Source organism: Ochotona princeps, chromosome 9 (genome assembly GCF_030435755.1).
Source record: "Ochotona princeps isolate mOchPri1 chromosome 9, mOchPri1.hap1, whole genome shotgun sequence".
Taxonomy (NCBI): Eukaryota; Metazoa; Chordata; class Mammalia; order Lagomorpha; family Ochotonidae; genus Ochotona; species Ochotona princeps.
The window spans coordinates 20184018-20256106 of record NC_080840.1 but is presented as its reverse complement, the minus strand read 5'-3'; the positions used below and the strand labels follow the sequence as shown (position 1 = coordinate 20256106).

The window sequence follows — 72089 nt, the reverse complement described above, 5'->3', positions numbered from 1 at the left end:
ACACATGAGGCAACAAAGAACAGGAGAACAAAAATTGCTATTATGTGCATCTATTCTTATGACAGTCATAATGAAAATGGAAAACAGTTTCAGCACAGTATTTCAGTTATAGTCCCTAGATGGTTGTGTTGTGGTTTTCCTTGGCTGATGTGCTCACAAACAATAGAAACCTGAAATTTGTTTAGAAAACAATTACAGAGATTTACAATTTGAATGTCCATGAAACATGCATCAGAATTTTAAAACAAGCTAAAGAGGCAGTTTTCATAATAAGGAAACAAAGACTACCAATTCCTGTATCTCTATGTGCAAACCAAAGCAGGGCATTTCCAGAAAGATAATTGACTAACTGCACTATTATTTGTTGTTTTAGAATAAGAGGATCTTATGGTACTTTTAAACATTTTTTATTAGAAAATCAGATATACAGAGAGGAGGAGGAGAGACAGAGAGGAAGATCTTCCGTCCGATGACTCACTCCCCAAGCGGCTGCAATGGCTGGAGTTGAGCCGATCCGAAGCCAGGAACCTGGAGCCTCTTCCAGGTCTCCTACAGATGCAGGGTCCCAAAACTTTGTGACATCTTCGACTGCTTTCCCAGGTCACAACCAGGGAACTGGATGGGAAGTGGGGTTGCTGGGATATGAACCGGCACCCATATGGGATCCTGGCACGTACAAGGTGTGGACTTTTAGCCGTTAGGCTACTGTGCCAGCCCCGATCTTGCGAATATTAAAAGCCACTCACTCAGGGCCGCAGTGTAGCGTTGTAGACTAAGCCCTCACCTTTGATGCTGGCATCTCATATGGGTGCCAGTTCTTGTCCCAGATGCTCCACTTCTGATCCAGCTAATGACTTGGGACAGCAGCAAACAATGAATGGCCTAAGTCCTTGGGCCCCTTTATTCACACAGGAGAAGCCCCTGGCTCCTAGCCTCTGAGCAGCTGATTTCAGGAGTAAACCAACGAATGGATGAGCTCTCTCTCCTCTCTGTAACTCTACCTTTCGAATAAAAATAAAATCTTTTTTTAAAAAGTCACCCAATAAAATAACTTGATAGCTTTGACAAACCGAGTTGCAGAGAGGTTAAAGATGGCTTTTAGAGCTTCTGTAATTTGGTCAGCAGCAACTACAGGCTACAACCCAGGTGTGCTAACCCTCAGAAGATGTTCTGTCTTCCCACTTAGAAGACCGTCCCAGTTCCAATCACATCTGTCACCACTGTAGCCTTGTTTTAGCATCTTTCGCTTGAATATTTCCCATGTCTTCACCGATGGCTGATCGGTAGGACAAAGGCCTGGTGGAAATTGTTCTACATTATTCTTGGAGTTCGTAGTAAGACAGAAAAGATGTTTTTCATTTCTTTGATTTTTTTTTGCTTTGTTTTTAATTTACTATTCAAAATAGGGCCAAGCAATCACCCTTTTTGAATGAAGTTATTCTGGTTTTCATAAATCTGTGTTTAGCACATAACTTTAAATAAAGGTAAATCATGAGGTGTTTTTTTTCTACTAGCCTTTCTAATCCTCCCCAGAAGATTGGCATTATCTCTGATAGATGAGGAGCTCCGCTGCTTTCAATACTCTCTTCATAGGAGGGCTTCTTGAAAATTCTGTTTCCCATGAAACCTAATTAGAAGTTTTTCATTATCACATTGCTACATTCTCTTTTTGCTGTTGTTTTTAGCAATATCTCTCTCTCTCCACACAGCCAGTGCTTCATCACTTCTCCTTGCCTACCTTTGTTTCACTGTACTTAGTGGACTTCAGGAAGAAAAATCTTACAGAAAACACTGAATGGTTCAATCAGTTAGAGGATTGGAAAGGTGGTTCTGGCAGAGGGGTGGTGTGTTGATACCATATTCTTCTTCTCCACCCCCTACCCTCCCTTTGCCACAGAACCTGTTTTGTTTCATTTCAGAGTTTTGCTTTTAATGAAGTATGAAACTCGCATGGCATCACCAGCTGCCAAAACCAATCGCTGTGAATATATGTGTAAAAAGATGCTCTGGCATCCAGAGAAGAATTGAGTAACATTGAGAAGTGAGTTAATTTGCAAGAAGGGTATTGAGAGACTGAGAAAGCAACAATAATGGAATGAATAGAAGCAAGTAGGCGCTCTAAGAACACTCCATGCTTGTGCAGTGACTGGTACCCTCTTCATGTCCAGTGCTGGCAAGAACGCAACTGAACTGAAGTCTCCTATCCTGTTGTGAAGGGAAAGTGGCGAAATCGCTCGGTGAAACAGTCCAGCACTTCCTGGTGGAGTTATACACACCACTTAGCAGCGAAACCAGAAATAGCATTTCTACTTAGGTGTGCAAGTAAAATGAAAGTTTGTGATCATGCACACACGTATAGATACTGATAACAGTTTTATTCCGTAACCAAAAACAGGAAACAAATCAAACGCCATGCAGCTGGTGGATGGATTCACAGACTGCTGTATCCATACAGTGGAATATCATGAAGAAGTTAAAAGGATCAAACCAGTGATTCATGCTATGACATGAATTAATCGCCAATAGATATTTCCAAAATGGAGAACGATTCAAAATAAGATCAACAGTATTACTCTGTTTTTGTAACATTCTGGAAAAGACAGAGAACAAAAGCTAATCAGTGATTCCCAGGAGTATGGGAGAAAGGTTGACTATGAAGGAATTTGGGAGAGATTGGAGATGTAGAAGTCTTTCTATTTCTTATGTGGTGATAGTTAAATAACATGCATTTTTCCAAATTCCTTAAAATGATGCTTAAAAGGACGAACTTCAGTATACTTGAATTGCTTAAATTGCACTATAAAAAGTCGAAAAGGGAGAGGGTGATGTTGTGGCAAATCAGGTAAACACTATTGCCTCAAGGCCAGCATGCCACACGGGCACCAGTTTGTGTTCCAGAAGCTCTACTTCCGATCCAGCTCCCCGCTAACGGCCAGGGAAAAGTAGTCAAGGATGGTCCAAGTTCTTAAGCTCTTGACATGCACCTGGGAGACCTGGCAGAAGCTCTTGGCTCCTTGCTTCAGTCCAGCCCAGTCCTAACTATCATGTCAATCTGGGAGTAAACAGCAGATGGAAAATCTTTCTGCTTCTTTCATTGTTTCTCCCTCTCTCTAGCACTGATTTTCAAATACATAAGTCAGCCTTTTAAAGAAATTGTCCCGGGTATTAATAAAAACACTGTCTCTGCCCTCAAACCTTGGAAAATTCATTTGCAACTGAAAATATTTCATAAAACTCTTTTAAAAACTAATAACGTAGGGTGAGAATGGAGGGGGGAGGGAAGAAGTAACACTGTGCTACTGAATATGTATTGTGAAATATATGAAATCTGTTCACCTCATATAAATAACAAAAAGTTTTGAAAACTTAATTTTTTAATAAAAGAAGAAAAATCCATTTGCATGAAAAAGTAGGCAAAGATGTGTGTGGGTGAGCTTTTCTATCTCCCAACTGGATGGCCGGACCAGTAAGATCTCATCATGCTATTCAGGAACTCATGTGAGAAGTTGTACATTTCAGTTTCTGCACTGCAGAAAATGCATCCGTGCACTTTCCGGCTGGCTCATCAGAGTTGTGGCCATCACTGCCTAAACCACATGCAGAGATCAAGCCAATGTAGGCAGAGCAACAGTGGTTAATACTGAGTAAGCCCCTGATATATGCCCGGCACTTCCCTGTGAGTTTATATACCTAACTTACTCCCTGCTCCATGCTTTAAAGCAGGCCCCAGCTTTGTTTTGCGGAAAAGAGATCAGAGGCCCAGACAGCTAAGACAGGTGCCTTAGACTACAATGCAAGCACTGATACTAGTACCGTTTGGGGTGAGCTGTTTGAAGAAAAGGGACTTGCACAGCACTTTAAAAACAGCAAGGTGAGGGCCAAGGAAGATACACTGAGAAGGAAGGTGTGGCTCATGTGCACAGTGCACTCACATGTGGCCCTCGGGAATCATGAGCAAGGAAACAGTGGAGCTGGAGGGCTTCTTCAGGAATACCACGGAGGGCAAACTGCTGAAATCTGAATTCGCTCTCTGGCTCCCTGACCACATCCCATTGGGCATACGGGAAAAAAACAGCATCTGTGTCTTGACAAAGTGGATCAGGAGATGGTGTGAAATAATCATTTTACAAGAATACAGAGGTGTCACCTGGGCTCCCTAATTACCGGAAGAAACGATCATAGTGTAATTGTTATAGTGATGTTGCTTGTGTATTCTTACTTAATGTCCACCTTCAGCCCCTGAAGTAGACAGTGTTATTATTCCCGTTTTATAGATGAGATGATTAAGACCCAATGAGGATAAATGATCTAAGTCAAAATCTCATGGCAAGGAGAGGCGGATCTGAAACTGACCTAAATGTGCTTCACACTTCTTTATAAGTATATAATGACAGCTTTTGGAAATGATGCAACCCTCTGGAAATGTTGTAGTCAGGGCTTTTAAGACATTTTTCCTGATATGGAAGAAAGAACTTAACAGGTAGCATGACAGAAGAATTGGCAGTACTCCATGACCAGGTGGATGTGAAAAAACCAAATGTGTTCAGAGAGCCTGTAGAGTTAGGGCCCTCAGTGACAGAAATATGAACTGGAATGCCACACGAACTATGACATAACCCAAAGTTCTTGTACAATCTACCTAGGGATAGAAGGGCTTTAAACATTTCTCAATTTAATTCGAAAGGCAGAATTGGGATGGGGAGCGACAGAAATCTTCCATCCACTGTTTCACTCCCTAGATGGGCCCAACAGCTGGGGTTGGACCAGGCTGAAGCTAGCAACCTGAAACTTCAACCAGGTCTCCCACATGGGTGCAGGGGCCTGAGCACTTGGGCCATCCTCCACTGCATTCTAGGTACATTACCAAGGAGCTGGAAAGCAGGTTGAGTGGTACGGACTTGGACTTTGGCCTACATGGGAGGCCAACATCACAACTGGCAGCCTAACCCACTAGCCCATACCAGCCCCTAAGTACTGAGTTTTTATTGAATGTACAAAGGTGCAAAGGTGTCATCTTTGTGTTTTATCCCATTGATATTCCTAGTACTTCCTCTCTAAGAAAGAAAGAAAAGAAAAACTAATCATCCACTTTAGATAAGTAATTTGCATGCTTTCAGACTAGCCTGTGGAGGAAGAGACCACGGAAGATCAAGTCAGCTTAGGCCCTGTGTGATAGCCAAGTGGCTAAGCCCTCACCTTCCATGTGCTAAGACCCCATATAGGTGCTGGTTCATGTCCCAGCTGCTCCATTTCCCATCCAGCTCCCTGCTTGTGGCCTGGAAGAGCAGTTGAGGATGTCCCTTGTGACCCTGCATCTGTGTGGAAGACCCGGAAGAGGCCCCTGGCTCCTGGCTGCAGATTGACTCAGCTCTTTCTTTGTCCATTAGCACTAATAGGATAGGGTCATTCACTGTGGATCAGGCACTCTACTTGTGTTGGAAATACAAGGACACTTTACCAGTCAGGTCCTTACAGAGTATACAACTTATTGTTAAAAAGATAAACAGACACTTAAGACTTCCAAATACTTCTAATACTTCCTTATATTAGATACTAACTTACCAGTAGTAACAAATGAGCATCTAATTTTATTCCCAGTGTTCCTACATTTTGCTAAGAATATTTGTCATTCCTCACTAATGGCTGGCTTCAACAAGGAGACTAACACAGACCTTAGTCTATGAGATGCATGATGACTCTCCCTAAATTTTAGCTTGCAGAGCCCCTCCACTGCCGTTGTGGCCATGAGCTGCCCTAGAGCTGAGTGGCAGTTGGTGTCTCTTTCAATCCTATCTGCCTTCCCTTTCCCCCAGTCAGTGATCAGACTTGCATCATGCTCTCAAGGTTCTCTCTACCTTCTCTAGCGTCTTGCCCTTTTCCCTTCCTGGGCATTTTCTGCAATAACCCTCTTAGAACTTCAGTCCTGTCAGGGTGACTGCTGCTAGTAGGATTCCAACAGACACAGCATGCCTGAACAGGAAAATTTTCAGACTTATCTCCTACAATAAACCCTCTAATGCTACCAGAAGCTCTGCACTTGACACCTCAAGTACCCTGTTGGTAGCAATTCGGTATTTTGTTGCTTCAGAAAGTATTTTTTGGGTAGTTCCAATAGTTTTTGCTTTGTCTTTGGTACTGTATATTAAGGACTTTTTATGTCTATAAAGAAACAAATTGCCTTAATTATTGCTCTCTGATATACTTCAGAGTTGAGTGGCTCTGCAATTCAGCAGCAGAAGTCTGAGCTCTCACACTCCTCAGTGCTCACTATTCTTTCTAAGCATATGAATCAGACAAGCCAATTAAGCCCTATGAACCTGTTTCCTCTAATACAGATAGTAAGATCCTCCTCGTTAACCTCAAAGGCCTGCCTAAAGGATCAATGGATTTAATTTGTGAGAGTCTCTTGCAAACTAGAGTAATACACAAAAGCAAGATATTACATAGCAAATATGATCAACTTTATTCACATTTCTCAGCAAAGTGGTTGCACATCAAAAATACATGCATTTTAGTAGCATGTGGTAAAAATCATAAACTGTAGCAAAATTGCAACAAAGGTGATAAAAGCCAATCTCAAGATATTTTAAGAGGCTACAAAATTATAAACAGAAAGTTCTACTTACTGGAAAGACCTAACCTGCTACCCTTGAAAGTAAGTATAAGATGCTGATTTAAGTGTTAAAATATACATATATATATTTAAAAAAAAGACTGAAGTTTAACGTGATTTCCAAACCACAGTGATTTGGAACAACATTAGAACTAAACATAATCCTCCCAACCTGCTTGACTTTAGGTAGTAATAACAAATCTCACCATACCAGTAACTTGAGGTTTTCCTTGGTTTGGTTATAAAACACTTTTCAGGAGAATAAAAGAAGAAAAACATTCTCAGGGGTCTATGGGCATGTGTGAATATGTGTCTGACTTTTCTTCCAGTATTGTGGTTTAGTAGGTGTTTCTGTGTCATGCTCACATACCATAGGAAACAGCACAAACCTACAGGGGTATAGGTTAATCCTTGATGTAAATAAAAACCATTACAAACTTTCCTAGGATGAAAGCACATGAGAAATTTCTTTACAGTGCTCTTAATCCTGAAACCAGTGGTACCCAATTAAATCATGGGCCCTCAATCAAAAAACTTCAGAGAAGTGCCCTCTTCCTGGTTAATTACAAAATAAACAGATACCCTGGAGGAGACATAAGGGTAATATTGGGGAAGGCACTTGGGACTGTGGTAAAGTAACCATTTCCTTCCCCTGGCATTTGTTTCAGGTTTCTTATTTCATTACCTATATTAAGTCTGTCTACATATGAAGCCAGTGAGGTATACACCAGTACCCATCCATTAAACAGAGACATCTTGCAAGGTAGCAGGATATAAGAAGTAAAAATTAACTTTCTTTGTCTGTGGTTTAATTTTCCCCAATCAATACTTGTATCCCCAGAAACTAAGAGTAGGCTGCCTCGTGATTTGGATGAAGGAAACCCTGCATCAAAAAAAAAAAAAAAAAAAAAAAAAAAAAGAGCCATCCTCCTCCAACCACATCATTTATGACATTAACACTTGCATTAAGAGAAAGTTCAGGAGAAAAGGATCATCCCAGTCTTGGAGGGACATAAAGTTCCTTCGTGGGTGGTTATAGCAAAAAGAAACATTAAGCAATGTGAGTGTTAGCAATCAGAGCAGAGCAAACTCTCCTCAAAATAAGGCTTTCCTATGACCAGAAACCTCCCCTCAAACATACTCTATCTAGATACCAGTAAACTCACTGCAAGCACCAGAGGCACATAATACGAAAACAAGACAAAAAAAAAAAAAAAAGCAAGGAGGCAGCACAAGAACTTCTACTCCTTAAGTTCCCTGGATCAAGAACAAAAAGAGGCATGAGGGTGATTAGAGTCCAGGTTCTTTCATTCCCAGTGCTTTTGTTCAAGGGAGAACCAGTTTTCATTAGTTTTTCCAGGCCTCCATGTTCCAAATCACCCCCGAAGTGCCCATCCAAACAAAACTTCTAAATAAATCTAAATAAATACAAACAAATGCATTCTTAGTGGGGTTGCACTCTCCAATTAAATACTATGAACTTGCTTATGTGCATGCAAATAAAATGTCATGCTCATCAGGGGAGCATACTTTGGCATCAGTAGTATATGGTAAATGGCACATAATCTGATTGAACAAAAACATCTCTATGCCCGAGGAGAGTCAATTTGGCTGGATCTGCCTGTGATGGAATCAACCATGCCACAGTCACCGCAGGCAAGGACAATCTTGCCCATTCACATGCAATGGCAAGGAGTTGTTTCTTTACACCACTGTCAGCTCCACCTGCTCCGTCATCCCTTCCTACGCTCATCAAATATATTCTGAGTCTGAGCACCTGCCAAGCAGAAGGTACCAACTATGTACAAGGTCATCAATAGAAGTAAAACATTTCTATTTTCCAAAGTGTTGAAGGTTTTGATCAAAACTTTCTATTCTAGGCAAAGATGCTACTAAAAGCAGAAGTCAAACAACAGATGTCCATTAGATGCTAGGTGAATGAGAATTTGAAACATTAGTAACAGAACCTGACACAAAAAATGCTATCACGTACAGAGCTTAGATTCATTCCTAGTATACAGTAAATGCATAATAAATGTCTATTAACAGAACAAATGGAATAATAAATTCTGTAAGAGTATACAAAAAAATTTAAATAACACAGGCAATGGATTCCCTATGAAAATGACATTTAAGTTAAGATGCAAAAGAAAAACGTAGACAGGAGGACTTAACTGCAGTTTCATAGTTTGGCTACACAGCATATCTTGTTAGCTAAAGCATTTATTTCTGAATATTGCTGTACATCCTTGATGCTGCCTGACTTGTGTAAGAGCCCAGTGCTCCACATCGTAACCACAGAGCTCATTTCTGTGAAGCTAGGAAGATCCAAGCCCGCACCTGGGAAAGGTGACAATTCCTGAGCCCAGGACACCATCCTGACAGTGACACTCCATCTCTTGATGCTAAAATGCAATGTATCTTACAGGAAACAGTGGTACTCACTTTCCCACAAAGAAGCCAACTCATTTTCCAAGGAGGAGGAAAACATTTGACATGGACAAGGAAACCAAAAACTGAAGGAAGGTGATTATCTTAAACACCATAAAGGCACCATGGTAACGAGAGATGTCAATATTGAATCAAAATAATTCAACAATAATTTCCTATTAAGAAAAGTGGTTTTATAAAAAGTGTTCAAATGTGCAAAAGGAGTGTCAGACTTGGAATAGAAACAAGACTGTAGATACTTCTTTAGACTCTATGGAGTGACTACTCTCAAGAAGTTGCAACATTGAATCATGGAGAGATTTTTCAGAGCTGGTAACACATAGGCTGCTTGATATGACTGCTTTACTTGCTGAAAATGTGTCTAACTACACAGAGGATCCTTCTTCTATAATGGTTGCCTAGTTCAGCAAATTGAACTCTGAATAGAGGTATGATGTAAAGACAAAAGATAAAATATATAACTACAAGAGGATACAAATTAAAAAGAAAAGATACAACTCTTCTGAGAAGAATTTTCTTTGCAGGAAGCCATGCACGTGGTTATTAGTTACTTCATAAAATGAAACCTGTTGTTTCCTTGCTCAAGGAGGAAAGAAAAATCACTCCTCACTAGTTTCCTCAGCCATGGGACTTGTTGGACATGTTAAAGTAACTCCCAGGTGACATGATTATCCACCTTTCTGTGACATCATTTCCTCAGAATAACCCAGTCTTTCACAAATGTACTGATGAAATGCAAAGTCAGTCTGCATTAACAATAAGAAGAAGAATCCCTTTGCCTTGATTCAAAAGCAGCAACACTCAAGCATGTGTTTCTGAACTTCCACTGAACAAAACAATTCGAAGCAGCTATTGCTGCTTAGGGAATTTGCTCATCACCCATGTTAACAAGTATTTGTTTGTTGGTACCATCTCCATCATATCATTCCACTCAGCTAAACGTGACACAAAATCAAATGAAGAAAATATTAGAAAAGAGAACTATAATCCATTCTTTCTTAACAAAGGAGTTGTTTTCCAGTTTCTATTGCAATAAGAAAGTCAAAACAATGATAGAAAAACAATCTGGTACCTTAATCTTCTGCCTTAGAGCTTAAAAATAATGTTTCTATCATTGTTTTATTCAACCTTTAAAAAAAACACCTGTAGCAAATGGGAGCTGAAAGTATTAACAACGGACATTCACTTCTGCTCTCTGCAACATATTATTTCCCCTCCATTCTTCCTACTAATTACAGTTAAAAATAACAGCAACAACAAAACCTAAGACGTCTCTGAAGAACCAAAGCAACGGCCCAGGAAGTTCAGAACACAAGAAAGGACTCAGCAGTGAGCTCCCCCCATGGATGGCAGACCAGCAACTGAAAAACCGTCTATGCAGAAACACAGAAAGCGCAGATAAAAAATAAAAACATCAAAACCCTTCTCTCCATCATCAAAACCCAAAGAAGGAGCATCAAAGCCAGATGGGTAACTTTTAGACAAAAACCTCTCAACTATAACAGCATATATGCAAATAAATAAAGGGTAAGTAACCACTCCTCTTCCTGTGACAGCAAAGACCAAGCAGGGAGCGTACAGTTCCACGCCCATTTGTCTGCTATGAGGATACAAGATTAGCATTACCAATGAATATATAGTTGCTTAAAATCCACCAGGAAATTTAAATGATTTATATGTTTAAAACTATAAATACGAAGTGAACTGAAAGAAGGAATTTTGAAGTCAATGGAGATAAAATCATGTTCATCATGAATGACTCAATATAGTACAGACGCATTTCTCCCTAAAGGACACGTGCAATTCTTACTGAGACTTTAGGATTGAATATATTCTATACGTATGGATGAGACTATTCTTCATGATTTATGTGTCGGTTCAAAGCAATTGAATTTTTTGAAATTTTGAGTAGAATATACCAATCTACTCAGTCTGGAAAACTGTATAACCAAGCTTCCTGTGGTACAGCTACTTGCACAGACATATAAATCACTGACAACAGAATAAAGAACCAAGATATAGACTTACACAAACATTTCCAACTCAGGTTTGGCAGATGTGCAAACCTAATTCAATAGAGGAAAAGCCATTTTGGTGCTTAGGCAAATGGAATCCATGGACAAAAAAAAATGTAATAATACTGAAACCAAATCTCATAGTTCTATTTGTCAGCATATTACCTTAGAAAGACTTTGGTAATCTCCCAGTATTCGTTCTTAGAACAACTCCAACATTTTGAAAAAAAAAAAGTGTGACAAATGATTCTTGCATTTCTCAACTGGAGGAAACGGAAGGGTGAACAAACACTGTAACACAATATGAAGATGAGCAGTAACTGACATCAGAGCAGACTGTCTAGGACACTAGCAGGGTCATCAGAGGAGTCCACAAGGGCATTCAGAAGACTGGAATGTTGAGCTGTGTCTTGAGTGCTTTTTCAGCTTCCCTTTCATCTTTGCAATCTTATGAGACTGATGTTATTATGTGCACTTTAGCACCTTGGGAATGATAAATCAATAGACCAATGTAACAGTTTCCAATAGAATATCATTTTCTTTACATTTTTACCATGATGTTATATTATCAAAATGCAACAGAACACAAGCAAAATACCAGAGGAGCAATAAGCTACTGGGAAAAAAAAACATTATTCAAAAGGAAAAGCATTCATTAATTCTAACACTGTGAAGGCATTAGCAAATTCCTGATATATATTAAGCCCACTCAGGTATGTGTTAAAGGTAAGGAAAAAATTATAAAACTCAGCAAAGGAAACAGAATCATCTAGTACCTACCACACTCTAGAGCTAATGATGTTCAAACAATTGTTGGTGCAAGAAACTACCATGAGTAACCTCTGTTAGTGTATGCAATCGCTATGAGGAGCGTAGAACCCAAAATTCATGACCTTGTTGAGAGGAAAATCACACATGTAGTTGATGACAGTACCTTCCAGTACTTTAGACTCCCCTCATATGCGTGTTATAATGCCTCTCTCAAAATATGAAACACTCTGGAACTCATTTTTCATACCTCATAATAATTTTATTAGTATCAGAAAGATTTCCCCATCTTGGTCTCATTAGCATGCTGACCCTGATAGAACTTTCTAACAAGTAACTGCTCCGTAAATTCTGGGTTGTTCAACAACATCTCTGGCTTCTACCTACTTCATGTGAGTGTCAACCCCTATGCTGCTGGTCCAAACAAAAGCATCTCCAGGATTATGATATGTAGTCCTAGATAGTGCAAACTTCGATCCAGTTAAGAAAAATTGCTTTGCTAGAGTTATTGTGACTCTGCAAATAAGCACTGATGTTCACAGAGGGTGAACAGACTTTTAAAACCCACACACCTGTTAATTGATGGATATAGGCACAGAACACAGATCTTGATTCCCAAAGCCAGGTTCTCTTCATAACATGCAGTTTCTCATGAATAGTTCACAACCTGGAGGAAAAGGTAGGAACATCAGACAATATAAAATAACGAGACTATATCTCTAACTAAGGAATAATTAGGGGCTGTGTTGCCAAAAGTGTGGTCTGTCTGGGATAGACGGGAAGAAAAAGTTGTCTATATTCACAGAACATATCACCATAGACAGAGGAACTCAAAGCAGCACATGTATTATCTTACCGGGCCCTCAGGTCAAGAGACTCGGGTTAGCCAAGTCCACAGACTGCCACTATGCTGGAACCAACATGTCTCTCTGGGCTCTGATTTTTATCTGAGACTCTCTCAAAGTTTACTGGTTGTCGAAAGATTTCAGTTCCTCGGGCTCAGCACCATTGCCTAGCAGCTAAAGTTCTCGCCTTGAATATACTGGCATCCCATATGGGCGCCAGTTCTAATCCCGGCAGTTCCACTTCCCATCCAGCTCCCTGCTTGTGGCCTGGGAAAGCAGTTGAGGACAGCCCAAAGCCTTGGGACACTGCACCCGCGTGGAGACCTGGAAGAAGTTCCTGGTTCCCAGCTTCGGATCGGCACAGCACCGGCCATTGCGGTCACTTGTGGAATGACACATCAGATGAGTGATATTCTCTTCTGTCTCTCCTCCTCTCTGTATATCTGACTTAAAAAATAAATAAATCTTAAAAAAAGGAAGAAGAAAAATTAACCTGTAACTCTCTTATACACACACACACACGACTTCAGTTCCTCATTGTAGGGTGAACACGGCTCCCATGTTCTTGCTTGCGGCTTAGCAGGGTCCACTGTTAGCTCCTCAAGACTTCCTTCATGTTTTTCCACGTGGCTCCCTCATCTCAAACTGACAACCAACTTCTTCCAAACCAGAGGATTAGTCCCTATTTCTTGTCTTAACAAGGCCCATCTGCTTAGGTCAGACCCATCCAGGGAATCCCCCCTCTGATCAACCCAGTGAACTGATTAACTCAATTTATAAGCCTGCAAAAATCCTTTTCACTGTCTAACAACATAATGACAGGAAATAAACCCCCTCACATTTCCAAGTCCCACCACGTGCAAGAGGAACACATTGCACAAGGGCATGAGTCGATGTGGATCATGTTAGAATTTAGCCTATAGCATTAACTAGTACAAAATACACAATCTTGCTCTCTTCATAGATTTCTGGACAACCAAGCAGTACTTGAATTGCTCCTGCCCTTGACATCACATGCCTGACTGTCCTGGCCCCTTAGGTGAGCTTTCCATCCTGCTGATCTTCTTCGCACATATTGTTCCCTAACCCTCAGGCTTGTGACATTTTCTGTCTTGAACCCTCAGCATGTTGGACAATGTTCCATGAATCTTGTTAACTCACATGCGGTTTTACACAGTGATAATCTAACGAAGTATGGCTTATCTGCACTTGATAATTTTTAACAGAAAAAAAAATTAGTAATAATGTAGTTAAGCAGTTTTCCCAATGACCTACAGCTTTCATCAAAGAAGTGACAGAGTCACTGGCCCAGTGCTATGGCTTACTGGCTAAATCCTTGCTTTGCAAGTGCCAGGATTCCATATGGATACCAGTTCAAGTCCTGCCGACTGCATTTCCCTTCCAGCTCCCTGCTTGTGACCTGGAGAAGCAGGAGAGGATGATCCAAAGCCTTGGGACCCTACACTTACATGGGAGACCTAGAAGAAGAAGCCTCTGGCTCCTGGCTTTGGATTGGCTCAGCTTCAGCCATTGTGGCCATTTGGGGAATGAACCAATAGACGGAAGATTTTCCCTGTGTCTCTCCTTCTTTCTGTAAATCTGCTTTTCCAATAAAAATAAAATCTTTAAAAAAAAAAAAAGGAAGTAACAGGGTCACTATCCCACATGGCTCCAAATTCGTGGTTCTTTCAAGTATTTGTTTGCTTCCATTGTGTGGAGGCAATGGGTGAGCCTGTATGAGAAACTTGACAATAATTGTGCTCTGTCATCAAACAGCCCCTCTTCCCTTCGGCCCTTTCCATCTGAATTGTCACAACAGCTAACTAAATACAAATTCAACTTCTTTCCAATTGATATTTCCATCCAAGTAGATTCTCCACAACATTCCAAGATCACATAGTAAGGACAGGAAACATCTTCTTTTGTAGTCCCAGTGGCACTTATTCAACCTTGCATAAATGATAGTATTCAAAAACACTAGCATACATGACAAATGAATTCCCTTATCACTCACCACAAATCAGTAAAGATCCATAAACCAGGGAGAAAAAGGAGATGCTTGCATACAGCATCCTCTCTACTGGGCTTCCGTTCCCAGTACTTTTTTTTCCACTTGGTGATTCATTCCAAGAAGCTGCATCTCAGTTCTGCTCCACTTCCAGTCCCTGCATATTAGAATAGAGCATCGAGTTTTCATGTCTTTTAATAATATTTCAATATACATTCTTTTTTAAGATTAGATTTCCAGTAGAATTTCTATATAGGAGTCATTCCTAAGTCCCACACAGTCTCAGATGTATAAATAAGCCTCTTTCAAGGTGTTGTATTTAGGTGTAGGGAGAGAAGGTAGGAAATTTTAAATCATATTTATTAACATATACAAACTCATGAACAGAATTACTCTGCTAGGTACTGGAATTATTCCTGGCTCGAGATAGTTCAAAGCTAACAAGTGTAGTTATGAAAACAGGAAATGGAATAAAGTATGAGCCCTACATAGGAAGTGAATATAGAGTTCATAGAAGAAACTAAATAATTCAGTTCTGGCTTGGGAATTGGGATACTAAGCAGGGAGAGCCTCGAGAGCTCAACTGAGCCATCCAAGTGAATGGGATTTAGTCAGGCTGGGAAACTGAAGAGTTTGCTTCATCAACAAGGACTATCGCCAACCCAGAATACACAGCACAGAATGGGAGCATGGGTGACTCTCTGAGATCTGGGAAGAATTTTGCAGGCCAAATAAATCCAATAATTTGGCTCCCCTTTATCCAGAGGGCTGGAGAAAATCATTAAAATGCTTTAAGACAGGGAGATGGTGGTTTAAAGAAACCACCATGGCTGCAGAAGGAAGACTGATCAGAGCGGAAGAGGCCATGAAGTCAAGGAGAAAACCCAGGAGACAGCAGTGAACATCCAGGAGCAAGATGAGCACAAGGCGGTGGTAGACAGATTTCAGCAGCTTTTTGCATTTCAGTCTTGGTGATCCATGGAAGTGGAGGAAATGAAGTAAAAATGACACCAGGACTCTCAGGGATACCGGGATCCCTGGCTCAGAGGAAACAGGAGAGGCCGATGCAGGAGCCATCCAGGTCAATACTGAACCAGTGACCTCTGCTAGACACAGGGAAAATGGCCATCACAGTGCAGAAGTCCACCCTCCACCTTGTCAAGACTTCCAAGACAGGCTTTTTAGCCATGATTCTGGTTACCTCGCTACTAAGACCCATCTTCCTAATGGCTTAATGTGACTTACGATTAAACGTATGTGGGTTCAAAAGTGCTTACCTTTCAACCAAAATGTGAAATCAAAGCGCTACATGAATTAAGTGTGTCTGTCTGCACAGATGTTGTGGCCACCACATCAAAGACATTTTGCACTTGCCATAGGGGATGGCTTCATGAACTTGGAAGTAAATTTGAAATGTATGGGCTCCCTGAAACCACAGAGTCAACTGAATATGACTTGAATTATGGTTACACATTTTATTCACCATGGGAAAACCCAGTGCAAATTGTTGAATTTGAGGGGTTTTAACAAAAGAAATAAGAGACCCCACAACTAAAATTATAGCATGACAAAGTGGACCATTTTCAAATCCTCAGATAGGATACTATATCTGTATTTACATTGGTCCACAAAAAATGTTCACTCAGACCATAACATTTTAACTAGTTTTCCTCACATTTACCAATACCAGTCTCACCTTTTTAACATGCCCACACTGCTACTGGAATAACATTTGTGAAAAATTATTTGAATATCATAATGTACTACTCCAATCCAAGGTTGCCTATAAAATCAACCCAAGAATACATTTACTTTAGGTAGGCAAAAAAATACGTTTTGTTTTCATGAATGGAAGGAAGGTAGGTAGGAAGGAAGGAAGGTAGGTAGGAAGGAAGGAAGGCAGGCAGGCAGGAAGGAAGGAAAGAAGGAAGGAGAGAGGGAGGGAGGGAGGGAAGAAGAAAATCTCGTAAACAAGGTGTAGTTAACCATTTTCAATGTTACTTGTTTTCTCTTTGAGAAACCTATTTGAATACCAGATAAATACCCCCAATGTGTCATGAAAAGAGCCAGAACGATCTCCCATTTTCTGTATAGCTATGATGCTCATTCCAGTAAGCCACAGAAGAACTACTTGCATATGTACGTGATTTCTATGTACAGAATAAATCTGTCAATGGGTATGCTGTTTTGACCAAACCATGGTTTCAAGTCCTGGGTAATTTTGTTAACAATGCCACTATTTTTTGTAGGTTTCCTCCCATGAGATAAGCACCTTATCAAACATTTGTGTGTGTGTTACCTTGTTTAGCCACTACAATACCAATCATTACATCACTTCCTAAATGATGAAACTGAGACATGTAGAGGCTTAATCTAAAGATACACAATTAGCAAGGAAAAAAGTCAAAATAGCTAAAAATAATCAATCCTATCTTAAGATTTGTTTATTTTTATTGGAAAGTGAGATATACAGAGAGGAGGAGAGATAGAGAGGAAGATCTTCAGTCCAGTGGTTCACTCCACAAGTGGCTGCAATAGCTGGAGCTGAGCTAATCCAAAGCCAGGAGCTAGGAGTTTCCTCCAGGTCTCCCACACAGGTGCAGGGTCCCAAGGCTTCGGGCCATCCTTGCCTGCTTTCCCAGGCCACAAGCAGGGAGCTGGATGAGAAGCAAGCCTGCCAAGATTAGAACCGATGCCCATAAGGGATCCCAGTATATTCAAGGCAAGGACTTCAGCTGCTAGGCCACTGCACTGGGCCCCCGATTTTGCCATTTTTAAACTTTGTTCATCACCACATTACTGCACATGCTGAGTCTGTGTCTGTCTACAACAAATTTTCAAATATCCAAGTTAATACTTCTGTATTTCAACTCTTTATGCATGTATGAACAAGTAGTGAGCATACAGTAAAAATTATAAGATACATTTTACTATTTATGTTTTAGTAAATACTATTTGGTATATGATAACCTATAAAATGAAATAAAATAGACTTTAATTTTCTTTTAGACTGACTTTGTAAATTTTTTTTAAGTGCTGCAGTTAGAAGGGCTTGCTGGCACCCTGTACACACAATCCACTATCAGAATTGATACAAAGATGTGCAGACAACAAGCATGTAAATAAAATGCTAAACCCACTGTGTTTGCTCTAACCTCTAAGTCAGTTTTAGGACCATTTTATAAGACACAGTTCCCATGTAAAAGAACATTGCATAGTAACAATATTGATAATCCCTTAGAGAATATTCAACCTCACAACGAGTCAAGCTGAACACTCTATCCATATCATCGCTTTGGATCTTGATGAGGCTCTCTGAGGAAACTATGATTATCCCCATTCCAAAGATAAGCAAAATTAAGCTCAGTGTAATTATGTAGATTGCATAAGGTCGTTCAGCCAATAAAAAATGGTCCTGGAACTTCAGGCTACAGAATCCTGATTAGCACTGTGCTCTCAGATCTTGTACCACGAAACCCTTTGCCACTCTAGGTCCCACAAGACATTTGACAAAGCTCGGGTACTTGTTGAAAACCCTGGGTAGCCGAATGTCCCTGTTATGCCTTGCATGTGTTAGCAGCACTATAAAAGGTAAATTCGTTGGCATCTGGAATTTAAGAACTAATGGGATCAGTATTCTTTGAAAATTATGCATTTTTTCCAAATGTCACCTTATGTTCCACACATATTTTCAAAAATAAATGTTCAGGTTTTAAAGAGGGATGAAACAAAACTGACAAGGTAATTTTATACAGGTACCAAAAAAAAAAATCTCTTGCCTTATGGGTTACTCCATCAGGCAGGCCGTGATAATAATTTACTATTCTGGAATACAGTTATTCTTCCAATTTTGACATAACTGCCACGTTATTTCATTCACATATTCTGTCTGTCCCAGTAGCCGAGGGCCATTTTTCATGCTGTTCATTTGCATCAGAAATTACAGGTTTTGATAGCACTGCCACAGTCTGTGTTTTAACTTTGAAATATATTGAGGCTAAACCTCTAATGTGGCTAATCTAGTTCATGATTCAAAACGCTGGCAGTCAGGGCTCCCTGAAATGGCTGCCACCGACCACACTGCTGCCTGGTGCCTAGCTGGGGAGTTGTGCTGCCCAGCTCCCTGCTCAGGCTCAATGGGGAGAAGAAGTAAGTAACTGTCTGTAGCTCTTGCTATTCCAAGTGATTCTGCCACTTCGGCACCTGTAAACATCCTCTCTTTGCTTTTCTTTCTTTATTTATTATTTTTTTTTACTAACCATAAACTGGAAAAGTATATAGTTTTCTTTATGTCTTTTTTTTTTTTTTTTTTTTTGCCTTTCAGATTCCAGAGGTGAGAATTTTCTGAGTGCTTGGAGAAACAGACCTCACTCTCAGCTTCAGATAAGAGCTGGGAGGGCATGGCTCAGTAGCCTAGCAGCCAAGTTCTCATCTTGCATGCGCCACCGGGATCTCATATGGGCACTGGTTTGCGTCTCAGCAGCTTCGCTTCCCATCTAGCTCCCTGCCTGCGGCCTGGGGAAACAGTCGAGGACGTCCCAAAGCCTTCGGACTCTGCAACCACGTGGGAAACCTGGAAGAAGCTCCGGGCTCCTGGCTTCGGATTGACTCAGCTCCAGCCATTGTGGCCACTTGGGGAGTGACTCACTGAACAGAAGCTCTTCCTCTCTGTCTCTCCTCCTCTCTGTATATCTGACTTTCCAGTAAAAATTAATAAATCTTTATATATAAGGAACTGAGGCTTTCCTTGATGCTCACAAAATCCAGCTTAGATGGCAACAGTTGCCTCACAGGACACACAGCAACATCACGCAACAGGGTAGATGACAAGCAGTCACCCAACACAAAAAATACCAACAGTTATAAATCACATGAAGGCTTAGGCCGAAGAGACAACGTTCTATGCAAGTCTGAGGTGTGCTGGTTGGCACATATTAGGTTCCTCTTAATGACCTGTGTTTTGAAGAAAGGGCACCAGGATTTATGAAGTGCTTACTTCGTGTTGAGCACTCTTGTCTGCCTTCCTCAGAGCGTGCCCAGTAACACCCTTCGCAGCGTCCCATGGATTTACTTCTACCTGAAATTCTCAGGATTAGAGCTCACAACTATCCTACCTTTACATTTCCTGTTTCCTTCTTCCTGTTCTGCAGGTCTGACATAAATAACCCAGGCTACACATTAAAAGTATCTGGATGACTTTCTTAAAAATCCTGGGGTCTGAACATCTGTCCAAAGGTTTGGTCGGAACGGTGGTAGGATCTGACATGAGCGATTGATATCTTCCAAAAGTCTGCTTCACTTTTAATTTTTTTTTTCGGTGCACACGCAGGGTTGAAACGTTTCAGAGAGTCTAATGCCTTCTAAACTACAACCAGTCTGTCTTCCCAATTCTAAACCACATTGATGGGTCAGCAGCAAAAGAACACGTAAATAGAGTTGATACTTTGAGGCACAAAAGGCAGGACCCACCTTTATTCTCCTGGGAATCTTAATAAATACTCAAGTAAAGCTTAAAAATCTACGTCAAACCTTCAAGACGCACATACACCCTCACCAAATGCAGGGGTATGCAGCTTAGTTACAGCTTACATGTCTCTCAGTAATAAGGCATTGATTTACAGTTTGTGCAAATTGCAATAAATGGCATTTTCTGTGTTGTGGCAGGTAATAGATTGTTCTGGAGTGAATACAAGTCCGTCATTCATTCAAGGGCTGTGCTGATGCCATAAACTAAAGCTCACAACTTAAGCAGTTAATCTACAATCATTTAATGCTGAGAATGGATTTCAGGGTGGTGTTCAATTTGATGACCATCTATTATTTTAACTGAAGCATAATTAAGCTGACAGATAGAACAAGCTTGAGAGAAGAGCTTTCACACACTTATGTCCCTTCTCCTCCCTGGGTGATGCCTTGCTGCTTTGCTGTGCTCCTCACCAAAACGGCCATTTGATGTTTTCCAGGAAAGACTGGGAACAAGAATAAGTTCCAGAGACAATTTGTACCATATTATTGCCCTTCTTTAGCCTTGATTTAAGTGAAACAAGCTGAAGTAAACTGAATTTGCCACATCCCATCAGATCTATCAACAGGACAGTGATTTGAGTGACCCAAACTAAAGACTGCTGGGAAAGGAAGAAATATTCCTGAAAGATCTGGTTTTCCTTGCTGCCAGATGTCTCCTCCTGTCCCTGCTCACCTTCTTCAGCCTACCATGTGCTAGGTAGATCTCCTACTCCCCTTAGAAATCGCACCCGTTATCTGCTCAGAGATGGAGGCAAGTTAAAGCAGAGAGGACCCTTGTACCAGAATCTGGGAGGCATCATCATTCACTCATAATCCTGGAACTGAAACTACTTCTTTCAGAAACAGACAATTCCCAGCATGACTTTGAAGAGGAAAAGCAGAAGAAAACACTTGCTCTAGCAAAGACACATGGGAACTGCCTGGACAGAAATTTTCAATGACTAGCTCTTCTAACTTTTCCATGTTTAAGATATGGCCAGGTAAATAATGATTAAATTCACATTAAGACTCAATGGTTTTGCAAGTTAGCTTTATAGAAAGAATAAAATACACTCAGGATTAAGCTAACAATGAAGAATCCTTGATTCCCAATTCATGTTTTTATTCGAAACATAGATTAGGAGAATTGAGCTAGACCTTGTATCTGAGGAGATACTGAAGAATGATAAAAGGGCTAGTTCATACAGAATATATAACAAATCTAAATACAACCTGCAAAAGTTGCAAAATACATTGAAGCAAAACCTGGCAAAACTAAAATGAGAAAAAAGAAATATAAACAGATAGAGCCACAGCTATACCTGCTGAATCAATCATATTCTCTCAGTGGTAGATAGAACTAGTACTCAGAAAATATCAAGGATCTGGAAATGAACAACACCATGAACCAACCAGATCTGATTGTGTACAGAACCACTCCCAAACTTGGAACATTTCACAAGGTAGGTCATAAAATAACCCAAAGAAAGCTTAAGTAACACGATGCCTGGGTTGGGGCACAGTGAATTAAGCCACCAGCTGTGCTGCTAACATCCCATATGGGCACTAGATGCAGTCCTGGATGCTCTACTCCTGAGTCCACTTGCAGGTAACGTACCTTGAAGGCAGCAAGAGTGTCCAGTTGTTTAGATCCCTCTCACCCACGCAGGAAACCTGGAGAGTTCCGGGACTCTGGCACTGGCAGGTCCAGCCCCAGCCACGGTAGCCATCTGAGACATGAACCAACATTTGGTAGATCTCTCTGTGTGTGTGTGTGTGTGTGTGTGTGTGTGTGTACATCTCCTTCTCTGTACCTCTTTCAAATAAATATATCTTTTTAACCTAAAAAGAACTTAAATAATATCAAGTATCCTATCATACTAGATTATGATTCAACTACAAATTACAGAAATGTAACAATCTACATAGTTAGAAATTAAGCAACACACTTCTACATTATTCATAAGTCAAAAGTAAGTATAAAGAAAATGTGAAGTGTTATTCCTTACTAAATAGAAATCAAAATTCAATATATCACAATTTTTGTTTTGTACCAGTGCTTCAAGGAAAGTTTATAGTATTTTAACTGCTATGACTATGACATATAAGAAGAAAATTCCCAAATAATACATTAGTTTGTACTGTGATAGTAAAAAGTAAAGTACAGAAATGGAGAACATAAAAATAACAGCATACCAGTAGCAAAAAAAGATATGAGCTGAAAACAGGAAACTGAAAAAAATGAATGAAACTAATAAATTATCTTTCTAAAGATCAGTAAGTATTTGACTGGTCAGCTCTACCAAGACTGACGAAGAAAAAAGAAGATACAAATTACCAACAGTAGCAATGAAGAAGAGATGTCACTACACACCTCACAGCCATTTGACAGGCGGGGCAGGGAGGAGGTGGGGGGAGTAATGAGGCATATTATGAACAACTTTACATCCATGAATTTGACAACTAATGTAAGAAACACAAATTCCTCACTATCCACAAAATAGCATAGCTCACCCAAGACAAAATAACTAGCATGCCTTGTCCTATAATTATAAAATGAGTTTAATAGATGGTCTTCAAAAAAGAAATCTCAAGGCACAGATGGCTTCAAGAGTGAATTTTATGCAACCCCATCTCTGCACAAACTCTTTCAAAAAATATAAGGAATACACCCAAGTACAAGCAATACTCACATGTTTTATGAGGCTAGCATTATTCAGACAGTTAAACACTATAAAAATGGAACAAAAGAAAACCCCTCATGGACAGAAACATGAAACCCTAAACAAAATGCTAGCAAATTGAATGTAGTTAGATGTAAGGTTAATAACATGCCAGACCAAATGTGGTTTATATGGTCAATTCAAGACTGACTCAATATTTAAAAGTCAATAAAACATATCATAATAGCTACCTAAAGGAAGGGAAATATGATCATGTAACCTACTGCAGAAAATTATTTAAATCCACTCAATAATACATATAGATATAGGCATACATATGGATTTAACTAAACAAGCAGGTGAAGAAGGCATTTCTCCATGTGATAGTAAGATCCAAGCAACCATGTGACTAATTGAACTGAATGGTGAAAGACCAATTACTTTGCTACTTAGATCAGTCACAAAATAAAGATTTTCACTCTTACCACATCTATTCAATATTTTACTGGAAGATTTAAGCAAAAAATAATTCAAGAAAAGAAATTCAAGGGCACACAGATTTGGAAACAAACAAATAAAATTGCCTCTGTTAAAAGAGTGATCTGTATAATAGAGAAAAAAATCAAGTAATGCATAATGAATGATTACGTCACTGTAAACCCCGGGAACAAACAATAAGAGGGGAAACAGGGATAGAAGACAGGGAAGGGGAAGGAGGCGCCCCTATATTTGTAAATCTGTATTGTTTAAAATAAGGAATTTATCAGTTTTACATAATTTCTAAAAATAAAACATTTGCAAAAAAATGCAAGAATTAATGAATGTGTTTATTCAGGTCACATGATACAAGGCCACTACTCTAAAATCTCCAAAATCAATTATATTTTCATGTTCTAACAGTGTAAAGTTGAGAACCAAAATTTCTTCAAAATATTATATGTAGCAACTCCAAAACAAGAAGAAAATTAGGATTAAATATGGCAATATATATCCTGGTTCTCTATAATATTGATGTAACAAATCAGTGAAGATCTAAATAGAGGAACTATATCATGTCCATAGATGGGAGTATTCAACAGTGATACCAAGTTTTTCCTAAATTGACCTATAGATCTGGTTAATTTTAATCAAAATCCCAACATGATTTTCTTTTTTAAAAAATACTTATTTATTCCTATTTGAAAGGCTGACCCACAGATATAAGGAAAAACAGAGAGAGAGAGAGAGATCTACCTGCTGGTTCACTCCCCAAGTGGCTGCAATGAGCTGAGCTCATCCCATGTCAGGAGTTAGAGTCTCCTAGGTTTCCCTTTTGGGGGCTGCAGTCCAAGGACGTGAGCCATCCTCCGCTGCAGGGTGCTGGTTTGGAAACAAAGCAGCTGGGATTAGAACTGGCACCTCTATGAGCTGCTGACCCTGCAGGTGGAGGGTTAGAGTACTAACACAGTACACTAGTCCTTCAGCATGATCTTCTTTTTATTTAAAGCCAAGCTGGCTTTGGAATTCATATGGTCAGGCAAACTAAATGGAGTAAACAAAACAATTTTGAAAAAGAAGAGTAAACATAGAGACTATATTCTGCCTAACAGGACTTTAAAAATCAAAGTAATCAACAGAATAAGGTATCTGTGAAAAAGATAAACACATATATCAATGAAGAAAAAGATGAAGAGTCCAGAAATACATCCGTACAAATATGGTCAATTTTGACATAAGAACAGAAGAAACCCAAAAGGAAAGAACATGATGTTTTCAACAAGTGATTCTGAAACACCTGGACATTCATAAGCAAAAAATCAATACATCGAGTGAAACTTCATCTCATATGTCATCCAAATATTAAATAAAATAGGTCACTAACTCAAACAAAGTTTAACTTCATTATAAAATTCCTGGAAGGGGACATGAGAAAGCCTTTCTGGTCTAAGGATAAGCAAAATGATTTTACATTTATTTTAATTTATTTTCTTTTATTTTGAAAAGCAGATTTACAGGAGAAGGAAAAACAAAGAAATATCTTCCACCCTATGGTTCACTCCCCAAATGATTGTAATGGATGGAACTGAGTCGATTCAAAATCAGGAGCCAGGAGCGTCTTCTGGATCTCCCACATGGGCACAAGGTCCCAAGGACTTGTGCCCTCCTCCACAGTGTTTGCAGGCAATAAGCAGAGAGATGGACAGGAAGTAAAAAAACAGGACACAAACTGGCAACCATATGGGATGCTGGTGTTAGAACATAGCGGACTAAGTTATTGAGCCATGGTACCAGTCCCATACGTTCTAAAATTTTACACCAAAGCACCATCTATAAAAGAAAAAGTGAATTTGTCTTCACCAAAATTTACAAAAGAAAAAAAAAAAAGGAATTGCTTGGTAAAAATCAGTTTTAAAAGGATTAAAATATATGCAATAAACCGAAATATACATCCTGTGGGTTTGTTTTCTTGTTATTCTTGTTGTTTTGTCTTAAGATTTCTTTCATGAAAAGTGGTATAAGGGATGATATATTTTTAGAAACTGAAAGATTGTAATTATAATGGTGCTCTCACACCAAATCTGAAATCCTTTGAGCCTTTCAACTCCTTGCTAACAGAGAAAGATGCCTGCACTGTCCAGAAGCCATGAAGTGAAAGTTGCTTCACAGAACAAAGTTAGAACGGGCTGTGACTGGGCAATCACTCAGCCTCGCCATGGAGACCTAGGTGAACAGAGGTTGAATCGATGGCTGGCACAGCCAAGAAACTAGACCCAAAAGCCTCTTTTGAAACGGCACAGTTCCCAAAGCAGTAATCACAAACTTCTAACAGTGAGTCACGTCTAGTTGTGAATCAGATTATGATGTGTTTCCCTTCCGGCAGTTGAATAAATAGGAGGCAGAAGAATAGGAAGGAACAGAGAAAGGCCACTTTGAAGTATGGGCCGCCATCTCAGGATGGCAGATCGGAGTGGAATTCTACAGCCAAAATAATCGAGGCCGACAGAGTCCCGGTCGAGGCAGAGACAAGCACAAGATGAGAACTAACGCTTCCCCAAAATAACCCATTCAAATCACCAATAAATAGATGAGCGTACCCAAATCTATTAATCATTAGGGAAATGCAAATGAAAGGCACTGATGCCACTTTTACACTCCCAGAATTTGTAAAATGAGGGGAAAAAAAAAGACCGACTTCAAATTTGCAAAGGTGTAGAATCATCAGAACTCCTCATGGGAGAATCTGTGAGTAGCGCCACTTTGCAAACGTATTTGATGTTGTCAACTAAAGTAGAAACATTCATCTCCTGTGACTCAGCCACAACCCTGTTAGGTCTCTAAACAGTGATAGGGTTAAGTACTCACTACAACACATATGCTACAGTTTTCAATAGTGCTTCCCACACAAGTTCCCTGTTTATAGCCTGTGGATACGATAACAATTTTCCATGAACTTCATGGCTTAAAACAACAAAAAGATATTTGTTTGTGGTTGTGAGTCAGAAGTCAAAGTGGGTCTAATGGATTAAAGACCAGGCATTATTAGCACAGCTGTATTTCCTACAGGAGAGTTGAGGGTGAATCTGTTTCCTGGCCTTTGACTGATAGAGACCAACTGCTTTCTTTACATCATGACCCCTTTCTCTGTCTTCAAAAATCTGCCTCTGATTGCATCATTGTCTCTCCGCTCTGACTGACTCTCCTGCCTTCCACTTGTGAGGACCTACGTTTGGATTATCCAACACAATCTCTTCATCTTGAGATCCTTAACTTAATCCCACTTACAAAGTCTCTTTTCATGTAAGGAACATACTCACAAGGATTAAGACATAGTAATGGGTGGGGTGGGAACAAGGCAATCTTATTCTGTCTGCTGCAAACTCAGAACAGGAACATACCCAATGTCTCAGCCACAAAGATCGCACTGGCAGTTACTGTGCGTTCACGCTCTAGAATACTGCACAGTAAAGGACATGGATAACTGTCAGTTACATGAAACATAAATAGATCTCACAAACACAGCACTGAGTGAAAGAAACGAGAAATAGAAGAGTGCATGGGTCCACATGTTTAAAACCTAGATAGAGGCAGAATTAATTGTAGTAGAAGTTGTAGAAACAGTTGTCCTTACTGTGGGAATTGATGAAGGGACTTGAGAGAGCTGACAGTGTTTTGTATCTTGAACAGGGAGTTGATTCATGCACATGTTCAGTCTGGAATAGTCATCAAACTGCACACCTATGGCCCAGTCACATGTTGCTTAAATTAAAAGTATAGTAATTCATTCACAAAGGAGAAAAGCCCTCTGAACATGAAAAATACAGCAACAAAATGCTGCAGCTCTGTGCCATGGGGAAGACAGAAATGAAGCTCTAGACCCTAGACCCAGATAAGCAAGACCTATGTCACAGCTCTTGCACTTACACTGTGAAGGTCCACTCCATATTTAATCTATATGGTCTTTTGGACCACTCTTCCTTCTCCACACCCCACTAGGTTGTTGTGAGTTAAGAAATCTGGAAACAAACACAGCAGAACAAGGGCTGACTAGATCAGTTCCTCTCTGCTTTGCTGTTAAATGTGAGTTCCAACAAAACAAGCACACAACAGAGAAAATGAAGAGGGGCTGGTGTGGGTGTGTAGCCGGCTAAATTTCCACCCGAGGTGCTGGTATTCCATAAGTGCGTTAGTTTGTGTTCTGATTGTTCCAATTCTGATCGAGCTCCTTGCCTTTGGCCTGGGAGAGCTGCAAAGGACAGCCCAAGTCATTGAACCCTGTACTCACTTGGAGGATCAGGAAGAAGTTTTCAATGGTAGCTTCAGAGCAGCTCAAGGGAAAAATGCTAAAACTAGAGTGGAAATATCACTGCTCCAAACTTAGAGCCACATGCAAAACTCAATCGGCATCATCCATTTCTATCCTTGTGACTAGAAGAGATGTCTTAAGACCACAGCAAGCTTACCCACTTACTGGGCCAGAAGGAAGCAAAATGCAAATCAGCAGAAGGAAGCAGGTTTCCCTGAAAGCAGAAGAATGTGGCTTACTTGAGCTCAAGCTTGTGATCTGGAACCTCCGAGACCAATTAAATAGTTTGGGTTCTCAGAATTCCTGAGCTGTGTCAAGGTCACTCAGACCCAAATGCACAGACTCCTTTCCAGGATGTTTTAAGTCATGGTTTACACTCCCCATTCCCAATCAGAACTTCTTACTTGCTATACTTATTTTTTTTACTTGTATTTTCTTGCTCCCATTTTTAATGTCAGTTGTATTATTTCCAGCATCATATGATTTTTTAATCCAGACTGAACTTCTTTACCAGATTTGCCTTACACCCTCCCTTTTTCTGACTTTTTTCCCCCAAAATTTTCTCCCTCAGTGTCTTTTATCTCCATCCTTCCATAGTGGGGTGACCTGTTCCAAATGCTGTTCTGCAGGTACCTCAACTGTGACATTTGCCCTCTTCTTCTAAGGCTATGCCAACTCATCACCTCTCAGGGAATCTGATTGTTGCATTTGCTGCAGGTGCACTGTTCACCTATGTACCTCATCCCCAGCTTGTGCCCTCTGTCACAAATCCTCCATTCTGCCTTCCACCACCCAACTTAGACTGCACCCCTGAGAAGTGAATGTTTAGCCAAACATCTGTACCTCATATTCAATTCCTGGTCCCTACTAGTGGAAACCACTGGAAGCAGCAATGATGGCTCAGGCAGTGAGGTCCCTGTCACCCATGTTGGGGAGTGGCTTGTTTCCTGACTCCTGGCATTAGGTTCAGCCCAGGCACCGTCATGTGGTAGGCATTGGCGAGTAACCAATGGAGAAAGCATGGGAGCATGTTTCTCTCTCTCTCTCTCTCTCTTCTATAAAAACTAAAGTTTTAAAGAAAAAGAGTGTATTCTATAAATGTTTCCTCGGGAAATGAACGTCCACCAATTAGCCATCATCTTGAGGCAGCCATTGAGCCCTTCCCATTTTTGCAAGAAAATCTTCAAAGGGCTCAATGAAAGAGGCATATAATAGAAAAAATGTATTGATTTAACATTCTTCCTGCACCTAAACCAAATGATCTTCTAATTCCATTTTTTCCACAAACTTTTTGGAATACTCTTATTATTTAAGATTGAATCTCTTGCTCTAAATGTCATTAAATTCCACTTTCACCATGATGGGAGCTTGTGCGTTGCCTGAGCAGTTACTACCAACAACTGCCATTCGTCCTTTGCTCATTGCCTGTCTCTCTTCAGTCAGGATACCTTCTTTTGCAACAGTTTTCCTGATATAAATAGACCTCTATTATCTATCCAATCAGAGATTTTAAACCAAGTATATAAAAATCCTCGAAAACCTCCAGGTAACTGAGAAAGTAATCTTTAAAGTTCAACCAAAATTACTTCCCCAAAGGCCTAAACAATCATCCTGTGGGGGAGATTCCAGCAGAAGAGGCTACAGAACTGTTCATCGCACCAACCCGTTATGTGTAGATTCATTTTTCATTTTGTGTTGGTTGTTGTTCTTTCTCTTTTCTTCATTTCCAATGAGAATAAAAATCTAAGCTTAAAAAATATATATGTCAGTCTCCTTCACGGTATACAAACTCAATTGAATTCCATGGGAAAGATGAATTTTTTTTAACCATGAGCTCAAATTTGAAAATTAAAGCCTATGACCTATCCTTCCAAATAGAGTTGATCCAACTGCTGCAGTAGTGTAAATCCATGCTGGAAAGGATCGCATATACATATATATACATATATATATATATTTTTTTTTTCTCCAAGCAAATAGCAGAGTAGCAATAAGGCCCGTTAGCATTTGGGAATGAACCCAGGACATCTGCTTCAAAGCTTCTGTTGTGTCTCACAAGCGCAGCGGCAGCCAAATGATCTTTGCAAGGAGCCTGGTAGAACACAGCACAGGGTGCTCTTTTCAAAAATTTAGCAATCACAGGGAGAGACAGAGACAGAGAGACAGAGACAGAGAGAGATTGCATGAAAGCAGAGTAGAGCCAAGGAAAATGTATTTTTGGAAAAGCAGAATTTTGAGCCTGATTTGCTTGATAGGAAGCAGCTAAAGGGGAAGGAGAGATTAAAATGAAGAGGGGTGGTATGACAGGTTGTGAGAAGTCCCTGGTCCTCTCCATAAGACTGTAATACAAGCAGTTCTAAAGGGGAACAGATACATTCAACAACCAAAGGCCATGAGAACCTGGAACATGGAAGGAAAATGAACAGAATCCTGGTGAGGATAAAAAATAATTTTGAGTCAGAGACAAGGGAGGTTGAAAGTTCACCATATACGGCTTCACGACTGGCTGTGAAATTGGAAGTCACCTCATCTGCTGAGGGGGAGGGGAGAGAAGAGCTGGGTTGGAGAGCATTAAAAGGCCTTCAAACACCTGTTCTGAGGAACAAGTTATGAAAGTAAGAGAAGTGAGCGTGAGGCCTGTTGCAATGCACTCAGGGCTGCAATTCAGGAACCGTCCCACTGGTGCTGCCCGAAGCACAACCCTGAGAAAAAGGGGCTTGGGACTTGACACTTTATTCTCCTCCATAATTACCGCTTGATACGAAGAAGTTTATTAAAGCTCTCTTGCCTCATTTCCCCTATAAAACAAGTTAATAATCCTTGCCCCATTCCTACCCCATAGGACTTTAACAAGCATTAATTAATATCTTGAAAGTGTCCCCAGTGCCTTGGGAAAGCTCTGTATAAGGACTTTTTCATCACATTTATTATTCATCTAACTGCATTTCCCCATTCTCTATTTAGAGTGAGTTGAAGTACAACCTTAACAGCTTCCTTCTCCTTATTCAAAAAAAAAAAGTGTTTGCTAAAGTCTATCTGAAATCTGACATTTGAGATATCAGGTACAATAAGAAAAAAAGCCAAAATGTTGCTTGGGTGCTATATCATCAAAAAGAATAACTCTTAGGAGAAGTTACACAACAACAAGTCAGTATTCTTTTTAAAACTCAAGAATCTATTCAATGTGGATGAATCCAAGCAAAGAATTTCAAGGGGATCCTTCCCCCAAATGCCAGTGATCTAGTAGGATAAGTCTTAGACAGCCCTCAGTAGAAAGTACAGTGAAATAATACTGGCTACTTTGTTACTTATCATACCTCAAAGATAAGGCATCTATCATTCTAGATCATTCTTTCTGACTTCACTTCTTTTTTTTTTTAATTATTTATTATTTAACTTCATTAATTACATTGTATAATGTGACACAGTTACATAGATACTTGGGTTCTCCCCACCCCTCCCCAAACCCTCCCACCATGGTGGATTCCTCCACCTTGTTGCATAACCACAGCTCAAGTTCAGTTGAGATTCCCCCATTGCAAGCGTATACCAAACATAGAGTCCAACATCTTATTGTCCAGTCAAGTTCAACGGCTTCTTAGGTATACCCTCTCTGGTCTGAAGACAGAGCCAGCAGAGTATCATCCCAGTCAATTGAAAGCTCCAACATACCATCAGCAAAAATTTACATCATTATGGAATTAATTGACATAGTAACGAGTAACCAATATGTTAAAGATAAATGCGAGTTCCCAGCCACCTTCTGTGACCACCTCACCTATACTTCAATTTTAGTTCACTTCTTAACCTAACGTGAACACGTTCCTTCCTTTATTTTGCTGTTCAAGAAATCAGTGGTATGTGCAGGATCTGCCTGGCCAGTGTTTGCATCCCCAGCCCTCTTCTAAGAGATCATCATCCTTTATTGATTCATTTTATTGGAATCAAGATAAATAGAAATGAAGTTCCAAGTCGTCATTGAGTGTTTGGGGACATACGGAGTACTAAGCAACACCTCTGGCACTCAAAATTGACTGACCTTTGTCCAAACAGCTGCTTTCAAGTAGTAAGTGGCCTATGAGTATCACAGGCCATAATATCAATTATGACACCCCTAATGTAGGGGTGACAGTTACTTCTTACAAGTTCATTTCCAGTAAAAGTAGTTTCTTGTGACAAAATGCAGTTGCTATGGTGATCAGGGATGATGAGCGTAAACTTTTTATTTTCCATAAATGTTGGCCACGGTCTACACCTTTGGATTTAATTTGAGAAGTGATAGGATAGAGCTGATTCTCATGAGAGCAGATGAAGAAGTCAGCAAGTTTCTTCTCAGATTCTGCAAGACAATTTTCTTTTTTACTCTTTTGCATTACCCTAAGACCTCAGCACATAGGTGACTATGGTTGGCTGGAGGGGACGAGTGGGATGAGAGTAGGAAAGAATAATCTTGTCCTAAGGAACAAAAGGGACTTCTCAGTTACAGTCACTACACTTAGAATATTTCCAGCCCACAGATTTAAACTGGCTATTGATGAGGTTTTGTGGAAGGAGAGAATGCCTTGGAACTCCAAAACAACAAGAGAGTTCAAGATTGTTGGGATACCTGTATGTATGCCCACAACCCCTCTCACAGGACTCCAGATGTGCATTACAGAAAACTGCCAAAACCTTGATCTTCTGCATAGATTATGTTTGAGGTTTCATGTTATTGAGCTTGGGATAAATTCCTTAATCACCTTAACCCTGATGGGATTCAAGGTCAAATGTTTTCCCAAACATCTCACAGGAATAAAATTACCATCAGTGTCCAGGAATTTTGTCCATTGTAATGATTCAAAAAAAAAAAGCTAAAGTACAGAGTAAAGTGAAAGTGTTAGCTCAGATGCACATCTGAGTTAATCCAAGCATTTCAGAGACCATAGCCAACTGGACCCAATATAATGTTCCTGTGGAGAGTGTGAGCATTTCCTAAGTTCCAGGAGAGTAGGCCATTTCCCCTAAGTGTGCAGCAGCAGCGGCTTCCAATGCACCTGCTTGCTTAGAACCTTACGACTTTCACACATCTGTGCCCTCTCTGCTTACTGAGAAAGTGCTTCATGTGTGACACAAATCCATTCTGAGGCTGAATTGTATAAATGCTTCCCTCCCTCCGACACCAGTATTCTGTGAGAATACTCAGCCTCAGCTTCCAAAACCCACAATGTGGTAAAACCCAAGCAGACCCAGCAGAGTTCTACACGGAGAAGAGCCAAGTGGCCTGACCACATCCTCACCCTGCACATGCATTCTGTACATATATTGAGCTCCCCAGTTTGTTCTTGAATGATCTTTGGTTTAATCCCTGACACCTTGTGAAATGGTTAATATCTGTTAAGACAAGTTGCTTCATAAGGTTGCTCAGCAAATTAGCTACTTCAGCATGTCAGTGTTCACATAAAAAAAAAAATTAAAACTAAGACTACAAAAATTCAGTTAGGAGGAAAAAGTTCACGAGATTTATTGTACAATATGGTGAATATCGTTAATGATAATGGATTAACTTGAAAGCTGTCAAGTGATGAGATTTTAGGCACTGTTACAGCATACACACAAAAGTAATGAAATAATGCATGTTTTAATTAGCTTGATTGAAATATTCTGAAATGCATGCATATTTCAAAGCATATTATATACTATAAATAGATATAATTTCCATTAATTAAAGTTAAAAATAAATTAATACTCAAACCAAATACTTTAAATACAGTGTATGCATATATAGGTATTTCAAACGTTCGTGGAAAATTTAAAATACAAACTTACTTTGGTGCAAAATAATAAAACTCATGCATTCTTTGTGAGCTGTTTGAAAACCTCTGGCATATGCTCCACAATTGGGACCCTGGGATGACATCAGGTGGCCATCCCCCATCCTTGGGTACTGATTCGGTTAGGAAGTTGGGTGTAGCTTCTCTCCTTGTCTCTCCCCACTTCCCCAGATACAGCAAAAAGAAAAAAATTGGAAACATGGACTCACCCAATTTCCCCTAACCTCGATCCTTCCCACCATAATCAGCTATGTAAACATCATCAAAAATAAAAAAAGAAGAAAGAAAGCCTTTGGCACATATATTTGTTATGTTACACATTGCATATAGGCAGAGTTTGTTTCCTATTGGTGTGCTAACAATATTTCTTCATTTTGCAGAACATACTTCAGCAAAATGCACTCAGAATCACTCTGGGAAAACTTGCCACCTGAGGAATGCTAGTAATAGTCATTATTTTGTCCTAAATAACAACCAAAAAAAACTCTCTACAGCAACTGACTCAGTCATTCCTTTCTATGTATTGTTAGGATTTTCTTCTTGATCATATGATTTCAATTATCCCATTGTTTTAATTTACTACCCCATTATGATCTCTTTTTCTGTCTACCTGTCCAAATGCCATGTTGTTTTACCTCTGAAAGTTTTATAATAGGACAGCACTTTTAAAAGTTCTTAGAAATTGAATTTTTTTAAAAATTTGTTTTGGAGCATAAAAAGACAAACCACAACGTTTTTCTATAATATGCATTTTGAATGTTTCCGGGTTCCTTCCTGTCTGCATTCTCCCAGGCTCGCAGGAGCTGACAAAGCCAACCTTTGCTCCTCTGTTGTGCTTGGGTGCCCTTCAGACTGCAAAGTCTGACCTGCTTCCCTGGTCCCAGGCCTTCTGTACCTTTCTTGAAATACACCCATTTTCCTGGTGGCCAAATCATCCCAAATCAAACCCCGCTTGTCATATCCTGGCCTCTTCTGAAGGACACTAGGCCCCACACAGGCCAGTCACTGGGCAGGCTCACTCTAAAGGCAACACACACCAAAAAACACGGACTTGCAATCAGTTGTACAGTCCCAAAGATCACAGAAAACAAGACAGCAAGGATTACAATGGCATCCTTCCTGAACAAGCCAGTGGCAGTCGCAGGTGTGCTGGGGACCATGACTGAGTCCCCAATAGTGACGACAATGATGACAGCATCCTGCTGGCTGACACATCATCCCTCCCTTTCAGTATTTGGCTTCCTTAAAGCAGGAAAGCATTATTTGAGTCTAATGAATTATGTTCTGGGGTTTTCAGGCTCAGCTGCTGCAGCTGTGGCCTGTGGCTATATCCAACAGCATGAACACTCTGTTGCAAAGGGACCAGGGACATGACTCTCCTGCCTGCCTACTGAGCTGGACAAGTAATCACCCTGGACAAGATGTTCTTCTTTTCCACCTCTCTTTTCTGTCTTTCCTTCCTCCTTCGTTCTTTTTGATTTTGAGTTCTGTGATGCTTACTGAACAATACACCTCCCAGCAGTTATAAAGCAAAAAAAAAAAAAATCCAGTTAGGATTATAATCACAATTTCAATTATACATACATGTTAGAAAATATTGCCATTGGGTCCTCTGAGTTATTTACTCTGCTGTTTTCTTATATTTCTAAGTGCTTAAATATTAGCCCTATTCATTACAAACCGATTGTTTTTAACATGATTCTTTCCTCTCCCCTCACCCTTTCTGAAATCCAATTTACAGCCTGCTAAAGGCCTCATAAGTTTTTTATAGATTATTTCCTGGGGTCACATTAATCTGGCTCCTTGTTACTTTACACTCATTTCACTTTGCCACAGTAAAGTAACACTATTCAATCTCTTGGGAATTACTCCATGGAGACTCTTAATGAGGCAAAACCAGAACGGAGTGCAACTACTATAGTTCATCCCCTCAAGCACAGGGAGAAGGAAGAGGTCATCCTGCCCTTCCGTCCAGTGGAACCTGGGCCCAGGCCTAGCCAGGGAGCAGGGCAAGAGCAAAGAGCACGGGAACTGTGCAGTGAGCACATCTGAAGGCTGTGAGTGGGGAAGCTCTGAGCTTCTGCCTGCTTTTAGGACCAGGACACCGGGCAAGGGATACGCAAAGCCAGCCCCATGGGGGCAAAAGGATTTCTGGGCTTTTCCTTGGTATAAACTGACACACAAAGCCTAATGTCTCTCCCCTAAGACTATTTTCTGTGGAAGTTCCAGTGATAAAACATCATAGATTTTATAACCCCTTCTTTCTCGTCAAAGATGTCTAGAGCTCTCACAACTTCCAAGAAGCTAAAGTAACAAACTCTTGAAAAGAGTTAAAGCGAAAAACTTCTATTACCTGGAGAAGTAGGCTGTTGTCTCAGATTCTAAACTGGAAGTCATGATAACTAGCAGTTTGACATTTACTACGGAGAATGAATCCAGACATGGAAACAGCACTTGGAGGGAGCAGGTGTCAGAAAACATGCAGAAAATACATGTAGAGTCAGCCCAGTGGCTGGACCTGAGCAGGTGCACACAAAGATTAGTTGCTGCTACTGATATTCCTGTTACCTTATCAAGGGAGATTTTTGTTATTCAGCAATGTCTGTGTAAAAAAGCATTTAACAATAACTGTTTTTTTTAAAAAAAAAAAAAAAGCTATTGTATTATCTAGCCAAGTGTTAATATCAATCAGCTAAGATGAGCAGGTAATAATATCCCCATTTCACAGATCAGTGCACGGAGGCTAATGGTTAAACAACTGCTAAGAATCAGAAGTCCTCTGACTAGAACTCAGGCTTCCACTGCTTTGGTTACACTGATATCTCGGCTTCCTTTCAAAATAAGGACGGGCAAAACTCTTGGTTCACAGATGGATGCAAGAGGTCACCACTGGAACTGTTAATGGAGGAAATATCTTGTCACTGCTGAACTATCTATCTGTGCTGGGATCCAACATGACTCCTGTCTTCTCCCCATGAAACATGTGGAATAAACGGCTTCCTTACTAGAAGAAAATGAGCATGTTTTTTTTTTCCTCAAATGCTTTAATTTTCTCTTTTGAGCTGCCTCCCCAACAAAATAGAAGGGAATCCATCTAAGCAAGGCCTACCAGGTACATGCTATATTGGAGATTGCAAGGGCAGTGAAGGCCAACTATTCAGGGTTGAAGATTTAACAAGCCCTCAGACAAAGAATGAGTGTCGCATGCTCAGATACATCAATAGGAGAGCTGACACAATCCATCGATCTTGATCGACTTTACCGCTAGCTCTAACACTCCAATTAGAAAGGCAAAAAGGATATGGCACGTGCTGACATTTCACCCTTAACTACCCAAACGAAACCCTAAAGCCCAACCCATAAAATATCCATGCAAGCAAAGAATCATGAAGAAACTGCGTTCAGTCATGCAGATGGAGAAAATTCCAAATCACCAAATCTTGACATTGATATGAAGCAGTAACTACGGTCTCTCTCACACACACACACAAAAGAAAATGTAGAGACATTGGAAAGAGAAGGGATAATCTAGACTTACTAAGAGAAGTTCAAATCACAATGTAACAAAAAAAAAACCTTAGTGACCAGCCTGAATATAATGGTAAATTCATAGCCATCACTACAGGAACGATATCACTGATGAACAGCACAATGAAAGGCAGCTTTGAACACAGCAATCAATTAGTGCTTTCTATACCATTCTACACCAATAAAACTGCACAGTGAAGACTTACCTAACTGCTTGAATTGACAAGTTTCACTCACCCTCTGGTCATGCATCAGGTATCCCCAAAATTTAAAAAAAAACTTCAATAGCATCTTCTTCATTTATCACTCTTTTTAATTTGTTAGATGCATTTCACGAGATGTTTTCATCTCTCATTGACAGTTGGCTGCCAATATGCTTGCAGAACCAAAATTAATTAAAAGAAATTGAGCTCAGTGATTATGCACTGTTTCGGATATTTGACCTAGAGGAATAGAACAATCAGAAAAGAATCAATAATAGGTATCTTTTTTTTCTAGCACTGACTATTTCAAACCAGAAAGAAAAAAACTATAGGAAGACTTCAAGGAAGAACAGCCTGTCTGTGAAAAGGAGATATCCTAGGACTGGAGAGAAAGAGCACTGGGATGTAAGTTGTCCCTACATTTCTACACACTACAGTAGAAACTGAAATTTCAATAAGGAGTCTCTGGAACAGAACAAGACCAATGTAAAATTGAAAATAAAAACGTTTACTCGTGAAAGATAAAACTACAAACAGTACATGCTTGGGGAAAATTCAGCCACAGTAGTAGTCAAATAAATTTAAAAAACAATTTTCATTTTCACTTATCAAGTTATTGCACATTTATTTGCAAAGGATGCTTGTCTGATTTCCACCCACAGCAAAAGCTCCAGTGTCTTTGAGTCTAAGAGCCAGGGTTCAGCAGGTGCACAGACACCCAGATGAACTGAAGAGAAATAAAGTGCCAAAAAGCTCATGTTTAAATGCCTAAAGAAAGATGGAGAGAAGCAGCAGATCTTGGAAGAGCCAGAAATGGCTTCTGACACAGAGCACCAAGACAGGAGCTTTAAAAAGGCTAGACGGGTACAAATAAGCCTCGGATGCCAGGGAAAAAGTTCTGCTCCCTGGCAAAAAGGAATAACAGGGACCATATTTAATCTCTCACCCTAATAATCAAAAACTGGACCAAATGTCATGAAAGAGCAGTTTTTAGAAGTTGGACAACTGCTATTTGTAGAATTATCATCTTTGCAGGAAGAGAAATAAACAAGTCCTATAAGTGACCCAGTTTCATAGCAGGAGATCATTTCCAGAACATAGTGGACAGAACAGAGACCCAAACAAATGTCACCTTGATTCAGTGAACGCAAGGTGGATAAAACTCCAAGGACAGAGTTCTCAACAGGAGAAATCTTCAAAAAGTTCTAGATATTTGCAGAACTTTCCCCTGGAATCTTCAGCTAAATATTATCAAATACATGTGAGAAAACTACACAGAAAAAGAACCAGTAGCAAAGAGTTAGTACAACAATTTCCAGGAAAAAAAATTAGGTGAGGAAGAGTTGTGATCTTTACCAACAAGAAGAGAAGAAAATCAGGCTCTGTGCGGAATAGCACGTTAGGCCACTATCTGCAATGTTTGCATCTGATGTGAGTGCTGGTTCAAGTCCCAGCTATTACACTTCCAATTCAGCTTCCTGCTGATGCACCTGGGAAAGCAATGAAAGGTGGTCCAAGTACTTGTGCCCCTGCCACACATGTGGTAAATCCAAATGCAATTCCTGTTTCCTGGCTTTGGCATGGCCCAGCCCCGGCAGCTTTTGTGGTCATTTAGGAAGTGAAACAATGAATAGAAGATCAGTCTCTAACCCCTTCCTTTCTCTCTCTCTCTCTCTCTCTCTCTCTCTCTCTCTCTCTCTCTCACTCTCTCTCTCTCTCTCACTCTCTCTCTGTTTCTCTCCCTCTCTCCCGCCCTCCCTCCCCTCCGACTCTCTCCCCACATCTCTTTCTGTAATAAATAAATAAATAAATAAATAAATAAATAAATAAATAACTTTTAAAATGAAGAACAGGGTATACAAGACACTGAATGGAATTTTCAGACTAAGATTGTCCTAAATTGCTCTAGATTTCCCTTCACAAAGCTATCAAAAACAGGACTACCCCATCAAATAGCTAAAATTACTTAAAATAATTTTTTGAAAATACAGTACACAATAATATCCAATTCACAATATCTTCATCAAAATAAGATAAAATTACCAGGCATGCAAATAGGAACGTACGAGCCATAAGGAGGAATGCCAATCAATAGAAACAGATGTAGAAATGACACAGATGACAGAAACACTAAGCAAGGATGCTTCCCTGCATAAATACAGTTGTCCCTCCATATCTGTGTGCTGTGCATTCCTAGAACCAAATAATCATAGCTTGCAAATACTGGAAAATAAATTGTGCCTGTACTGAATACATGCAGAGATCTTTCTTGTCATTATTTCCCAGATGATATAACAGCCATAAATTACATTTACACTACATACTGTATTATCAGTAATCTGGAGATGATCTAAAGTATACGACAGATTGCATGTAGGTACAGGAAACACCATGCCACTTTGCCTACACACAAAGTACTGTGCAATCCTTGCATTTAGGGATCAATACTCAGAAAGCAGATAAACGTCTAAGAGAGATCAAGTTCAAGAGGAAGGCAGTAAAAGATAAAAAATTATATGTAATGAAAACATATATGATGAAAAAGAAATATTGAGGTTAAAAATTTTTTCTTCAATAATATAAACAGCAGATGAGACACAGCAGAAGTAGTGGATTCAAGATGAAGCAACAGACCTTTAAACCTCTGCTTTTACCAGTGGACAGATCACCAAGGAAAAAAGTTAATAAATCATACACTATGTGGACCAAATGGACCGGATACGCATTTACACAGAATTCCATCCCACAGCTATAGAACATTCTTTTCATCAATACATAAAACATTCTCTAGGATTGACCACATACTAGGCCACAAAGAAGGCTCATCAAATTAAAAAAAAAAAAGAAGAATATCATAGCATGTATCTTCTCTTACTGCAATGGAACAAAACTGGCAATTTAAAAAAAAAAAAAGAAAAGGGGCCAAGCGTGATAGCATAGCTTTTAAAGTCCTTGTCCTGAATGCGCTGGGATCCCATATGGGCGCCTGTTCTAAGCCTGGCGTCTCCACTTCCCATCCAGCTCCCTGCTTGCAGGCTGGGAAAGCAGCTGAGTGCGGCCCAAAGCCTTGGGACCCTGCACCCATGTGGGAGATCCGGAAGAGGCTCCTGGCTTCGGATTGGCTCAGTCCTAACCATTGCAGCCACTTGGGCAGTGAACCAGTGGATGGAATCTTGTCCTCTCTGTCTCTCCTCCTCTCTGTATATCTGACTTTCCAATAAAAATTAATCTTAAAATAAAAAAAATCCAATAAAAAAAAGACCCCATCCTTGGCCAGACACTCTGAGTTGGTGCAGTCTTTAAAAAAAAAAAATCAGAAATTCTACAAATACATGGGAACTTTAACATTTGTTTCAAGTGCTTTAAATTTCTCTTGATTTTCTCATCAGTTCACTGGATGTCTAAAAGACTATTCTACAAATACATGGGAGCTAAAGAATATTCTCTTACACATCCAGTGAACTGATGAGAAAATCAAGAGAAATTTAAAGTACTTGAAACAATTGTAAAGGGTGAACGCCACATGCACAAATATGTGGTTTTGGATACTGAAAGAACATTAAAGAGAGATACTGAAGAAATAAACACCTACATTCAAAAATTTAAAAGAGCTCACATAAGCAATCCAATGATGTAACTGAAGAATCTAAACAAGCAAAATCAACCCAAATTCAAAATAAATAGACGGAAAAAAGTAGCAAGCATTAGAGCAGAAGTACTAAAAAAAATGCAAAATATCAATGAAACAAAGAATCTGTGTCTTCTCAAACATTCCAAGAATACCAAAAAGGAAAGAATCTTTCCAAACTCACCACGGCACCAACTGGCATGCAAGAGAACTGGGTGCAGGAGCAGATTCTGTAAGGGACTTACAGGCCCACACTCCTGTGGATTACAGGCCACCGAGGACCTGCAGTACCCATTTGCATGAGAGCTGGAGTTTGTGACCAGACAAGCCAGCAATGACCACAAAACTCACCAATACTCATGGGAACTCGCATTGGGAGCAGGATATGTTGGCCCAGGCAGCAGCACTGCTGGGTCCAGGAATGCACAGGGTGGGCCATGCTGCAGCATTTGTCAACACATGCAAAAGTTCAGACGGGGGATAGACTATGCTAGAGAGGACCCTAGGACCCACCAGCATGAGTAATAATCAGATCTAGCAACAAGCCTGGTAACAGAACTTAGGAAACCCCCCTACTTGGCTGCCACTTCCACTGGTGTACTTGACAGTCAGGGCTTGGCAAAGGGGCTGAGAAGAGGGCAGGTGCAAGTACAAGATAAATGGCTGGAAGCGAGCCTGGTAGGGAAAATGGGCACTCTCCTGCTAGGCTGTTCCTTCTGATGGTGAACATGAGAGCCAGAACAGAGTGAGTGGGCCATGCTGGACAAGGCAGCAGTACCCACTAACATCCATGTGGACCAGGTCTGGGAGTGGGTCAGATTAAGCTAAGCCACAGCACCTATATGTATGTATAACAGCCAGATGGGATGTGCAATGGTCCAGGCAAGATCGCAGCACTTATTGGCACACACAAAAATCAGGGCTAGGGACAGGCCTGGTTGGGGATACTTACGGGTCACTCAACTAGACTGCAGCACGTTCCTGTGTGTTTAAGGGACAGGTCTATGGCAGGCTGGGTTGTGCTGGGCTACAGCACCCGTGTTTGCATGAGGAATAAGATTGGAGGCAGAACAATCAAAAGGGGCATCCACTGGTATATGAGTTGGCTGGTGCAGGTGACAGACTAAACCAGACCCTACATTAAATTAGCAAGTGCACCCAACTTAGGTCTGAGGTCATGCCAAGCAAGGTTTCTGAGAAGACTCCCCAACTAGACCACTGGCCTCAAGCCCCAGCTCAAGGAAAATCACAAGATATCTGGTCTGACCTTAGAGTGCATGTATCAGGCCTGGGTCTCATCAGTTGCTAATCCTTGTGCATTGGAGAGCATACACAGATGCACACGGAGGACATGACAGCTGGCTCATCTAGGTTAGCAGAGATGCCAAGCCATGTCAGAGAAAGGAAAGCAGAAGAGATTGGACAACTCTCCTGGCCAACCTTTACAGCAAGTGTCTGGGTCTGTGGCTAAACTGAGCTGGACTTGTCAATCTATAGACTTTTGAAAGATTTTCTTAACCCTAGAGCAGCAGTTTTATTCCAGGAATGCAAGGATGGTTCAACATATGCTAATCTAAAATGTAATCCATCACATCAACACAATGAATTACTCAAAACCATGTGACTCAGAAATAGCACTCAATAAAATTCAGTACTTCTTTATGATAAAAATCCTCAACAAATTAGGTTTAGAAGGAATATATCTCAGCACAATACACAACAAACTCACACCCAATATAAAACTAACTAGGAGAAGCCTAAAATCATGTCATCTAAGAAAAAAACAAGACAGAGATGTCCAGTCCTGCCTCCTTTAATCAACATAGTACTGGAAGTCTTGGCCAGAGAAGAATATGCAAGAGTAAAAAAGTATACTGAAAGAGAAAAGTAGATCAAATTATCTATTTGCATGTGACATGATTTTATATATCAACAAAACAGAGACTGTGCCAGAAAACTGTTAGAATGCATAACTGAATTCAGTAAAGTTACAGGACACAAACATCATGGCCCAAAGACTTAAGCCAACACTTGAGACACCAGCAAGTCATATCAGAGTATGGGTTTGAGTCTTAGCTGCTCTGCTTCTGATCCAGCTGCCTGCTGAAGTGTCTAGGAAAGCAGCACAAGATGGCCCAAGTACCTGAAACCCTGCCATCCCTGTGGAAAACAAACATAAAGTCCCTGTCTCCTGACTTCAGCTTGGCACCAACTCAGTCACTGCAGTCATCAGGGGAATAAACACGTGGATCTCTATCTGCCTCTCTCACTATTCCTCCACCTTTTAGATAATTAATTAATTAACTTTTTTCTTAAAAAAAGAAGCAAAACAGTGGTCACTAGAGGTTAGGAGGTAAGGAGAAAAAATACAAAGGTAAGTTGAATAATGAGTATCAAACTATAGCTACATAGGAGAAAGGAGCTCCCATCTTCAACAACATAGAATCACTGGAGTTCGTGATGATTTATAAGAACTGAAAGAGAATTTTGAAGCTGTCAACAGAAAGAAACAAGGAGATGAAATTGATAATTACCTTGACATAATCACTGAACAATTATAGATGTACAAATTATATGTATCTCATAAACATGTACATTTATTGTCAATATGAAAGACTTCAAGAAGTTCTTAGAAAATGTACATTGTGGAAAAATTGCATGGGTTTTAATTTTTGCCTCAGAGTGAATATATCAATAAATTCCAATTTTCCATCTACTTTTTGAAATATTCTACTTTTGAAAATGTGAAGAAGTATCCAATATGAAACATACTGAGAAAAGACACTGGGGATGAAAAGAAGTACAGAGATGCTGTTAACTCTGGGACAATATCAAATCAACAAATACATGTGCATTTGGAGCCCCAGAAACAGGGGGCAGTAAAAATACTTGAAGAAATATTCACTGAATTTGCTATAAATCTAGGGAAAACCATAAAACCCATGAGTTGAATAACCTCCAAGTGAAAGAAACATAAAGAAAACCACATCAAAGCGCATGACAATTAAATCTCGAGAAACCAATGGCAAAGAAAAAAAAATCATAAAACATAAGACTACATAAAGAGGAAAAATAACTAAGAATAATGACAGATTTCCCATCAAAAACAATACAGTTCCGAAGACAGCACAGTTATTATGCAAGCTCTTGAAGGGAAAAAAATGTGAACCCAGATTTCAATAATCATTACAACTTCCAAGATGAAAGCAAAATAAAGACCTGAAGGAAAGAAACAAAAACTGAATAATGTATCTTACATTCTTGGAATCAATAGGTCAGAGCACAAAAGAATGGTGTGACAGAAACGGAAAGGAGATGGGGCAGCGTTGTGACGCAGTAGCTAAGCTGACCTGGGGACTCCTGCATTCCTACCAAAGCCCCTGGTTCACATCCCGGCTGCCCGTTCCTGATCCAGCCTCCTGCTCATGCACATCCCGAGAGGAAACCACTGGTACTTCCCAATCCCTGGGTCCTTGCTCCCCACGTGGGAGACCTGGATTGGGTTTTGACTTGGGCCCCATTCAAGCTGTTGAGGGCATTTAATTGGAGGAGCTGAACGACAGATCCAAAATTTCCCTCTCCCTTTCTTTCGCTCCCCTGCCCATTTCAAATAAATAAATAAATAAAACTTACGCAGAATAAGTGGAGAGAAAAGGATATTCACACATGTACGTTGCTCTGGAAGAGCCCCCCTCCAACAGAAAGACATTGGCACAGTCCTGGGGACAGCGGCCTTAAAGACACCCAGGTGAAAAGTCATCCAAGTGGACAGAGCAAGAGCAAAGGCCCTGGCAGGAGTGTGACTGGCACACTGACAGAACAACAAGGAGGCTGGTGTGGTGAGGAACAGGTGACAGCATCCCAAAGCGTGTGCAGGGCTTCTAGAGGCAGCCGAGGCTTCTAGAAGGAAACAGGCTCTTCCTTAAAGCCTCCAGGAAGGTTCACAGGCTTTCCAACACTTTGACCTCAGATTTCTGCCTCACAGAACTGTGAGAGAATAGATTTACATAGTTCTAAGCCAGAGATTTTGTGGTTGCTTGTTACAACAGCAATAGGAAATGAACTCTATACATAAGAAGGTAGAAATAGCAGTCTGGTTACAGCAGAAGGAACAAAATGGGGGAAGAGATAAAAATGAAGGCCTGGCCATTTATTTAAACAGAATTATTCTAATATGCCTTTTTCTGGAGAGAAAGCTTCACCATCCTTAAAAATGTAAACTAGGGGCTGGCACTGTGGTGTAGCAAGTTAAGCCTCTGCTTGCAGTGCCAGCATCCTATATGGTCCCTGGTTCATGTCTCAGCTGCTTCACTCCCAATACAGCCCCATAATATGCCTGGAAAAATAGCAGAAGATGGTCAGAGAGCTCCTGCACTCATATGCGAGACCCAGAAGAAATCCCTGGTTCAGAAGAGCCCAGCTCAGCTGTCATATACATTTGAGGAGTAAGCCACCAAATTGAAGAGGTGTGTGTGTGTGTGTTCTTTCTCTCTTTCTCTCTTTCTTTCTCTCTCTCTCTCTCTCTTTCTCTCTTTCTCTCTCTCTCCTTCCCTCCCTCCCTCCCTCATTCTGCCTTCAAATAAAAATACACAAATCTTGTTTTAAAATACAGACTAACAAAACAAATGGGGGTGGAAGTTTGCAGTACTGTGGGGAAATCCCAGCTAGAAAAAAGTTCAGACAGGTTGACCCTAAAAGAAAGAGATAGAAATTATCATGGTGGTTAGGGTCTTATCAGAAACAACCTTAATAATGACAGAGAAGAAAGCTGCTAGAAATAAGAGCTAAACAGGCAGACACCACAAACTACTTCCCAGAAAGGCATCTTTCGTGGTTTGGACTGAATGTCCTCTGGAGTGGCACAGAATACCACAGCACGTGAGCAGGGCCCCATCGCCGGAACAGGGCTGTCATCCACAGTGACACTTTGGCTCAACTGGGAGAACTGTCAAGACCACCCCTTGAGTTCCAGCCTCCTACATCCAGCCATGTTTCCAGAACTCTGAAGTCATTCTCAATAATCACAGTGAGATCAGTCAATCCTCTGCTTGCCCACATGGATGAAAGTCGTGGCATGACAGCCACCGAGCCAGTGTCTCCAGCTTCTCAGCATCTGGCCCGCATCTGGGGCCCACCGGCAGGGTGTCGCTGATCATCAGGATTCTGTTCTTCTCAGAGCCGCCTTCTTCAGCCCATAAACTTCCAGGGTCTCCTGGGTCTGTCTTCTCTTTTCGTGGGAATAGAGTTCTTTTTCTGTGGTATCAAGATATCAGGGAGATCCAGAAGATGATTTTTTGTTTGTTTTGTTTGTTTTGTTTTCCACTAGGACAAGAGCAACACAGCAGAGACCGAGGGTGCTCACCATAAGCCAAGCACCACACACTGTACATGTGGCGTATCGTTTACACGCTAAGCACACTGCTTTGGAGCAGCTATTCTTATCTCTAAAGATTTAAGAATTAAAGCTTGCAGCGTAGTTTCAATAACTTGCCAGAGTTCTCACAACTAATACAAAGCAGGATCAGGATTCCAATCCAGATCTCTCTGACTCTACCAGTCTACAGAACTGGGACAGATAATGAAGAAAACAGGTAGATTCCTGGCTGCCTCCCTCTATTTCTCTTTCTCAACACACATATGCAAAATTAGGCCAATAAAAGCCTGCAGTAGAACTCAGATGCCCAACACAAGAGCAGACTCCAACTCTTAACCAGAAAAGCATTTGGAATATGTTTGCCACCTAGAGCTATGGGTCACAAGGGTGGATAGAGACAGAACTAAAGAACGGCTTTTATTTGATTAAGGAAGTTCATTTTTTACTGCACTGGCACATTTATATTTCAATAAAGTTTGCTGTTATCTCTCATTTACCCACAAATAATGTGAGATCAATCTTTTGGTCTGTACAGCTAGTGACTTTTCCATTTGAATTATTTCTAGAGATGGCTACCCACTTGGATTTCTACCAGCAACCAAATCAGTAACACCACTGGCAGTATAGAACAGAAGTTACAAATAAGTGACTGAGTTTACAAACAAGTAAAATGGTTTGGTAGAAGACAGACTGGGTTTGAACCCCCAAGGTAGCACTAACTTAACCTCTGGGTAAGTTACAGTTTTCTGCACTTCAATTTTCCCACTTGGAAAGGAAGTATAACAATACTCCACATGGTTGCACGAAGCACAATGAGGTCATGTGCCTAAGTCTCTTTGGCACAGTGGCACACAGTAAGCAGTCAACAAATGTTAGCTATTAGTGCTATTACCACATAGCCCAGGACACAAGTGACAAATAAAACCAAGGACCAACAACACAGACCAAAGCCATAAGCATGTCTCTCTAAAACTCCAAAGAGATCTTAACGATGTTGAGCCTTTGAACAGAACTGACGTTGGGCAAATAATGCTTATCCTCAACACATCAGAAATGTTTTCTGGAATTTCCAGGGGCTGCAAGCCATGCCTGAGGCACTGGGTATGTATGTCTTCTGCCCCTAGTCCCCTGCTCCATGTCTATGATCCCCCTCAGTAGGAATTCATAAGATGAACCATGGAGGTGATTTGTTAGGGTGAAAAAAAAGAAAAGAATGAGGCTTCAAAGTCTTGTAATAATTAAAGCATCTTACATGAAGATCATATTTGATTACATTATTATTTGTATTTAACTTAAGGATACACATATAAATATATTTGGGATATGAAGCCAAAATTTTATCAATATATTGTGAAGCCTGGGAAAATTAGAATTATATCCCATTTCTAAAAGAATACAGTTATAAGCTAAAGTACTTTCTAAGACTACTGGAGGTAAATGAAGGCAGGGGGCCAAGCAGAGTAGCAGAGAACATGGAAGAGGCTGCCTTTCCTACCTCCAGATGCTCAGAATAAAAAATATCTGTGGGCTGGGTGCAATACTGTAGTGGCTAAAGTCCTCACCATTAACAAGCCGGGATCCCATATATACACCAGTTGTAATCCCGGCAGCCACGCTTCCCATCCAACTCCCTGCATGTGGCCTGAGAAAGCAGTTGAGGACGGCCCAAAGCCTTGGGACGCTGCACCTGCGTGGGAGACCCAGAAGAGGCTCCTGGATTCAGATTGGCTCAGCTCCCAGTCGTTAATGGCCACTTGGGGAATGAACCATTGGATGAAGATCTTCCTCTCTGTAACTCCTCTTCTCTGTATATCTGCCTTTCCAATAAAAATAAATAAATCTTCAAAAAAAATCTGACGAAAACTAAGACAGGGGCTGGGGTGGATAGACAGAGAGAGACCCAACAGCATCTGTGTGGGCTGCATAGTTGAGCTTTTTACATGGAACTAAGCTTTAATACCCATCAACATGTACGAGAGCCAAATGGGGTGTGGGACAGACTGGACTAGTCTGCTACACATACTGGCAAACCAGGGTAGGGAGTGGGCCTGGTGGCGGTTATTGTGGGTTGCTCTGACTAGGCTGCAGCTCCCACTGGTTTATGCGAGAGCCGAGTATGGAGTGGGCAGAACCAGGCTGGACTGCAAACACCCATTGGTTCCAGTGGAAGTCAGGGCTGAAAACAGAACCAACCCAGCAATTGCAACCACCAGCTGTTCGGGGCAACGGACTGTGCCGGGCCCTGTGCTTGCAAGAACACACAAGAATCTGGTCTGGGAATACCTCAAAGTTTCTTTGGGGATCTCCCCAATCGAAATACCAGACTCAGAACCCTAACCAAGAAAAGACAGAAGACAGAACAACTCAATCAACCAGCTCAGCTATATGTTGGCAGCGAAATACTGGGCAAATGGAGACTCTATGATGGACTATGTCAATCAGTGGATTCTTCAAAGACCTCATTGTGCTTGGAGTGGCGAGATTGGCAGCAATTCATAACTGGTGAACTATCAAAACCACTTGAGCAAGAATCTCACAGCATGCCCCACATCCGGGACCTGGGGTGGGTGGGAGACTGGCTGGGGCTTCTCCCTCAATATCCCCCTTTATCTCAGATACATGAAGGCAACAATATGGAAATAATAGTCTTACCCACTTTCCTATAGCCCTTAAACCTTTTTACCCTAATTATGTAAAGATTGTCAAAAATATAATAAAAAATGAAAGAAATATGTATATTTCTATTACCATTTGTAGAGCAAGTCAAGGTGGCAGCCATTATTCAGCCCATTGTGGGGGTTGAGAGGGCAGTAAGGAGTAGGAGGGAAGATGAGTATGTGCCACTGTAGTGCCATTAGCTGCTGGGCCATCAATCCAAACTAATGAATTTACTTGTAGAAGTTAGTATAGAGCCTTCTGCTAGGCTATAAAGCGAACCTGGATAAGAATTTGGACTGGGACTCATAGTCAATCTGATTTCCAGTCCTGCTTCTGGTCTATAATAATGCAACATGGTATTGAGTAGCAATTTGGGCCCAATTTTGGTTTCCTCATCAATTTATGGAATAATAATGCATTCTTAAAAGGGTATTGTGACATCTGATTGAGAAGTGTGTTCAAAGCCTCAGTCATTGCAATGACTGTTCAAGGTAGATCACTGGCCTTTGTGATGGTTTGACTGAGCAGTGACTCACAATTTAAAACTAGTTGACAGTCCTTTGTGTGGAACAGGAAGGGGAATGGTTTCTAGTCATCCTAGGTGGGAAAACAAAACATAAAGATCAACATAACTAAAATTTCTGCATTACTTTGTCAAAAGGTTTAGTCTCAGTCACAGACCTGTTCATGCTTAGACTATGGTTGTCTAGACGGTTTGTTAAAGCTGAATTTATCTGGACAATAAGAGGCTGGACTCTATGAATGGTACATGCTCGTAATGAAGGAACCATGACTGGGTATAAACTGTACTAGTGCAACAATGTGAAGGAATCCAACATGGGGAGGGGTTGGGGAAATCCCAGAGCCTATGAAACTGTGTCGTAAAATGAATTTAAAAAGGCAGAATGAAGAGTTTGCAGTAGACTCCTTTTAAATTTCCTGCAAACACCAAAACAGTTATCATTCTAAACAAAACACAGTGATAACCAGTTAAACAGCAACAGGATTGCCATCAATGCTAAGTCCTGTAGAAGGCCAAGAGACCATCAGGATCGCTCCGAAAACCCCTCATAGCAAACAAACAATCATACAAACTAAAAAAAACCTAAAATAAATAGACAAACAACAAAAAGTAGAGCTTGGAATCTGACAGGAAAGAGCTGGCATGGATTTGCTCATGCCTCGCTGGGTGGGACACGAAGATTAGTCACTCTTCACCGTGGTGTTGGGGACTTTCCTGCACAACCCCCCCCAAAAAAAATGTTCTGCACCTTAATTGTTGACAAATGTCTTGTTAGAGTTACAAGCCAGTCTAGATTATCCCAAAATCTGCCAAGATCAGTAAAATTATACTTCAACACAACAAATGGCTAAATACTAAAATGAAATAGACACGAGACAGCTGAATGGTACATTATAGCCATTTTAAGGTATATAGCAGCCGGTCCTGTATACAAACTAAAATTGAAATGTCAATGAGCAAATCACAGGTTGTGGTTAAGAACTTGTTTTTTGGTTTTTTTTAACATACTGGTTACGCAAAACCATGTCAATTCCATAATGTTACAAATTGCTGTTAATGTTATATTGGGACTCTTAATTGACTGGGATGATATTCTACCAGCTCTAACTTTGGACCAGAAATGGTCTCCCCAAGAAACTGTTCAACCCATCTGGACAATAAGTAGCTGGACTCTATGTTTGGTATATGTTTGCAAGGAAAGAATCTTGATTGAATTTGAACTGTAATACTGCACCAAGGTGGAGGAATCCACCGGGGGGAGGGGCGTGGGGAGTGGTGGGGGGATTCCCAGAGCCTATGAAACTGTCACATAATGCATAATAATTAATGAAAAAAAAGTAAAAACCAAAACAAAAAAAAACCAAAACAAAACAAAACAAAACAAAAAAAAAAGAAGGCCAAGAGTTAGAAGAAAAAGACTGAGTTATGGAAATAACTTTAAATAATGGAGCTCCCATAATAATAACCTATTTCCCATAAGTCCCTCAAGTCTCTGCCATATAGCACCAGTTAAATTCAACATTTTCTTTAGCCTGGTTTCCAAGATAATTTTGATTCTTCTACAGAAATGAGCTTCTGGAGAAATATTGAAGATAAGTCACATTAGCTAGCAAAGATTTTATTCACAAAGATTTTCTCTCCAGCCCAGATCTTACTGTTGAGAACCAAATGCACATAGTCAACCTACAACCTATCAACTCACGTTAACACTTTCTAAAACAAATTTATCATCCTATCTTCACCTCTAACTTGGAGGCCCATCAGCCACCCATTCTTTTAATATCTAGAAGCTTGGATTCATCTTCAACTCCATTTAATTCCTTTATCCATACGCTGTGATTTTTTTTTACCCTCTAAATACGTCTTGAATGTCCTTCTAGACCCTCCCATGTCTTTCCTCACTCCTTACCTTAAACCAAATTTTGACTATCTGTTGCCTACACTTCTACAAGAGACCCCAGTGACATTTTTATCCACTGCTGCCCTCCTCCCCCATGCACATTTCTATTTTCCCCACGTTGCCCATGCCCCCCGCTTGCACCGTGTGAGCTTTCCAATTTCCCCACAGCGAGGCTACAAATCAAGTGTAAAGGTGCTGCACTGTCCAACACCCTCTTTCCTGCTGCACCTTCTTCTTCACTCCCGACATACCTTCCTGCCTTTCGTTTCTCACATTGTCATGTTTCCCTCCACTGTAAGGTCTCACTCTGTGCCATTCCTTCTGCTTAAGATCCTCCCCTCCCTAGGAGGCCTTCTTGGGCCTTCCTCATCCTTGGTTCCATTACTGAAGCTTCACAGCCTCTGGGATGCATTCTATTACCTGACAGGTTCAAGTTTGCCCATTATAGACCTCAGGTTAATCCTGAAGTTCGGGAGTCATGGGAATCGGTAACAGAGGACCAGGATGGGGAAGAAGATGAAACCCAGACCCACCAGTGCTCTAAAAATCTTTGGTTCCACAATGTAAAAAAAAAAAAAAGTTTTTCAAATCTAATAAGATAAAAAAATCCAAAAAGCAAGTTGTGCTCCTGCTGAGCCCACAAGTGCATGCTTTTATCCTTCATAAACAGCACAAGCAGACGCTCCCTGCAAGGCCCACGGCACATCTGCCAAGCAGCAGCAGCAGCACACATGGTCCTGGGAGAGAATCAGTTTGTATGCTGCCCTCTGATGTGCTCCAGCTGGCACATTCTTTCCAGGTACCCTTGCCATGGCAGCATTTGGAAAGCTGACACTTCAGTTAGTGCTGTCTTCTTCATGTTCATCTTCAGTCCCCCACGCTAGGGTTAAAAAAAACTTTTTTAAGGAAATAATTTCTGGCTTCAGGGCTTCTTTTCTCCTTGACACACTCCCTTCCTCCAACTTTCACATTTGACTGTTGTCAAGTTATCATTCATTCACTAATCAAAACAAAGGGAATATGAGAAATGACTAAAAGTTTTATGCCAAGTATGAAAATTGCCTGGAGGATGTGGTGGCAGCAGCCACTCAAAGGACTCAACTTCTTCCTGAGAGAGCAGGAGTTTGATTTGTTTCTAATAATCTCCTCTAAGGCTCTCAAAATCTCCCTTTTGAAAAAGTCAAATGGCTATTTGGTAAGGAGCTTTCTGAAGCATGCGGGGCATCCTGAGACATCATAGATTTTTAAAAACAAAGCAGTTACTGAAATAAATTGAAACTGATTTCTTTGTTGCAACAGGAGCTAATGCTATGAAAACAGGTGGGAACTGGAACAATTTGTGCTGGGAGCTCTGGCTGCAGTGCAGTTTAATCTAATTTACATATGAGGCTGGGAGTTCCTGACATTGTATTCCCCAGCGGCCCTTCAACTCCCACTACTTGGGACATGCTGCCTTTCTTATGGTAACCAGACATTAAGTTCAGTAAAAGCCCCATGTTTATCTAATCACTTCAAAAAAAATCAGAGGAACATACTCCTCTAAAATAATGACATCTCTTTCTAGAATCTTCAGTAGTTACTGAAACAAACAAGCAAATGCTCTATCTGCCCAACTGTTAGGCCAAAAGCAGGATGAAGCTGGTGTTTCTTACTCAATATATTTTTCTCCTTTCAAACTTCAGCCAGCTTGACCTACCACACCCAGCTACTTACGGCTCCTACCAAACACTGACACACATTGATGAAAGATGACATTTTGCAACCTTTTCCCTCAAAAGCCTCATGGTGAGATGGCCCCACTCCAGTAGACGATACACTTCATCATCTGTGACCATCTCCCTGTCCTGAGAGTGACAAGGTCCAAAGAGAAGCAGATCCTACTGCGGCAGCTCTGGCTCAAGCCTTGGGAGCTGGAGCAGGGATGCACACATCAGCTAAGACAGCTGGCTCCCCGTCGGAAGCTGAGTCACTGACCTGGCCGGCTGATTTAATCGTTTGGAAAATGGTTAGACTGAACAGGACATGTAGTGATTAGTAATTCAGACTGGTCTCAGAGCTTCATGTTTTTGACTGTGAGACACCAACTGCAGTCTTTCTCTCAGAGTCAACAGGAAGTTAGACGAGCAGGCCAAATGTGACACCCTTTGACGTAACCAGGGATGGACGTCAGCTCTCTTTCCTCCACCCAGTAACACAGAGATTCTGAAAGGGAGCCCTTCTGGTTGCCACTCCTCCACCAAGAACCAGGGACAAAAAGAAAAATTAGGAAATGAAGAAACCTCTTTTGACAACTCAGACTCAGTCTTATCTTCTTGCCTCTCAGTAACAGAAGAAAGAGGAGGCAAAGGAAGAAGAGAGTGAAGGCGAATGGGAAGGGAAGGCGTTTGTCTCTGGCATAGATCCAAAGAGGGCGGGTGAGCATTTAAAAAAAAGGCATTTATTATATACACTGCCCCTCAGAACTCTTAGGGAAATGATTGTGATGGAGGCCAACACAAAAGCGCATTTTTCCGAAGACTTTTTTTCTTCATTATGCTGCTATGCCTAACGTGGGCATAGTGAGACGTGGCCACACAGTCAGAAGTGATACAAATAGATTTTTTTATGAAACACTTCCTATTTCTGGTTACAATTACAGCTGCAATGATTGATTCATGGTCAGCTATTTCCAACTACAGTTGTGGTAACAGCAATGAGATTTAAAATTTGATCATTTCACATGGCAGGTTTAGCGAAAGAAAGTAATGTGTATATAACTTTACACTCACCTCTATTTTTTCCATAATTTCCGTCTTTTCAATTCATCCCATGAGCAGTCTCCTGATTCATTTCTGAAAATATCCCTGCTGTGCATGTATCCACTTGAAGTTAGAACAGTCATTCTCTAATGAAACCCTGGGCAAATGCTCCATCCATTCGTGCAAAAAAAAAAAAAAAAAAAGCTGGGATTAATATTTCACTCCATCTCCAGCAGGTCCAAGCCACGTTATTAGAAGGAACATAAATTTCCCATGTAAGCCCAAATGGGATGACCTTTAGAAAAACATAAGTCCTGACTGTGGAAAGCTTTATTTCAGATTCTGTGAAAAAACAGTCCTCTCCCATCCCTAACCACCTAGGGCGTAGAGGGAAGCCTTTACTCTAGTCCCACAGCCCTCTCCAGGCCCAGAGTTGTTTATTTCTGCTCCTTCAGCCCAACCCCATCTCATCTGAAGAAGCTATCAAGCATTAACATCTCTTCCTTTCTTAGCTGAATTGACTCAAGTGAAGGCAGGACTTCCTTTGTCCATAGGGAGGGTAAAGAACCCTGAAGAAAGAGGCACCAAAAGTTTCAAGAGTTTGGAAGGAGCGGCCTCTCCAATGTGAAAGCAAGAAGCAGGAGGAGCCAGGCGTGAGTGCCCTCATGGAAAAGACTCCATAAGCCTAGAACGTGGACCCGTCCTGCCCTATCAGACAAGTATTAAGTTGGCCAGACAAGTGACCCAATTCCTGGTTTTAATATCCCCCCCTCCTTCTTTCATTGTAGGATTCTGGAGTACTTAGTCAAAATCAAATGCTGTGGTGTAAAGATAAATATTTTATTTTTTTAATCATATAGCACTTTTAATCTGTGAAACCTAAAAGATAAATATTTTAAAAAACAGCAATGGTGACTGGTATTGTGGCACAGCAAGTTAAACTGCAACCTGCAGTGCCTGCATTCTATGTAGATGCTAGTTCAAGTCCCAATTGCTCTAACGCCAATCCAGTTGCTGCTGATGAGCCTGGGAAAACAAGAGAAGATGGCTCACGTGTTTGGACCCCTGCCTTAAGGGAAGCTCCTGGCTCCTGGCTTCAGTTTGACCCCGTCCCACCTATGGTGCTTGCTGTGGTTGTTTAGGGAGTGCACCAGCAGATGGAAGATCTAAATTTTTTTTTCTTTCTTCTTTCTCTCTTTTTCTTTCTTTCTTTTGCCCTTTCTTTTCTTTCTTTCTTTCTTTCGTTCTTTTTCCTTCTTCTTTCCTTCTCTCTCCCTCTCTCTCTCTGTCTCTCTCTCTCTCTCTCTCTCTCTCCCCCCATCTCTGCCTTTCAAGTAAAACAAAAACACAAAAAAAAATCACTCATCATAAGTGTCAAATAAGTAGACAGGGATAACACTAGTACCTTTTTGTTCACTATAAGCTACCGGGAAAGACATTCATGAAACCAACATGGAGTATATGAAACCGTAAAGATGAATGCCACCTGCACCCCTGCTTCCCTTCCAGCCTCCGCCTCCCTAGGACCACTGTTAGGGCCTGGATCTTCCCAGACTCTGACACAGTCCAAAAGCCCCATTTCAATGATGGGGAGAGAGAGGGGGACATAAAGATGCTTAAAAAAAAATGCCTTTCATCAATTATGCTCCTCTTTGTCTTCCACAGATGTTTCAATCACAGTTCCTGCTAATGTATCCATTTGCAGCTTAACAATTACTGTGCCAACATAATTTCTTAAAATATTTTGACAAAAGAAAGAACAAAGAATTTTTAAAAATGAAAGTGGAAAAAAAAAACTTCAATATTTTGAGTGACAGAAAACACTCATGGACTGTTACCTTTCTACCTGTAGATCACACAGAAAGACAACCTAGCCTTGCAATGATTCCTGTCTTCTGGGCCTCCTATAACCTGCGAGGGAATAAATTGTCATTCATCTTAGTGCTAGAACACAATGACATCTAGCAAGTCCTGCGTCACCAGTTACAGAACTTCTCATACCTGACTATAGCAGTCATGTACTTTAAGTGCTAAAATTGATCTTGTGCTTTTAAGCAATTTATCTATAAAATAACTGTAATAGTATAGAACCAAATATTTGTAAGGATTAAGTGGGCAAATATGACCTTACATGCTTATGTAGGTATTGGTAAACTTGTTCTATTACAAAAGAAAGAAAGAAAGAAAGAAAAAAGTTCCGAGCTTTGCAGTTCATAGTTTGTCTCGGCTACTCATTCCTGTCTTTGTAGAGCAAAATTAGCCACAAACAAGAATAGGTCTGTATTCCAATAAAACTTTATTCACAAAAACAAGCAGTGAGCTAGATTTGTTACACAGGAAGTAGTCTCACGACCCAAGCTCAGACAAGTGTTCAATATATTTATTATATTTATAAATCTGGGCAATATTGACAGTTCTTGGTACATACATTTTGCGTGCCTTTCCTAGTCACATGTGTAATTGAATTCTGTATACCTTAACTTACCCATTCATCACACTTGGCCCTGAGGAGGAAAGGAAATGTCGGAGGATTTTTATCTTGCTTATACATGCATATCATCTAGTGGTTGGAAAGTGTAATTACAACATTCTTGAATGTCCCTGGACCTGCTGGAGAACATCTTCGGAGGGAGGGCCGCTTCCCCAGTCTGTCCAGGGCAGACAGCTGCACCAGAACTGCAAGATCTGGTAGAGCCGCCTGGCTGCAAGGCTCTGGCAGGTGTATGAGGAGTGCACAGAAATCCGGGTGTTAGTAGTCAACCAGAAGTCCTCACAGAATGGTGAAAATTTGCTTGTTTTGCTTGTTTAAGAAATAAACTATTCTATATTAGTATTATATCGTATTTGTTTATATCCTAATAATAAAAAATACTTCAAAGGATCATGGTAAAAGTAACTCAAAGACATTTATTTTGGTGGAACAATTTTTGAAATCTATGCTTATCGAGGGTCATTTAAAAGTTCAGAAAAATGAAAAATATATATGGTTAAAAAAAACTACACATTATTTTTAAAAACTGTTTGAACCAAAAGATGCATCTTTCAACCTTTTGGCAAATTGTTTAAAGGACCCTTGCAGTTTACAGAAACAGTACAGTATAGGTAGGTTTTTATCTTAAAATTACCTTGCACTAAAGTGTTGGATGAAGTGGAGGCAAATTTTGCCAGCCAGGTGGTGGCTTTTCTCTCCCTCTGGGTCTGAGCTGCCTTAGGCATCACCTTCCAGAACTTCTTCTTATCTACATTCCACATTGGCCCCCACTACCTCTGCTGTGGCCTCAGTTTCCTAGCAATAGCACTACAGACCAAATCCTCAATCAATCAATCAATCAATCAATCTCTCTCTCTCTCTCTCTCTCTCTCTCTCTCTCTCTCTCTCTCTCTCTCTCTCTCTCTCCTGAATGCAAAGGCTGTAAGTTAAGTACCTAGCATCTTCACAAACTTCAATTCTGAAACTCTGGTTCTTGGTTATAATATACCCTGGTGGGAAAAAAAATATTTTTTGACTGATACACATTAGATTTGTTTTTAACTCTCTGGTATTATAGCAAAGAGAGGAGCTGGAAAGGTAATGTTTTCTAATGTCACTTACTAGTTGGAAAACAAATTTCATTCCATCCTTCCTCGGTGTGTGTCCTCTAATCAATCAGAACTCATTTAGAGTCACCTGGGGCAGTTAGCATGTAAAATGAATTCTGAGTTATAAGCAGCAGTCTTAACTCTCACTCCCGTCTCTTGTATCAGCAGGAACTCGTTGGATTCATGACCCACTAGAAAATACAAATCCCACTAGACACAGCATTACTTGGGGCTGAAGTTATGGACAAACTGTGAGCATTATCAAAGGTGCCTCTCCACCTCCTGGATGGCTTAGTCTGCTCCTTCTCCTCGGGACTTCATAGACATCTAAGTTCTCACAAGCCGTCTCCTGCCAGCACCACCATACCCACCACCACCCCCTACCTTCCACAGCAGCTGGCTGGCCTGGAACTTGCTCCCAGGTCCTTCTGGTAGCCGGACTTCCTCAGCATCTCAACCCTTTCCTCCTCATCCCTACTGCATTGACTTTATGATACAACCTTACTCTGAGGAAGTGCTTCTGAGGAAACACTCTATCTTATACTTCTAAACAAAGTTCCTATTTGGTTTCCTTCCAAATCTTGAACCTGACCGGAAAAGTTGAGTTGGCCCCAACACTGTCAGAACTCTGTGATTTTTGGCTGCTTACACTCCCCCAGTCCTTTCCACTGACCTGTGAGGATTTTTCCATAGTGGCTATATAACATACCCATCCCGCCTTACACCTGCCTTGGGACTCGACCAGCTGAGTTAGGGCACTCTTGGGATCACGTATAAAGAGAGTTCTAGGCATTAAAATAACATGAACAAATCTTGTACAGCACAGGAAAGTAGTTGAGTGGTCACCAGATAACAATTTCCTCAATAAAATGAGCAGATTGGCCTTGACAAGCAACCAAGTCCCTCTTCACTCAATCTGTCATTCTGGACCTATCTTAGAGTCCTTTGTGAAGATGCCAATTGGAATCTAAGTACAGTCACGCAGGGTAAAGAGGGGAAAAAATACTGTGAGAAACGCATCATTAGACAGTTCCGTCATTATGTGAACATCATAGGGTGTGCTTAAGTTAAGCAACAGTGTCATCACAAGATGAGATTTTATGGGTGCTTTGCACATACAGCTTCTCACTGACCAAAATGTCATTATGCTCCCACTACACATGACTGTACAACCCATTCATCTTCCATTTGGGTAAAACTGGCACAGTAACTTCCCCAAGGACTTCATGATGCCTTGTCCTGCACCTTCTGGTCCTCTGCTAGCAGAATCCTGAGGCCGTCAACTTTCTACTTCATTGTGGGTGTAGAGAGCAAATATTCCCCCTTCACGTTCCTTTCTGGTGTCACCATTTCTCAGCATCAATTTTAAATTGTCCAGCTATAAATCCTGGTTCTGAGTCCTGCTGGAGAGGCCGTCCCTTCCAGAACAGCTCCCTCAGGACTTGCACATAAACAGTACCTGGACTGAGCACTGGTTTCACCATGCTGCCTGCTGGGGATGGCTGCATGAGTCTTCTGAGTACTCTGTAGCCTTCCTGCCATTTGAGAACGTCTGTCTCCAAGTTCTACAAGAAAGAGATATTTTTGAATTTTTATTTGTGGCATATATCCTGCTTATGCCAGCAGATGCGTCAAAGATACCACAACTAAAATAGGAATTTTTTTATGGGAAAACAGAACTTAAGGCCTGAATTAATTGTTGACATCAAATGCACTCCCTCAGAAATCTAGCTCTTCAGAAATGGCTCTGCCCCCTTGTAGCATACTTTACCCCCTACCCTTCGTTATTATTAAGGACATATGTGCAGAAACAAGATCTATGCCTTGGCACACTTCTTCCATGCCAGCCGCTTATATTCCAGCTGATGCTAGAATCCTCCCCTCCCCATACAAGGCTTGGTTTTTTGAGTAGAGTAGTGAGTTCCCAAAGGAAGACTGTAACTTTCAGGAGAAAAAGAGTAGCTGGAGCAGCAGATAAAATCCCAAGTGAAGCCAAGACTAGGAATCCTCACCAGTGTCCCTAATGAGTCACAGGGCAAGAAATTAATAAACACACACACACACACACACACACACACACACACACAAGAAATAATAAAGGAGGAGGTAAAACTATTTGGAAAGAAATTTGGAACCAGATTTTCTAAGAGATGTCAGTTGTTTTTATAGGAGACACATCATGCTCATTTTCATTCTCAGTTCCACAGGAATCTGTAGCCTCAGGCACAATTCTGACAACTATGTCTCTAGTTTTCTGACTTATAGGATCTCTGTTCCTACAAAACAGTTATTTTACTGTATTTTCCTAAATATCCTACTATGTCTTGTTACTACTAGTCTTCCCACCCAGAATGTCTGCTTTCCCCCATCAAGGATCCTATGCATTGGTGCAGGCAGCACCGCTAGCCAGTCAAGCCTCTGCCTGTGAGGCTGGCATCCCATGTGGCACTGAGTTGAGTTCTGGCTGCTCCACTTGTTCCAACTCCGTTTTTTTGTTGTTGTTGTTGTTTTGTTTGTTTGTTTGTTTTTTGTTTTATTACAAAGTCAGATATACAGAGAGGAGGAGAGACAGAGAGGAAGATCTTCCGTCCGATGATTCACTCCCCAAGTGAGCCGCAACGGGCCAGTACGCGCCAATCCGATGCCTGGAACCTGGAACCTCTTCCGGGTCTCCCAGGCGGGTGCAGTGTCCCAATGCACTGGGCCGTCCTCGACTGCTTTCCCAGGCCACAAGCAGGGAGCTGGATGGGAAGTAGAGCTGCCGGGATTAGAACTGGCACCCATATGGGATCCCGGCGCGTTCAAGGCGAGGACCTCAGCCGCTAGACCACGCCGCCGGGCCCCCAACTCCCTGTTAAAGTATCAGCATGAGCAGCAGAGGATGGCTTAAGCAGAGGAGGACCCCTAAACCCTCATGGGAGATCCAGAAGAAGCTTAAGACTCCTGGTTTCAATCCCTGCAGATGTAAAATATTCTCTCTCTCTCTAACTCTACATTTCAAATAAATAACAGTCATTTTTTTTTAAAAGAAGAAGAAATTCCCATCCATTTTTTCAAGGCCTTTCCAGCTACTCTCTTTACCATGTCTTAATAAAGAAGGCAGGATGGACAATGAATGTGCCAAGGAGAAGTTGGTTAGATGCTGTAGATGAGCTGAGCCTGGTCATCATTTGTACACTGGTTTTGATATCAGAGACAGACACACAGTGGATTGGGGAATAGGCAGGCATGTAACAGATATGATGCGCTTATCAGAGAACATTCTAGAACTGTGCTGTTCCTCTCATGATTGACTACTCCTGAAACATATTGAAATATCTTGCACACCTAAAACTATGATTCTCTAAATCAAGCAGGTGTTGGTCTTCTGTGAATACACCTGAGAGCCTGAATGTGCAAGGACGCACGCGCACGTGCACATACACACACTTAAAAATAATGACAAGGAGAAAACTCAGTGTGCCAACCGAGAAACCTGATCATATCGGTTTACTGACACTTCCTATGTCCAAAAGGTTTGTTAAGAATTTTATATAACACCCAAAATATTAAACTTTCATCAAAAAGCAAACCTATAAGCCCGAGCGTCTTCATTAAAGGTGAGTAGGATAAGGTCAGCCACATTGCCTAGGTCTCCACAGTGAGTGTGGAGATACCGGGTTATCCCAGCTCTGCAGCCTGAGCTCTCAGCTCCTCAACAACCTCCCCATCCCTTTCCAAGAGCAGGAAGCTGGAGTCTTTCCTTCTTTGGAGTAACCCCTCAAGCAGTGCCAACCCAAGGTTCCCTGCATGTTGACCAGGCAAGATGGATTTGGACACACTGGTCTCACAGGTAAAGCACTAAAGGCAGTTGGCTAGCCTCCTTCTGGTCTCCTCCTGTGTTTTCCTGTGCGGCTTCTGCAAAATGTTTAATTCTCACCTTCTCAAACTCTATGTGGTCCTTTGTGGCCATGAGCCCTCTCCGACCTTGCCAGGCACAGTCCTCCTGTGGAACAAGCAGATACCGCCTCTGATGCACACCTCTCCCGCTTTGGGACATTAGCTCTACTCTATTGTACTGCAAAGTCGTCTTCTACTACACTGGGTCATTTTCTTTTAAAAAAAGATTCTATCTATTTTAATTGGAAAGGAAGATGTACAGAAAGGAGGAGAGACAGAAAGGAAGATCTTCCACCTGATGACTCACTCCCCAAGTGGCTACAAAAACCGGAGCTGAGCTGATCCAAAGCCAGGGATCAGGAGCTTCTTTCTGATCTCCCAGGTGGGTGCAAAGTCCCAAGACTTTGAGCCGTCCTCGATTGCCATCCCAGGCCACAAGCAGGTGGCTGGATTGGAAGCGGGACTGCCAGGACATGAACTGGCGCCTGTATGGAATCACGGTGCGTGCAAGGCAGAGAGTTTGGCCACTAGGCTACCAAACCGGGCCCTCTGGGCTATTTTCCAAAGCATGATTCACTGCCTCGGTGCTCTCAGTTTCAGCACTGCTTAATGCATATCCTCAATAAGCCAACCAATTACAAGATGTGTGTTTTACGCACATACAAACCAGGAGCCGTTCAGGGATTTCCATGACCTCCCCACTCACCGGAGACCGTAGCAGAGCCTAAAGGTAGGGGAGTAGATGAGATGGATTCAGATTGTGTGTAATTCAACTGCATGAGACTGCGAGGCAATGTTAGCTTGTGCTAGTGGAGATGCTGGCACTGCCAGGCTGGACACGTGGCCCTGGGCGGGGGGGAAACCTAGCCGCTGGTCAGATCTTCTCAACCCCGCCTGCACGTTACAGTCACCTGGGGAGCTCTATAAAATCCTGAATGCACGGTTCCCACCCTTAGGATGTTTAATTTAATGAGACTGAAGTGGTGCCTTGGCATCAGCGTTTTTTAAAGCCACCTTGGGATTTTTTAATGTGCAATCAGTCAGGAGACCACTCCAAGAGGGAAAAATAATGTTACTCATATCTGCCTTTCAATGACTGGGGAACGAAAGAAAAAAAGAGAAACCTCTTTTTTTTTGTAGTAGGTTCATTTGTGTCTCATTTCATCCTCTTTGAGCCATGATTTTACACCTTCCCACAATCAGCACAGTGGGGTCACTTGCCTTCAGTCTGTGTCTCAGGGTGTGTGTGTGTGTGTGTGTGTATTTGCACACATGAAAATCAGACACATCCTATACTACAGAACAGGGCAACAAGAAAGCTTAACATTTTGACTGGGATTTTTTTCCGACAAAGCAGCTCTCTGCTACTTTTGTTGTGCGTGGTTGGCTCCAGGTAAGGAGATACAAAGCAAACACTTGGGAAATATTGTGATATAGCCACAGCTGTGCTATGAGAGAAAAAAAAAATCTGCCCGAGGCTTTCTCCTTTTCTTCAACACTTCTCCAGCACTTTATTTTCCTGTTTGGAAATCAATGAGACTGAAAAAGTTTCAGATGCTTTTCTACAATCACACAATTGTTCCCCTGTCTTTCCCCTCCAAATCCTGCAAAACACAGCACCTTATTTTCCAGCCCAAGCAACTCCATTTGCCAGGAGGTAACTCCCTGCCTGTCGTAGCTGCTGCTTTGCAAGAAACTCGGAAAGTCGCTTGGCAGTGGTGCTCAAGCCTTGTGTTTTTCCGCTGTGTTTCCAGAAGGCTCTCGAAGATGTCGTGTTTGTATTTTCCCTTCTTGCTGGCTTCATGTTCTCCTATGTAAATGAAGAAAGCTCTTCCAGTAGGAACGAATGGCGCATTTGGAGTACTTGCTGATTTCAAACACATTTGCTCCCAGTTAAAGTAACTTTGCATACAGCAGCATTCTGCAGTGCTTAAAGGAAATACAAAACAATTTAAGAAAAAGCCCTTTACCAAAAAAAAAAAAAATCAATTCCAATGGGAGACAAAGCAAATAAAAATGGAGGCATACACATTCATCTGAGAAATAAGTGTTGCAGCCATATTATGGAATGCTATTAAATTTTATTTATATCAGTCTGTTGTTATTCAGTGGTTAAACACGCAACAATTCTCCTGCTAGATATTTTCTGACATTGGCCCTTTGGGTTTGAAAACTTCTTCCATTTTTCAAGATTATGTTTCTGCCTTTACCTTGCAGTAGTACCTGAAGCTAATACCACCAATCACCTCACCACAACCCTCCAGCATGAAAAATTTAAAATGGGAAGGGTGATGCAGAAACCATCATGACCAAGGAGATTTCTCATAACTTGTGTCCTTTTCAGGCCAGGACCAGGGTGAGACCATCCAGGGACAAAGAAAAGCCAAGAATATTTTGTTTACTGTGAAATGTTTGCATTTGAGTTTTCAAGATAACGCTTTAGCATATCTGTCTTGACATCCAAACTCTTGCTGCACTTTTCATATTGTGCTCAAGTCCTAGTCTTGATTCTCCTTGCAAAAACATGACAACTGCAGAGGGTGCAAGGTGTGGAAAACTGAACTTGCGCATTCCTCAGCAGCGACACGGAAGATACCCCAAACCAGAAGGTTAATGTGATTCTTTTCTGAGGGATCCTGGAGACCTTGAAAACGGTGTGTGACTCTCTAGGTTGTGACTAGAAATACATCAAAGAGACATGATCATGAACTGCCCTCCCAATAAGACCAGAACTTCCACACAGAGTGCCTGCATCTCCCACCATGGCAAAAAGACTCTCTTTCAGGACAAGGCAGCAGCATCTTCACTGAGCTCTTCACAAAGCTCAGTGTGCTTAGTGCTATTCACATGACTAGGAAGGACACTTCAACCCCAATCCTGTGGAGTTCACAGCACAGGGGAAAAAATTTAAAACAGTTACAAAAAAAAAAAAAATGGTACAAGCACTGGCCAGAAGGAGCATGTTGAGTTACAGATGAAGAAGCACATCACAGTGCCTGAGTTCAATCCGCAACTCCGGCTCCTGACTCACAAACTGTAGAAGACACTGGTGATGGCTCAAGAGGTTGGATTCCTGCCACTCGTGTGGAAGACCTGGCTTGAGGGACTGGCTCCTGACTATCGCAGACATTTGTGTGTGAATCCGTGGGTGGACTCTATCTGTGCTTCTCCCCGCGCATATAAATAAGTCTATTGGAAAAAAAGCAATGGCATAGATATTAATAAAATTAATAAAACAAGAACTTCAGCACAGAGACAAGGGGTTTGGATCTTGAAAAGATCCTCCAAGAGATAGCACAGAAAAGGCACATTACTACCTGCAAGGACCCCTCCCTGCATGAAGCAGCTACGACTGTAAAATTTTGCAAGTGCAAAGTGCACATGTCCAGGACCTCCTGCAACGCACAGCTTGAAAACATACTTCAGAATGCCTGTGTGGTACATGTTCTGCCTGCCATGCCCACACCCCTGTCAGTAGGACATGTGCTTCGAGTTGTTTTAACAGTAGTAATTGTGGCTCACATTCAGCTATCTACACCCACCAGTCTGGTTCCATGGGTGACCAAGGACACACATTTGTTAAACAGCTGGACAGAAGCAGTGGTGCCAAGTCTTGTAATATAACAATTTACCTCTATTCACAGCTAAAGCACAATAAAACCCAAACCTTCTTTCCTGGCTTCAGTATCAGCAGCCCGACTGTGAATATTCCATCAGTTATGTTAGAATGAAGACTTCAAAGCAGATTATATAAGATTCATTTTGGAGTCCTAAACTGAAGGGAGTCGGGGGGGGATGAAAGAGAAGAGGATGGTTTGAAAGAGATGACTTACTCCCCAATGTCTTATGTATGATAGGATGCCACCAAATCTATGGACTGAGGAGAAATAAAAATGAGTGCACTAATATAAGCCAATTTAACCTACAAGTAAAGTAAAAACCCTCATTCTGAACCTATCTCTCATTAACTGTGTGTTAACCAAGTGACAAATCTGGGTCACTTTTTTGTTTAACCCTATGGACATTATGGTGACAATCCTGTCTGTGAAACACTCACTCACATCCCTGAAGTTTCCTTCCAGGGAGAGGATGGGCATTGGCGATACATACCCAGCTCCAGTCCACCTGCTCATCACCCAGGGGTCCCTGGACTGGAGAGTTTGAAATGAGCTTGCAGAGCTCTTTGGTGCAAGCTGTCAGGAGGCAACGGATGCTCCCTTCTCCTCAAGATAGAGAAATGTGTCACAGGCCAGTGGGGAGGGTATACCTTCTGGGTTCCCCATGAGGAAGCCCTCGACACAGGCTTCACATTTCACTTCTGCACAGAAATCTCTTAGTATACATCATAGCCTGTAGTCTCTGTACTGCCAATCAACAGGTACTACCATTAATCCCACTTTTCACATAAGGAGAGTTTTCAAACTTGGCAGTTAGCAATGGAATCAGAATTTAAAGTCAGGTCTGTTTAAATCCAGAGGTCCCTAGATTACTTTAGACAATGAGTACTTATCTCATCAGATAGATGACTCCATTCTGCTTATAAACCAACAATCAAGGGAAGCTAAGCTCGCAAGGACATGATTTTCCAGTAGAAGAGTGAAGAGATTTTTGTGGGCTGATACACCTCCATTAAAAGACATGCCTTGCCTATGAATTGCACCAGAACCCCGAAACTTGTCACCACAAAACATTGTTACAGCAGTAAATGCAGAAAAACATCGAAGATCTGCTGGGCAGATTGACTAGGAAAACGTGGTGCTTCTATCAGAAGTCTGTAGTTTTAAGATTCCCTTGTGTTTTAATGGCACCAACACACAAAGGGAATTAAGCCATTTTGATCTCCAATAATGAGAAACATGGCTGACGTTCAGACCTGAAACTATTTAACGCAAGTTAATCTTTGAAACAAATCTGGAATGAAATGAGGGAGAAAAAAAATCTTATGATGGTAGACATCAACTAATGGGTTGCATTTCTTTCTTCTCAATTAGAAATGGCAGAGAGGTTTTAATTATTTTTCCTTAGCAAGCACATCAAAACATATCTACACAAAAACACAGCAAATATGTTATAAACTTTTTTAAGCCAAAGAGCTCGTCAACACTGTTTGCAATTATGAAATCATTTGGGGAAATGGTATTTTTTTTTGAGGAAGGAATTGTTTTTCTCTTAGATGCAAACCACATCACAGCCCATCAGAAATAAATCTTTTATTGTATCTTCAAGAGCAAAAATGCAATTTGTGCAACAAAAGAGCCACTGATAAAATGCAACTAGCTCCCCGGGATCTGTGGGCCGACCTCGTTCATCAGAGGCGATAGTGGGGCATTTCATGTTTTCAAAAATGATCTTTTGCAGGAAAACTGCTGGAATTAAATGCTGCCCAAGAAGTTCCACTGAGGAGTTGTTAGGAACTTTGGTCCTCCACTTCTGTACATTACCACCAGCATTCGAGAAAAAGGGAGATTTTCTAGAGACTTCTTTTTCACTCTGAACAATTAACGGTTGGTAGAGATAAAATAGCAGGAAATACTGAGTTTTGTGAGAACACAGCTTCAGGAATCAGATTGCCTGCATCTTAATTCTGGCTGTGCCACTTAACAACAGTGGCGCTCTGATCCGCCTGCCTCTCAGTGGCTTTATTTTAAATTGGGATAACAGGAGGACTAACTCCATATATTTTCTGGAAGAGTTAAATGAAATAACAAGTGGAAAACATAACGTATACTCTAAAGATATGTGCTACCATTGTTATCGTCATCCTTACGTCCATTTTCATCAGGAACATACAACAAAACATTAGACTAAGGTCACAGTACAGGATCAGGAAATGAAATCAGGAATGGAAACTTACACATTGAAACACCAGAGTCAGAAAACCAGAAATGAAAGTATAAACCGAAATGTGAATTCAAAGGGTAATTTGAGTAATAATAAAAAAAAACTTCAGTTATAATTTCTACAGTCCATTATTTGCTTTAATTGTTCAACTTTATTACACTAGAGATGCATCACAAAACCATCCTTTATCTGTCATTTTTATCCCATTTATCACCTTCTACTAATCTGATTCTGGGTTCAGAAATCTCTAAGTCTTTGCTGAATTTAGAACATCAACTCTAGGTCCAGCGCAATGGCTCAATTGTCTAATACTTCCTCTTCAAGTGCCAGGATGAGTTGTGGGTGCCAGTTCTTGTACCATCAACCTCACTTTCCATACAGCTCCTTGTTTGTGGCATGGAAAAGTGGAAAAGAATGGCCCAAAGCCTTAAAACCCTACATCCACATAGGAAACACCCAGAATTTACCTTCACGGAAAGCAAGTGAACTAACAGTTCACGGATTTCTATGTTTTTGTGTTTCTAGTACCCACATATTCCTCAAAATGGTCATTTTACCTGGTAGTTGCAGGGGGTAGGGTAATCATTTTTCAACTAAATTCTGAGAATGAGATTTAAGTATCTGGGAGAAAAAAAAATTACCCCAGGAGATTCTTTGGCACATTAAATTTGAAAACAACTGAACTAGAGGTTGAACTGCCTTAGGCACAAGTCTTGACTATGGCAATAAGAAAGGTAGACTAGGAAATCCATCAGGCTCTTGTGTGATCCTCCAAAGTTATCCAAGACAACCATCCAACAAATGTAATTTGGGGGCATCAGGAATAACTGGGTGTCTTCCCTTGTTCTGGAACTACACTTCTAGTGCCATGGTGTATGTAAATCAACTGGGTGGCTGTCAGTCTTTGAATACTTTTTCACTTTGCGATTCACCATTATCTAAGGTCTATAGGAAAAGAACAACATTCTGGAAGATGAATCTCTTCACTGGGAGAATTGGCCTGGAGATAGAAAACAGGTGCAATTCTTGAAGAGTGAGAGTTATTCAAGAATCTGAAAGCTTAAGAATTGAAATTAACTAATGCTTGTTGAGCACTTACATACTAACCTGGGTGCTGATGCCAGGTGGCATTTTCATTCTCAACCATCAGGGCCTGGCACAGTAGCCTTGTGGCTAAAGTCCTCACCTTGCACTCACCGGGATCCCATATGGCCGCCAGTTCATGTCCTGGCTGCTCCATTTCCCTTCCAGCTCCCTATGGCCTGGAAAAGCAGCAGAGGATGGCCCAAGGCCTTGAGACCATGGACCTGTGTGGGAGAACCAGAGCAAGCTCCTGGCTCCTGGCTTCGGAGTGGCTCTGCTCCGGCCATTGCAGCCACTTGGGGAGTGAACTAGCAGAAAGAAAATCTTTCTGTCTCTCCTTCTATCTGTAAATCTGACTTTCCAATAAGAAATAAATACATTAATCTTTTTTAAAAAGGAAAAGTACCATCATGCCTATGGCCTTTCCCTAGAAAAGCTGGCACACATGCAGTCTCTAGTGAAGTGCACCTCTGGAAAGCTCCTAAAATCGGGTACTTAACCATGAAACAGTGGGTTCTGGGAGTGGGGAGGAGCAGCAAGGTGCCTGACATCAGGATGAACAAACTGCTGCCTGCCAAGCGGAGCCTGAGGTTACCTAATTCAAAGCGTTTACCCTTAAAATGGCAATTGATACAACAATTAAGAAGCCTTTGGGAATTTGTACTAAAGAATTTGTACTATACTTGGATCCTCACAGAATTAGAATTTTTCTTCCACATTTTAATAACGAGGGAATGGGTAAGTAATACCCCATGTCAGGGAGATATAAACCCAGATTTTGGTGATGCCAAATGTTGTGCTTACACAGAAGGTAGACCTAAAATCTCTAACATGATACTACCAAAGGAAAATCAATAAAGGATGAGTGCTCCAACAACTGTAACTATGCCAATGTGAGCAGCTGAAAGATTAGTGGAAGTTTCTGACGTAAAGGTTCGGTAACCTCTGCTTGGAGACTCTACTGTGAGAAGGAAAATCTGGACAAGATGGTTTCTTCATTCTCTTCCAACGTAAGATATTATGATTTATTGGCAAGCAGCTGGGCACCACATTAATTCCTTTTTTGTCTTGGCAAAAGGAAATTGTATTCTCGCAGAAACTTCCATTGGCAGAACAGTTGCCTTGTAAAAGTAGGAAAGAAGCTGAGAAAATTTTATTTTCTTCTCAGGATTTTTTAGAGATGGGTGATGGTAGAATGGAATTATTGGAATATGCAAAATGGAGCACAGTGATTTAAAAAGCTGATTAAAAAGTAGGATTTATAACCTAGTTCTTACTCTTACAAACAAAATGACTTTGGGGAATGCTATCTAACTTTTCTGAAATTAATTTCCTCATCTGAAATGACATCTCTCACAATGCTATGATAATAAAACAATGCATGTGAAACATTTAGAGTGAGGCACATGTCAAAGCAAAAATAAATGATAACCATTAGCTGGCACACAGTAAATTTTGCTTAGAGTATCCATAACTTTTGGAGCTGCTGTGTTATCCTGGTGCTTGACCTGAGACAACTTCTCCAAATTCCTTAGAAAGAGAAGGAGACAGCTCACGAAATAGAATCCAGCACATGTAAACAGGGAAAGGACACATATTGGCTTTTTTATAAGATATAAAGGCCTAACTTTAGATTCAGGCAGACTTTGTTTTTCTTTCCTGTTAAGCAGGATTTAATAAGTGACTTAATCCCCCTAGACCTCAGCTTCCCAACTTGTACAATGTAGAATCATTTGGAAGGATTTCAGCTGCAAGTAACTGGATGTTTCACAAACATGGGGTCAAACATGGCTGACTGTTCTGATCTCTCACAATCCAAAGGTAGTCATTTGCAGGATTGGTTCTGCAGCTCCACTAATCAGCAGTCGAGCGGGCTTCACTATAATTATCTCGGTTCCACCTCAAAATCACAAAATGGCTACAATGTCCCACATTGCATCCTCACTTTGGAATACCAAAAGCTGGAAAAAGGTGAGATTAGCCTTACGTACTTCAACTTTTCATCAAGAGCAAATCTTCCCCAGAAATCCTCAAAAGATGTATCCTCAGGCCCAGCACTGAGTTCCAGCGGCTAAAGTCCTTGCTTTGAATGTACCGGGATCCCATGTGAGTGCCTGTTCGTATCGTGGCAGCCCTGCTTCCCATCCAGCTCCCTGCTTGTGAAGCCATGCGGGAGGGCAGTCGAGGACAGCCCAAAGTCTTGGGACCCTGCACCCATGTAGGAGACCTGGAGGAAGTTCCAGGCTCATGGCTTCAGATAGGCACAGCACCAGCCCTTGTGGCTACTTGGCGAGTGAACCATCAGACAGAAGATCTTCCTCTGTCTCTCCTCCTCTCTGTATATCTGACTTCGCAATGAAAATAAATTGATCTTCAAAAAAAGGGGGGTTGTATCCTCAGGTTCCACTGGCCAGAACTGAATCACATGTCCACCCCAAGCAAACATGATATCATCATTCATCGCTCAAGGCTAAAAAAAAAAATTGAAGTGTATATTCCACTACACCTCTGAATGAACTAGGGCATCTTAGTAGACAAGAAGGCAGAGGGTGGGTAGGCAAATAACAAGTCATTGTTTCACATTGTTTGCCCAGAATGAGAGAAGCCGACAGGATATAGTAACGTATTCAACACATGTTAATTGCTCAATATATACTTCTTTCTCCTTAGTAATGAAGAATTCTTAAAACCATAAACATTTCCAGTTAAATTATCCCCAAAAAGTATTGATTTACCTAGATATATAAGGAATTGTTATTTAAAACATAAAAAAGGAAATTCTATTTAACATAAAGTATATTTTTATTTCAATGTTAACTAATTCATGTAAACATTTATTCAGTAAATGTACATGCATACATACACACCAATTTTCTGTCATGCCTTGGTATTTCCCACACGTTCATAAATAGATCATCATAATCCTTACCATATTTAACTGATGGCTAATGATTCTTACAGAAATTACGTTTTGGATCTCTTCCTGAATCACCATTTTCTATGGAACTCGGTGTATCCTTGATGGTATCCATCAGCCCTGTTTGTGGGGTGAGGGTGGTGATGTTAAATCCAGGGTGCATGTATGAGTGATAGAATTAGAAAGCCTTAATGTGGTATCACATCTAAACCAAGTATCATTTTTAATAAATTTCTATTTATTTGAAAGTCAGAATTACAGAAAGAGAGGAAGTAGGAAAGAGAGAGATTCCATCAATCGTTCACTCATCAATGGTCACGATGGACAAGGTTGGTCCAGCCAAAAGACAGGAGCTAATGCACAGCCCAACAATTTGCAGGTCAAGCCTAAGAAAAATACCACCATCCCCTAGAAATAAAACAAGTCGAAGCCAACTGTGACAAAGGAGACTGCCTGTCTAAAGAACTAGCTGCCTGGGCCTGGCACAGTAGCCTAGTGACTAATGTCCTTGCCTTGCACACACCGTGATCCCATATGGGCGCTGGTTTTAATCACAGCAACCCCACTTTCCATCCAGCTCCCTGCTTGTGGCATGGGAAAGCAGTCAAGGATGGCCCAAAGCCTTGGGACCCTGCACCCATGTGGGAGACCAAGAAGCAGCTCCTGCTTCTGGCTTCAGATCAACTCAGTTTCAGCCATTGCAGCCACTTGGGGAGTGAATCATCAGACAGAAGATCTTCCTCTCTGACTCTCCTTCTCTCTGTATATCTGAATTTC

At 41.0% G+C, this 72089-nt stretch overlaps 1 long non-coding RNA gene across 1 annotated transcript; it reads right to left on the bottom strand.

The window, feature by feature from the left end:
* Nucleotides 1–12416: 12416 nt before the first annotated feature.
* LOC131481178 (uncharacterized) lies at nucleotides 12417–33561 on the bottom strand. Its single transcript, XR_009246115.1, has 3 exons — nucleotides 33457–33561; nucleotides 14707–14857; nucleotides 12417–12514 (listed from the first exon to the last, which is right to left on the bottom strand). It is a non-coding gene; the product is annotated as an uncharacterized LOC131481178 (long non-coding RNA).
* Between the last annotated feature and the right edge of the window lie 38528 nt (nucleotides 33562–72089).